Raw genomic sequence first — 72,089 nt, 5'->3', positions numbered from 1 at the left:
TGTAATTAATTTTCTGGATCATAGCAGTGGAAAGAGACCCCAGTACTCTTCTTCAGTGCTGTCCATAATGAAGTGTCTTTTGCCAACTCATTCAATAGATATTAATTGTGTCCCTGCTATGTACCAAGTACTGTTCTAAAGCATTAAAAATATAGTGGTGAATATGACCAAGTCTTCATGGAGTTTGTGTTCTAGAAATGGATACACAGCCTGGTGAATGGATTCAGTTTTCTGTACCGTTTTGCCTCCCTCCTGCCACTCTTCACACATTTCCAGCATTTGAACCATCCTGAGCTATGCAGTTCCCTGAAAAACATTGTGCTCTTCTGTGGCTCCGTTTCTTGGCTCCTGCTGTTCCCTTATTTGTTTACAATCAGGCAAATTCTTGCACTTCATTTAAGACTTAGCTCAAATGCTGTTTCATCTTTGAACCCTCCACTAGGCCATAACTGTTAACTGCCTTGATTTTAAACCATTGTGGAAATAAATATCCTTTCTAGAAAAGAATTTACATTTCTTAGCTGGAAAAACATAACCCAACTTGGAATTCCTGAGTATGCTTCTCTTGTCCCCACCCCTTGATCTGGGGGTTCTCTAGACTATCTCTGTGGTTTAGCTGCATGAAGAGTTAACTTGTGGCACCACCAAGTGGTTCCGTCAGGCAGTGCAACTTAGTTCTCCTACAAGATCAAAGTAGTCCAATTTATACCATGTACCTATGAAGGGAGGGAAGAAGATGGCAGAAAGGATGGAAGAAAGGAACAAAGAATTATAATGCAATTGAGAAGTGTAATGATTAGACCATCTCTACCTCTAGAAGCTTAAAATCTTACAATACCTTTAGGAGGCTTGCGATCTATATTTGGGATTTTTTAAAAATCTTCACTATTTTGTGACCTTTAAACCTACCACATAGAAATGAGAAATGGTTTGCTTATGTTCCTTCATTATGTGAGACCAGAGTATTTGCATATACTCATTTTTTCCTTACTACTCAGCTTTGCTCTGGGGAATAACCTTTTCTTTACTGACCCATTGTGAGAGCCTCATTGAACTCTGCATTTCCTACTTGGTCTGAGTCTGAGATCTCACCATAGCGTGTGCTCTCATAGACTATATCCTTGTGGCAAAATGGTTCTTAAAAGATTTGACAAAAAAATTTTTTTTTGCTAAGTGAGGGATAAATGTATAGTGATAATCCCAATAAACAAATTCTCAGAAATCAAAAGTTACCTAATCAAAGTTGGCTCAAATATTGAAGTACTTCAGTGAAATTAGTTTATTTAGTATGACTTCATGCCTGCAGGGACAGGGAAACAGAAAGATGGAGAGTGACAGCACTCCATCTGGGGTTCTTGGTTCTAATGGGGAGGCTGAGGTTTCATCTAACCTGTCAAGGAGTGTGGGTTGCATTCCTTGACTTACACTTTGGAGTGGGAAAAATGCAAAGCACACATATACACAAAAACCCAGAGATATGAGACCACTCTTTCTAGGTCTCAGCATGAAGCAAATCCATAGAATGGAACAGATCTCAATTTGATTGAACTTTTAAGATTTTGACCACCATGTGTTAGAACCATTCCTTTTCTTTAATAGAAGTGTCATTGGGCCAGGTGTGGTAGCTCACACCTGTCATCCCAACACTTGGGGAGGCTGAGGTGGGAGGATCACATGAGCCCAGAAGTTTGAGACCAGCCTGGGCAACATGTTGAAACTTTGTCTCTACAAACAAATTTAAAATTAGCTGGGCATGGAGGTGCACGCCTGTGGTCCCAGCTACTCAGAAGGCTGAGACTGGAGGATCACTTGAGCCCAAGAGGTCAAGGCTGCAGTGAGCTATGATCGTGTCAATGCACTCCAGCCTAAGCAACAAGCAAAACCCTGCCAAAAAAAAAAAAAGAAGGAAAGAAAAAAAGAAAAAAGAAGTATCATTGCAATGATACTTCACATATGTGAGATAAACAATACATTCACCCTTTGTTGAACTACCATGCCCAGGTTATTTCAAATTATGGAAGGATCTCTTGTATCATGACTCAGGACTTGTTATAACAGAGTTTCCTTATGCTCTGTGTTGAATCACATCCAAAATGCAGAAAGCATAAGCAATAAAGAACCTAACATTATTGAAGTTCCTCTAAAGGTCGTGTCCAGATTTGTCACCCCACACCCATCCAGTCAGGTGTCTTTTAGTTACTCAAATGGTTTCCATATTGTTAGACCGTGTTCCCTCTAAAAAAGAAGACAAGGGGAGGTTTATATATCAATAAAATTGATATATAAATGTCTTTTATATCAATAAAATTCTTCATAAAACTCAGAAGTAGAATGGTGAGAAACTAGGGAAGAAAAGTAGTAACGCAAGGCTGAGAAAATAAGATGTCTGTTTAAGAAGGATCAAAGCTGATAGAACAAACTTAATTAGCCATGAATTATAGAGAAAGTTGGTATTATCCCGTTAGGAGAGTAAAGTATCAAACATCTCCTACTTGGTGGTTCTGTCTCAATGTTCAGTTTACTAAGTGGAAAAAATATCCTATCCTGAATCTGTGCTATCTAGATTATTTAATGCTTTCCTTTCTAAAGATTCAAAAAGGTAGATTTCTGCTTATTTTTAATACTTTCTCTGGTCTCAAACTCTGTTTTACTGAGAGATTGGTTTGTTACAATTTGTTTTATGGTATCATATGTTCTATCAAGTTGGCTTTAGATAGCCACTTCTCTTTTCTTCTCTCTGTAAAGATGCAGATGTTTCTGCCACTAAGAGCAGTCAAGCACCCCTGTACATTCTGAGTTTGTGGCCTGACTAATCAATGGCATGTTTTCTGGTGTGGGTGTTACCTTTCTAGAGTGTCCTGCCATACTTCGTAGCTACAAAACTGGCTAAAATCCGAAAGCCAACTTTGGATAAGCCCACTCCGGAGACGTTTGTGAAGTCTGCAATTAAAACAGTCGGCCTGCAATCCCGAACCAATGGATACCTGATCCATGTTCTTATGGTAGGTAGATTGTTTGAGTCACAAATCAGTACTTTCTGGCTTGGGGTTTCTTTCCCATTGAGTTACAGGATAGTATGTAATAGATTAGCATATATACATTGTCTAGCCATGGTAACAACACATCTATGTCCTGTTATAATCATAATGGTTGTATACCCAAGAACTTTACAATCTACCTCTAAATAAAAACAACACTATAATAAAATGTTAAATCATATGCTTCAATTTAGCCCAAATTTTAGGCTATAATTACGTATCTCTTGCATTGTTTCCCTAGGGATGGATAATCTCAAACCTGCCTTCTTGGATTTATTTGAAAATAGTCATGAATATGAACAAGGCTACACGGGCTCACTATCTGAAGAAAATCAAGAAGAACTAAGCATTGATAACTGCATTGTAACTTGGCCAGATGCTCCAGCATATGCACGTTCACTGCAAGGCACCCTACTGATTTTGAAAATCTAAAGTTGTCATTTCAATAGTTATTAACGTGACTAAATGTTATCTTAACTAAGAGAAAAACAGAAGTTGCTTTTAGGGGTTTCTGACATATATTCTGGATACTACCAGAAGTAATTTTGAAGTTTAATATAAATGCTCATATCAAATGAATATAGAACTAATATTGTTGAGAACAGCTAATAGGAAGAAATACTATTATAGCAAATCACAGAATGATAGACTCAAACATAAAACTCAGCAGTTTTATCTGCTTCAAAGTGCCATTGACCATTATTCCTGTATTTTCTCTGAAGCTGATTATAAAAACCAATGTCCAGCTACTCTTTTGTGTTTGACACTTTGAAGAAATGGAGATTGATTTGATTTGTTTATAAGCAGACACACTGCAATTTACAAAGATCTCTTTAAGGTTTTATAAAATTATCTTCCAGTTTGTACATTTATATGGAATTGTTCTTTATCAATGGTAGCTAATGACGTGAAAATAATTGTGAATATGGAGTTATTTCTGACACATGAAACCCACCAAACTACGCTTTCTTATAACGCATATTTCTTCTCAGTTTAAATGTATGTAAATATCAAAGCTATATGGTATGATTTATAAAGATAAATGGGCCAAAGTGCACATTGAAACTGGCACCCATCTATGGTACCACTGAAACCCTGACCCAGAAAAGTGGCTTGCTTGGACACCCACTCTTCTTTGTTTCTGCATTTAACCAATATTGATCACACATGTGACACAGGCTAGTCCTATGAAAGTAATGACTTCATAAAAATGGCATTATAATTTTTAAATTGATACTCTGTATGTAGGTGCTGATATAATTAGTTTTAATAAAACATGCTGTAACCATGGTATACAACAAAAATACATTTATTTGGTGATTGAAATTAAGGCCATATCTACAATGACTTAATATAAGGCTGACTTTTATCCTGCTTCATAACTTGTATGGGGAACTCACCAAGAAAGAATTCAATACTGTGAAATATGCAACAAGAAGATTGGCCTTTACCTAGGCTGTGGTTCCTGAGCTCTGAGTGTTAAGCACCTGTAGATTTGTATTAAAAAAAGAAAAAAATGGGGCCTTAGTTTCTGGCTTTTAATTTTGCCAGCTAAGGACATAAAACAAAAACAAATAACCATCTGCTATCAGCATCATTATGTAAAAGAAAATATATTTTAGCCCCTAAAATTAGGAAGAATGGAATCTCACAATAAAGATTGTCATTTAAATTGAATAAACATAGCTTTATGAAAAACACATTGTTTGCCCTTTTTTCCTCTCATTTTATTGTAGAAATGGTGACACCACAATGACGTGGGCGGTATTGTATCTGCTTTCACATGTTGGTTGGTTGGTTAGTTGGTTGGTTGGTGAGTTGGTTTTGGTGTAGTAGTCGGTAGTGGTGGTAGATAGAGGAGGGATTCGTTTGCAAGTATATAAAATACTTTTTCTTTTATCCCAGTTACAAAATACTTGTAGGCTAAACACAGTGGCTTACACCTGTAAACTCAATGCTTTGGGAGGAAGGCAGGAGGATTGCTTGAGCCCAGGAGTTCAAGCCCAGCCCGGGCAATATAGCAAGCTCTTGTCTCTACAAAAAAAAATAAAATAAAACATAAAAAATTAGCCAGGTGTGGTGGCACGCACCTGTAGTCCCAGCTACTTGGAAGGCTGAGGCAGGAGGATTGCCTGAGCCCAGGGATTAGAAGCTACAGTGAGCTATGATTGGACTACTGCACTCCAGTCTGACTGACACAGTAAGACCCTCTTAAAAAAAAGAAAAGAGTTATAATTCTGGCTGGAAAATCCCTTAACAATTTCAAAACTTCTGAGCTGTGGCTTTGATTGCTTCAACTTGGCAAGCACCCACTTGTATTTGACATTCAAGGGTGAAGTTGATGACATAAAAATGTATTTTTCTAGGCACATGAAAAGAAAAATTATGTTAAAAGAGAAAACAGTATACTCCAAATCTTCAAAATAGTGAAGTAAAAATTTTAGACTTAATTTTATGTTGACTTGATTTTATGTTCTAATGCATACTAGGTAAGATTTGAACACAGACAGGCCAGGCACGGTGGCTCACGCCTGTAATCCCAGCACTTTGGGAGGCTGAGGCTGGCCGATCACAAGGTCAGGAGTTTGAGACCAGCCTGGCCAACATGGTGAAACCCTGCCTTTAAAAAAAATACAAAAATTAGCTGGGCGCAGTGGTGCGCGCCTGTAGTCCCAGCTACTCAGGAGGCTGAGGCAGGAGAATCCCTTGAACCCGGGAAGCAGAGGTTGCAGTGAGCCAAGATTGTGCCACTGCACTTCAGCCTAGGCAACAGAGTGAGACACCATCTCAAAAAAAAAAACAAAAAACAAAAACAATTTGAACACAGAAAGACTAGAGTAGACAAGAATCACTTCTCCATTCTTGGTTATATTTCATTATCTTTATACACTACTGAAATCAGTTTGTTTCAAGTATTTTACCTGGGATTCTTGCATCTATATGAAATTGGGCTGCAGCCTGCCTTTTTTACACTTTTTTGGTCAGTTTATGGTGTCAAGATTGTAACTCCATTAAATGAATTGGAAAGTGTTGCCTATTTTCCTGTTCTCCATAAGAATTTGTAAAAGATTGGAATGATCTGTTTGTTAAAAGTTTATAAAGCTGTCTGGCCTAGTATTTATCGGTTGGAAGACTTTAACCACTGTAATTAGACTATTCAGGAATTCTATTTTTTACTTGAGTAAATTTTGAAAAGAAAAACTAAGCATTTACCCATTTTACAATTTATTAGCATAAAGTAGCTTAAGGAATTTTCTTATTTCTAAACCTCTCCTGGATATGCATACTTCCTTTTCTGATACTGTTTGTATCTTCTCACTTTCTTTTCCTTGGCCATTTTACCAGAAGTTTGTCTATTTTATTTTTTTAAAGAACCAACCTTAGCATTGTTCATTCTTTCTTTTATGTTCTGCTTTCTGATGATTTGTTCTGTTGTTTTTCTCGTTCCATAAATTGGACATTTAACTCATTCATGTTCAAGGTTTTTTTGATTTTTAGTAAGTATCTGAGTTTATTTGAATTATATCCTTTGCTTCACCCCATGATTGAGTGTATGCATATATACAAACATGTATATCCAAATTTTTATTGATTTTCCATTTATATCTTTACATTATGATTTATTTGACCTGTTAATTATTTTAAAGTATTTTAAATGCACAGACTTAAGAGTTTTATAAATGTGTTTCTTTTTCAAAAAAAATTTGTATTGTTAATATTACTGTCAATAAGACAATTTTATATTTTGTGAATCCTGATAAAATGTGCTGAAGACACAACATTAATTATGTGATATTCCTGCCAAAAATGCATAACATGAACATAGTAGAGAGAAATATCAGAAAAAGCTAAAATGAGGAATATCCTACAAAATTACCAGCCTATACTTGTCGAAAATTTCAGGAGACTAAAGGGACGTGACAAGTACCTGCAGCACGTGTTTCTGGATTGGATCCTGGTCAAGAAAGCATTTTTTAAACTTTTGTTCTTTCGGACATTTTTGAGACAATAGGTAAAATTTGAGTAAGGTCTGTAAATTATTAATAGCATTATATCAGTGTGACTTCCTGATTTTGAAAATAACGTCATGGTTACTTGAAAAAGTCCTTGATTTTTAGGAAATAGACACTGGAGCATTTAGGGTTAACAATATTGTATATGCAACTGAATCACAAAACGTTTTGGAAAAATTATAGAGAGAAAATGGTAGAGTAAATGGGGTAAGATGTTAACCTTTGCAAAATCTAAGTGGAGGTATATGAATACTTTGTACTGTTTTGCAGATTTACTGTAAATCTGGAATCATTTCAGAATAGAAAATTTAAAAAAAGCTTTTGTTGTTGGTTCTAACTAATTGCATGTGGTCAAAGAACATGTGAGTATGATAAAGTTTGGGCAAATTATTATAACCTTTCTCTGCCTCAGCTTTGCCATCTGAAAAATGGAAATGTCATATATTGTTTGAGAGGAAGTTAAGACATTTAGTGTACTGAGAACTCATCCAGGCACAAGTATATAAATATACGTTGCAGTAGGCTGAATAATGGCCCCCAAGACATCAGGTCCTAATCCATGAACCCTATATTACCTTACATGGAAATGAGGTCTTTGCAGATGTAATTAAATTGGAGATCTTGAGAGGGGGACATTTTCTTGAATTATCTAGGTAGGTCCTAAATGCAATCACAAGTGTCTTTAATCAGAGGCAGGGAGATTGCAGACAGAAGAGGAGAAGGCAATGTGATCATGAAGGCAGAGATTGGAGTGATGCAGCCACAAACCAAGGAATATCAGTAGCCAAAAAAAAAAAAAAAAAAGGGGGGGAATGATCAAGGAACAGATTTTCTCCTAGAAATTCTGGAGGATGAAGCATCCCACCAACAATTTGATTTTGGTGCAGTAATACTCATTTTGGACTTCTGGCCTCCAGGGAACTGTGAGAATAAATTTCCGTTGTTTTAAACCACTGAGTTTGTGGTAATTTGTTCCAGCAGCCGTAGGAAACACAAATGTAAATTGTATGACCTACTAGAGGTTTTGTTTGTTTAGTATCAGGGTCTCCCTCTGTTGCCTAGACTGGAGTGTGGTGGCGTGACCATGGCTCACTGCAGCCTTGAACTCCTGGGCTCTTGCAAGTGATCCTCCCTCTTCAACCTCTTGAGTAGCTAGGACTATAGGCACTGGCTTTTTAATTTTTATTTTTAAAGATGGTGGTCTCAGTATGCTGCCCAGTCTGATCTTGAACACCTGCCTCCTGGAATCCTGCCTCAGCCTCCCAAGTAGCTAAGATTCCAGGCATGAGTCACTACACCTAGCTAGAAATTTTTTTTATGTCCAGGTATGGCCACTTTTTTAAATTGTTTGTTTGTCTCTCTTTCTTTCTTTCTTTCTTTCTTTCTTTCTTTCTTTCTTTCTTTCTTTCTTTCTCTCTCTCTCTCTCTCTCCCCCTCCCTCCCTCCCTCCCTCTCTCTCTCTCTCTTTCTTTCTTTCTTCTTTTTTTTTTTTGACAGAGTCTCACTCTGTCACCAGGCTGGAGTGCAGTGGCACGATCTCAGCTCACTGCAACCTCCGCCTCCTGGGTTCAAGTGATTCTCCTGCCTCAGCCTCCTGAGTAGCTGGAATTACAGGCACCCGCCATTACTCTCAGCTAATTTTTTGTATTTTTAGTAGAGACAGGGTTTCACCATATTGGCCAGGCTGGTCTCGAACTCCTGACTTCATGATTCGCCCACCTCGGCCTCCCAAACTGGTGGGAGTACAGGCATGAGCCACTGCACCCGCCCATGGTATGCCAGTTTTTTAAGTGTTTCACATATGCTTCCTAATTGTTCTTAGTTTTCTTTATTTTTCTTTATTTTTATTTTTTCTTTATTTTTTGAGACTGGTCTCACTCTGTCCCCTAGGCATGTACAATGGCATGGTCTTGGCTCACTGCAGCCTCAACCTCCTGGGCTCAAGCAATCCTCCCACCTCAGCCTCCTGAGTAGCTGGGTGTGTTGCCCAAGCTGGTCTAGAACTCCTAGGCTTAAATGATCCTCTGGCCTTGGCCTCCCAAAGTGTTGGGATTACAGGCGTAAGCCAAGGCACCTGGCCTCTAATTGTTGTTTTCTACATATGTGGCAATGCTTGTTAATTGTGTTGTTCAAATCTTTCATATCTTTACTAACTTTTGTCTGACCTATTAATAATTGGTAAAGGTATTTTGAATTATCTTACTATAATGGTAGATTTGCCAATTTCCCCTGCTTTATCAGTTTTAACTTTGTACATTCTATTGAGTGAATGAAGTTTAGAATTCTTGTGTTGTCCTGGTGAGTTGAACTCTTCTTGTTATGTAGTGACTTCCTTATTGCTGATGCTTTTTGCCTTAGCAAAAAAAAAAAAAAAAAAAAAATCTGTTTTCTGTGATCTCAATATAACTTGGGTTGGTATTTAGCGTATATCTTTCAATCCTTTTATCTCCTATCTTCCCACGTGTTGATGTTTAGTTTTGTCTCTTGTAAGTCAAATAAACCTGGATTTTGGTTTTTCATTTGGCCATCTCTACCCTTTAGTAGACAAGTTTATACATTTACATTTACATTTATTATAATTCTTAAAACATGAAGACTTCTATCATGTTATTTTGTACTATTTGTTTCTCTTTCATGTGTTTTTTCCATTACTTCTTGATTGACTGTTTGGTTTTATTATTGTTATTATTCCATTTCTCCCTCTGTACTAGGTTTAAAGTTTTATATTCTATTTATATTTTTCCTGTGTTTACTCCTGAACTTTTTCAATGCATACTCAATACAATCTAAAGTTATCTCATATCATAACCCCTTCTTTAACAATAATGGACTTTGGAACATCATAAGCCTGATCAACCCTTCCCTACTTACATGCTATTGTAGGCCAATATTCTAACCTCTGATTTTTATTATTATTATTTTGACATGGAGTCTCGCTCAAAAGCGAGAGTGCTGTGGCACAATCTCGGCTCACTGCAACCTCCGCCTCCTGGGTTCAAGCGATTCTCCTGCCTCAGCCTCCCGAGTAGCTGGGATTACAGGTGTGTGCCACCATGCCTGTCTAATTGTACTTTTAGTAGAGATGGGGTTTCGCCATTTTGGCCGGGCTGGTCTCAAACTCCTGACCTCAGGTGATCCATCCACCTCACCTGCCTGTAATCCTGCCTCCCAAAGTGCTGGGATTACAGGTGTGAGCCACCGTGCCTGGCCTAACCTCTGATTTTTAAAACCCCATAAGTTAGACAATTTTGTTATCTTATACACATTTTTGCATCAAATAAATTACCACCTGTTTATCAAGTTCCTTGTATACTTTTACTTCTTACATTTGAGATATTCTGGTGCATATCATAGTTTGACATTACTTTTTTTCTTTACTGATGCTGTGTAAAATAGTGGTGTGATTTAGCATTGATGGCAACTTAAAGTTAATGAAATACTGGATCATATTACTGACTTCTGCCTTCCATTATTGGTTTTCAGAAATCAGTATGCCACTTTTTTTGGTAGGTGATATATCTCTGGCCTCTTTTATGATATCTTTTGACTTGGTGTTCCTCAGTTTCATGCCAAGGTGTCCAAGTGTGGAACTCTTTATTTATCCTACCTGGTTTACAGTATGCTTCCTATATCTATGAATTCATGCCTTTTGTCATTTCTGAAAATTTATCAGGCATTATCCCATTGTCTCTATCTGAGACTCAAGTTACAAGTGTCAAGTCTTCATTCTGTTTTTTGTTTTTTTGTTTGTTTTGAGACAGTGTCTTGCTCTGTCACCCAGGCTGGAATGCAGTGGCACAATCTCAGCTCACTGCAACTTCTGCCTCCTGGGTTCAAGCGATTCTCCTGCCTCAACCTCCCGAGTAGCTGGGACAACAGGTACCCACCACCATCCTGGATAATTTTTGTATTTGTTTTTAGTAGAGATGGGGTTTCACCATGTTGGCCAGGCTGGTCTCAAACTCCTGACCTTAAATGATCCACCCACCTCGGCCTCCCAAATCATGCTGGGATTACAGGTGTGAGCCACCGCGCCTGGCCCATTCTGTCTTTTAATCTTACATTTATACTTTCCATCCTTGTCTCCCTGAGCTGCATGCCACATCATTTCTTCACATATATATTCCATTTCTCTAATTTTCCTGTCTTTTCTGCTGTTAAAACCATTCACTATAATTTTAATTTAAAATGTTTTTCATTTTAAAGAGTTCTATTTGGGGTCAGGCACAATGGCTCATGCCTCTCATCCCCGCTCTTTGAGAGGCCAAGGTGGGAAGATTCCTTGAGGCCGGGTTTTCAAGACCAGCCTGGGCAACAAAGTAAGACTCCCATCTCTTCAAAAATATTAAAAATTGGCCAGACGTGATGGTGCTCACCTATAGTCACAGCTACTTGGGAGGCTAAGGCAGGAGGATCACTTGAGTCCAGGAGGTTGAGGCTGCAGTGAGCTACAATTGCACCACTGCACTCCAACCTAGGCGACAGAGCAAGACCCTGTCTTTTGGGAGGCCGGAGGGGGAAGTCTGTTTGGTTCTCACTTAAACCTGCTTGGTCAGTCCTAATAGTTTTTAATACTTGCTCATTTTTAAAATATAGTGCTAAAAGTTTACATAACTATGTAATACATTGGTATTTTATGGTCCACATCTGATGATACCAATATCTTAAATTCTTAGGAGTCTAAACCCATTGTATTTCTGGTGGCTATCACTCAAAGCGCTTTACTTTTCTTCTTTGTTTGGTATTTTATTTTTTGAGATAGGGTCATGTTGTGTTGCCCAGGCCTGAGTGCAGTGGCACAGTCATGGCTCACTGCAGCCTTGACCTCTTGGGCTCAAGCAGTCCTCCCACCTCTCAGCCTCCCAAGTAGCTGGAACTCCAGGTGGGTACCACCGTGCCTGGCTAATTTTTGTATTTCCTTTGAGATGGGGTCTTGTTATGTTGCCCATGGCTGTTCTCGAACTCCTGGGCTCAAGCAATCCATCTGCCTTGGCCTCCCAAAGTGCTGGAATTACAGGTGTGAGTCACTGCACCGGGCTGGTGTTTTTATTTTGAAGTCCTGTTTGTTTTATTTTAATCTGGGGAAGCTAATTCTGAGGGCTACACTGGGATGCTCTTCTTCAGATACTGACTTTCTTTTGTTGCTTTCACCAGCCTGGAGCTGCTACCAGGCTGGCACTGCTCTAACCCCAGTGCGGGAGTCTCAGGCTTGGTTCTCTTACCTTCTAGTGATTTCAGTGGGTTTTGCCAGTATCCCCAAGGGGCGACCACTGATTTCCTATTCTTTTACTGCTCACTGCCTCAAGTTCTGATTTCAGGTTTTTTTTCCTTTTGTTTTGTTTTCTTGTCCTTGGAGAATTTCATTTATATCTTGTGAATTCAACCTTGCATTAAAAATGTATAAAGTGGTAACAGATTAATTATGCAGGAGTTTGGCTCCTGAGCTAATTATTTGTTTTGCATTTTCCTAGGTAGGGATTCAGTATAATATCAGCTAGATGATAAGACAGCATGGGGAAGATTGAAATTTCTACAGAGAACAGAGGAGAAATACAGATAATTTCTCACTAGCATACCTAGGGTATTTGTGGCCACTCTTCATGTTTATTCTAATTTAGCTGGAATCTAGGATTTCTTAGCTATACTGCCAGAAGCCCCCACGGTTTTCTTTTTTCCTCTCTGTGCTTTGGTTTCGATACTTTCTATTAACTTTTGTTTTAAACAAATTAATAAATTGTACTGTATTTTAGAGCAGTTTTAGGCTTACAGAAAAAAATGAGCAGCAAGTACAGAATTCCCTACCCCTAGAGTTTTCTCTATTAATTATCTTGTATTAGTGTGGTACATCTGTTACCACTGATGAACTCACATGGTAACATTGTTAACAACTAAGTACACGGTTTACATTAGGTGTCATGCTTTTCTGTGGGTTTTAGCAAATGCATTCATGTATCTGCCATTTTAATGTCAGAATAGTTTTACTCCCCCATGCTCCACCTATTCATCCCTCTCTTTTCCTCCATCCCCAATCCTCTGGCAGCCACTGATCTTCTGACTGTCTCTACTGCTTTGCTTTTTCCAGAATCTTAGATATTTGGAATCACACAGTACGTAGCCTTTTCAGACAAACTCCTTTCACTTAGCAGTATGCATTTAAGATTCATGGCTTTTTAAGGTTTGATAGCTCATTTCCTTTTATCACTGAATAATACTGCATTGTACAGATGTATCACACTTTGTTCATTCATATCTTGGTTGCTTCCAGTTTTGGAAGGACATCTTAGTTGCTTCCAGTTTTGGCAATTATAAACAAAGCTGCTGTAAATATTTGTGAGTATTTTTGTGGACAAAAGTTTTTTTAAACTCATTTGCATAAAGACTAAGGAGTATGATTATTGGATCATATGGTAAGAACAGTTTAGCTTAGCTTAGTTTTCCTTATTTTCTACTATGTATCTTTCAAATTCACGAACCCTACTGAATTTAGGGTATACTCTGCTGTTAAATCCATCTAATGAGCTCTTAATTTCAGATATTTTATTTTTCATGTCTGGAATGTTCATTTAATTCTTTTATATAAATTCCAATTCTTGGAGGCCAAGGCAGGTGGATCATCTGAGGTCAGGAGTTCAAGACCAGCCTGGGCAACATGGCAAAACACCATCTCTACTAAAAATACAAAAATTAGCTGGGTGTGGTGGTGCACACCTGTAGCCCCAGCTACTCAGGAGGCTAAGGCAGGAGGATCACTCGAACCCAGGGGGGGAAGTTGCAGTGAGCTGAGATGGCACCACTGCACTCCAGCCTGGGTGACAGAGTGAGACTCCATCTCAAAAATGAATGAGTAAATTCAAATTCTCTATTAAAATTCTCCCTTTTCACACGTTTTGTTCTTTTCCTCTATTTTCATAAATTTTCCACGATAGTTGTTTTAAAGTCCTTGTCTGATTACTTTTACATTTGGATAATCTGTGGGTCTGCTTCTGTGGTTTTTTTTTTCTCTTGATCAGTTACATTTTTCTGCTTCCTTGCATGTTCCATAGTTTTTTTTAGTGTATGGCAGACATTCTATTTTTAAAGAACCATAAAGACTGAAGTTGATCATATTTTCCTCCATAGAGGGTTTGCCCTTTCCCTGCTGAGTAGGGTGAGAACTCGTCACTTCATTAGGAACTGAACTGAGCTAGGGCTAGGAAGCCACCTTGATTAGATTCAGTGCTCTGTAGTTTCAAATGTCTACAGAATGAGGCCTGCCATGTGTTTATTGTGGACTTGTCTTTCTCAGAATTTTGTTTCCAAGCATATCAAGACTATGAAAGGGGCCAGACTCTGTGGCTCACACCTATAACCCCAGCACTTTGGAAGGCTGAGGTGGGCCGACCGCTTGAGCCCAGAAATTCGAGGCCAGCCTGGGCAATACGGTGAAACCCTGTCTCTTGTAAAAATGCAAAAATTAACTGGGCGTAGTGGTGCATGCCTGTGATCCCAGCTACTCAGGAGGCTGAGCCTGGAGGATCACTTAATCCCGGGGGATCAAGACTGCAGTGAGTTGTGATTGCACTACAGTACTCCAGCCTGGGTGACAGAGTGAGACCCTGTCTCAAAAAAAAAAAAAAAAAAAAAGACTATGAAAGGTTTTACCTTGTCTTTCTTGTCTTCCCAGCCCCACCCTCCACCCTTCCATGCTGCCCTAGTACTCAGCAAATGCCCCATAGGGCAAACTGGCCATGCATTTGTGGGATTTTCTAGATTCCAATCCATCATGCCATCCCAATGGCTGTCAAAATGTCTGTTGGATTCTCTTTCCTCTAGTAAAGATTCCAGTACTATTAGCAGGCCCAGTCCTCAGCTATCACGTTTGAAAAATGTCCTCAGAAGGCCGGGCGCGGTGGCTCAAACCTGTAATCCCAGCACTTTGGGAGGCCGAGATGGGTGGATCACAAGGTCAGGAGATCGAGACCATCCTGGCTAACATGGTGAAACACCATCTCTACTAAAAAAAAATACAAAAAACTAGCCGGGCGAGGTGACGGGCGCCTGTAGTCCCAGCTACTCGGGAGGCTGAGGCAGGAGAATGGCGTGAACCCGGGAGGCGGAGCTTGCAGTGAGCTGAGATCCAGCCACCGCACTCCAGCCTGGGCAACAGAGCAAGACTCCGTCTCAAAAAAAAAAAAAAAAAGAAAAATGTCCTCAGAGAACAATATGGCCAGCTCACTCAGGAAATGTTTTTCCTTCTTAAGAATTTTAGGTAAGCTAAGTCATTGTTTACATAGGTCTCCAGTGTCTTCAAAGAAAAAAATAGATATAATGTATTTACAAGTTATGGTGGAGTAATGGCTTGCTGTTGCTATGTCCAAAAAGCAAAAGCTCCATTAAGTTTTCAATTTTAATTATTATATTTTGATGTTTTTCAAAAATGCATTATTTGGTAGTTATGAACTATAATTATGTTTTAAATGTTTTCCTTTATTTATGTAAACACATCAAGCAGCTTTATATTCTGTATCTGATAGTTCCAGTAATCCAATAATCTTTACAAATATTTCTATTGTTTCTGCTGACTCTTGCTAATGGTGCTTTATTCCCCTGTATTTTTCATGATGTGTATGTATGTGTGTGACTTTATGCTCATTATAACTATATGCAAATTATTCAAGGCCCTAAATGTAAATTCTTCATGGGAGAATTCATGTTTGTTTGCATCAGACATGGCGACACTACCAATTTTGATCTTTAAATTAAAATTCTCAGCTTACACAGTTGCTGGGTTTTTGTTGTGTGTTGGATATTTATTTATCTATTTATATTTTGGTGGATGGGGAACAGCATTGGGCAAATGGAGTTAGTTCAGTCCCCACACCTATGTAAAGACGTGGGTCACCATGAATTCCTGGGGGAGACTTTTCCCCCTCACCCTGAATTAAACTCAAGAGAGAAAGGGTTTTTTTTGTTTTGTTTTGTTTTGTTTTGTTTTGCTGTTTTCCTCTTTGGGCTTTTTCTCTCTTTTTCTTTTCCTTTGTTTTTTTGTTTGTTTGTTTGTTTAATTTTTCCTTGGTTCATCCTTTGCACGTGTAGCCCCTTCCTGGGTCCCGGCTTTATGCAGAAGGTCTCTGCTATGATTCCCCTTCATGGGTTTTGTCTCCTGTTCTGTCCCAATCCATCTACTTCCATCCATACCCAGGAATATCCAAGCAATTAGGCCACCCACGAGCAGTACATGTCCCAGCTTATTCATCTCTCTGGGCTCATGTTTCTACATTGTCCTGATATCAGAAGAAATGTCTTTTGCACAGGCTAATTCATTTAAAGGGGTATTTTATCTTTCATCTGGAGGTGTTTTGTAGAAGACAGCCTTCAAGATCTCCAACTTATCTCATTTCTAGAAGTAGAAGCTCTGTGTGCTTCAATACATCAGCTCAGATTCTCCTACCTAATCTAATGTATTACCAACTAGTTCATCATTGCAAAGCCATGGTTCTGTCCCTGGGAAGACAATGGTGCAAGACCTGGAAGAATTTTTTCAGACTCACACCTTATAAATGTTGTTTCTGCCCAGCTAATGGTACTAGAAATCTTCTGAAAGCTATAAGGCCACTTTCTTTCTCTTTTTTTTTTTTTTTTTGAGACAGAGTCTCACTCTGTTGCCCAGGCTGGAGTTCAGTGGCCGGATCTCAGCTCACAGCAAGCTCCGCCTCCCGGGTTCACGCCATTCTCCTGTAAGGCCACTTTCTTAAATGCTCAATTTATCCAGAATGTATGGGAATAATTTGAGCTTATTGTGTTTCTTATTCATGCATCCCTGCTTAGTGCAGATGTTGGCTGCATTTAACAATCAGACAAACCAGGCTGGGCGTGGTGACTCACGCCTGTAATCCCAGCACTTTGGGAGGTCAAGGTGGGCAGATCATGAGGTCAGGAGTTCGAGACTATCCTGGCCAACAAGGTGAAATCCCGTCTCTACTAAAAATACAAAAAAATTAGCCAGGCATGGTGGCGCATGCCTGTAATCCCAGCTACTCAGGAGGCTGAGGCAGGAGAATTGCTTGAACCCCGGGAGATGGAGGGTGTGGTGAGCTGAGATCACGCCATTGCACTCCAGCCTGGGCAACAAGAGCAAAACCCCGTCTCAAAGAAAAAAAAAAATTGGACAAATCAATGGTCATTAATGCCAAGCACCACACAACCTATGGAAAAGCTGTAAACGGAAACTCAGATGAATATCGTATTTCACAGCCATGCTTTCTTTGGTTCTTTCAGTGCAAGACAACCTAGGCACATTGATTTAGTTTTCATGCTTCTCAACATAATGACTTTGCTTCCAGAAAGTGGATAATTTACTCCCAAGACACAGGAAGCAATGGTCATCTAATCATTAACTTAATAATTTCAGGTACTCTGTTATTTATTCAGTAAGAAGCTTTTATTGAATATTTGCTGACAAGCATCCTAAGCACTGGAAAGAACAATCCCTGCCTAAGGTACACACCTAAAACAAATGAACTTGACAACAATGTCCAAGTGACATCATTCTATGAGACGGAAAATAAGGGGGAGTGGGGAGAGTGAGTGTTCAATGTTCATCTCACGGCTCCTGTAGTAAATTAACATTTACTACACTTGGTCTCAGCCAAAAGGCCAAGCAGCAATTAAATTAACTTTCACTGTTTAGTGCCTCTTAACGCCTGCATGGTGTGGCTTCTTTTTACCCCATCTCATGACTCATTTCCTCACTCTCTACTCCCACAGAACCCCCTTTCAGTTTCTCACTGACTGTGGTAGACTGATTTCAAAAATGGCTCTTTCTACTCTACTCTGCTCTTCCCAGTATTTGTGCCCTCTGTGATGTGATGTTGCAACAACTGCAATCAAGAGATGAAGTCAATTTCCCCACTCCTTGAACATGAGCTGGCTTGCTTTGGCCAATAAATGAAGTGGAGGTAATTTCATACCACTTCCATGCCTGGGTTTCAAAAGTTCTTGTGTGTTTGTATGCATGACCCCCTCCTCTACCCACTTCTCTCTGCCACCGCTATTAGAACATGCCTGGTGAGCTTGTTCAAAGCTGAGGGACCCCATGGAGTCAAGGCTAGTCTAGACCAGCCAGCCCTCAGCTGCTGACCTCCCAGCTGAGCCTGACCCAGATCGGCAAAACTCTCAGCCAGCCTAGGACTCAGCACACACTGGGGATATGACTCCGCTAGGTTAGGTCCCCCATGGTACAGCCTCATAGCAAATATGGCAACTGTAATATTTGCTTATTTTAAAAATGTCTACCTCCCCTCCCCTGCTAGACTATTACCTCCATGAGGGCAGCAGCCAAGTCTGTCTTGAACACTACTTTGTCCCTAGCATCTGGCACACTGCTAGCTGCAGTCAGTACTCAGTATGTGCAGATTAAATGAATGAATGAATGTATGGGTGAATCTTCACACAGTCCAACAGACAAGGAAAACTGAGTAACTTGTTTGAAGTTATCCACCAATGGAGTAGTGAAGCTGAGATCTGAACCAAGTCTTACCTGACATCATAGTTCAGAGACTCAAAATGACGCCATTCCCATGGTTCTGAGGACTCAGCAGCTCTACAGAGCAATCTGCTAAGCTCTCCAGATAAAACCATTAAGAATGCTTGCTAACTCAGGGGCTGCTGGATTATACTGCTACCAACTCTTCTTTTTTGAAGTCACTGAAAGACACCAGCAATGAGGTCCCAAGAAATGGTTCATATGTCATTTTAGGAATAGTCCTATCTTTCCTAATTTGGCTTTCATTCTGGCATGTATTTGCAGAGAAGTGGCACAGTGGAATCATATGGCATTGTGGTTCAATCTTCTTTGTAAAATGGGTCTAATAATAATAATGCCTGTGTAACTTGGTTCTTAGAATTAGATCAGTGTAGGCACATAAGTGACTGGAACAGCACTTGGCATGTAAGAAGCGTTCATGAAATGTTAACTAATGTTATTATTTGCTATTTTTTAGAAATAAGAATGTATAAATGTTGCCTACTCTTTTTAGGGGTTACGTAACTATCAGAATATCTTCAAGCTGTCTGAATGCTACATAATTTAAAACCTTGACATAATTCCCTACACTCCATAATGACTTTACTAATGACTATAACCTCTAGTGATCTCTTGTTCCCCAGGTTTTTGTCTGCCCTCCATAATTTCACATCCAATTACACTGTTTTTTAATTGTATCTCACAACAGTTTACCCTGTGGTTCACTGGAAGGAGATTTTACCTCCTGCAGCATCTACAATCGTGCTGGGCATTGAACAGAAGGTACTCCTGTCTGGAGTCTGGGAAAGTGTCCTCTACCCTTCAACGTTGTTGAAAGTTGGCAGAGAGCTGAAAGCCTCATAACAAACATGCCTCAGGTTGGCAGGTTCCCTTCCCACCCTCCTTGCTCAAGCTGGGAGCTGCTAAACCTTTGGCAGTGAGACATGGGATGGGAATTTCTCTATGCAGCACCTTTACTGAGAGCTATTAGCATGATGTGCCATTATTTTCCTTGGGTTGGATTTTCTCAGGAATACAGCAGCAGGTGCTCCACAAGCTGCACATGATTGAAACAGGGAACGTTTGGCAAGAGCCTGGTGTGAAAATCAGCAACTGAAAATAGGCTAGAGGGTGTAGCTCACTCAGAATCACTGTTAAGAGTTACCAGCACTTAAAGCATCTATCAGCTTTGCCATCCAGGGTATGAGATAACTGTTGAGTGGGAAGTGATCACCTCTGGAAAACAGAGAGAAAGGGTACAGAGAATGGTGCAGGTACCTGCAAAATGGAACAAAGCATTGTTAAAAATACACATTACTACCAGACGTGGGTGGCTCACGCCTGTAATCCTAACACTTTGGGAGGCTGAGGCGGGCAGATCACCTGAGGTCAGCAGTTCAAGACACAATGAAACCCTGTTTCTACTAAAATACAAAAAATTAGCCAGGCGTGGCGGCCAGGAGGCTGAGGCAGGAGAAATGCTTGAACCCGGGAGGTGGCAGTTGCAGTGAGCCAAGATCGTGCGACTGCACTCCAGCCTGGGTGACAAAGCCAGACTCCATCTCAAAAAAAAAAAAAAAAAAAAAAAAAAGCACATTGCTGGGCCCTGCCCCAGACCTACTAACCCAGAATCCTAATGTGCATTTTTAACCCAGAATGTGCATTTTTGCAGCATCCCCTAGTGATTCTCATGCAGTTACCCTTCCAACCACATGCTAAGAAATGCTGGCTTCAAAGTAGCAAGGCAACCAGCAACATCTACTTTAGGAGGGCAGTCTTGGGTGAGGACAAACTAGAGAGAGCAAGCAACACAAGAATGATGGGCTAGGATAGCAAGGACCCAACTCAGAGGCAAATCAGTGATGTACAGAGGCCAACCTGGGGCCCAGGGAGTTAGCCTTTGCGTTCAACTCCTGATGCCGCATTCCCACTGAAACCATCAGGACTCAATCAGGAGACAGAAGCTACATAATCATTTGGACAGGAAAGAAATAGGCTGGGCATGGTGGCTCACGCCTACAATCCTAGCACCGTGGGAGGCCGAGGCGGGTGGATCACTTGAGGTCAGGAATTCAAGACCAGTCTGGCCAACATGGCAAAATACTGTCTCTACTAAAAATAAAAAATTTAGCTGGGCATGGTGGTGCACATCTCCCAGCTACTTAGGAGGCTGAGGCAGGAGAATTGCTTGAATCCAAGAGGTGGAGGTTGGAGTGAACTGAGATTGCACCACCGTACTGCAGCCTGCCAGCCTGGGTAAAAGAGTGAGATTCTGTTGAAAAGAAAAGAAAGAAAGAATTATTAACTGTAATAGGGGGTTACTGACAAAGGGAAAAAGAGAACTCTAAGAACACAAGTGTAAACCAAAAAGTATCCGAGATAGGTCTCCATCAATTTAGAGGTTTATTTTTGCCAAGGTTACGAACACATCTGGAAGAAAAGAACATGGAATCACAGAAAGTCTGTGGTCTGTGCCTTTCTCCAAAGATGATTTTTGAGGGCTTTAATAGTTAAAGGGGAAAAGTGGGCTGGAGGGGAAAGAGAGAGGGTCTGGTGATCCACGACACTAGAGAAAAGGAGCAGGTAGGGGAATAGTCAATTATGTATTCATCTTGCACCCGCTAAATTGGCATTTTACATTAGATAGGGTGAACATAGAGGGGCTACCCATGGAGATATTTAACCTAAATCTGTAGCTCTCTGTTGGGGAACAAAAGGAAAGGCAGCTTCTTGCATGACTCAGCTTTGAGCTTTATTTTTCCTTTTGGCAGAGTGAATTAGGGTCCCGAGATTTTATTTTCCTTTCAGACGGTGTAACAGATGCAGGGAACAGCCTCTACCTCTAGTTTGAGGCAGAACAGTAAGGAAGAAACAACTCAGAAACAGCTCCCATCTGCCAGGGTTAAGGATCCAAACCTCACTGGAGGAGACATGGTGGTGTTTTGCTGGATGGCGAAATTTGCTGGCGTACTGCACCAAGAGAACTCACTGTGGTGCTGGGAAGATGCCCAGAGGAGGTACCGAGCTCTGCTGGCCATGGTGCATGGCAGAGCTGGCTGCAAAGATGTGTTCATGTCTTAGGGCTGCCATAACAAATTATCACAAATGGGGTGGCTTAAAACAACAAAAATCCATCCTCTCACAGTTCTGGAGGCCGGAAGTCCCAAATCAAGGTATTAGCAGGGATGTGGATTCTACAGGCTCTGGGGGATGATCCTTCCCCACATTTTCCAGCTTCTGGTGGCTCCAGACATTCCTTGGCTTGTGGCAACATCCCTCCAAGCTCTGCTTCCACCTTCACATGGCGTCCTCTCCTGTCTTTCTCTGTCCCTCTGTCTCCAAATCTCCCTCTCTTTATGAGGACAGCAGTCACTGGATTCAGACCTACCCTAATCCACTCTGCCCTCATCTTAATTTGATTGCATCTGGAAAGACCCTACTTCCAAATAAGGTCATGTTCACAGGTTTTGAGTGGACATAAATTTGGGGGTGGATATTATTCAACTTAGTACGGAGGAACACACAGGAACTATGAAAAAGAGCCTCTTCTGGTCAGGAGTTTGAGACCAGACTGGCCAATATGGTGAAACCCCATCTCTACTAAAAATACAAAAATTAGCCAGGTGTGGTGGTGCATGCCTGTAGTCCCAGCTACGTGGGAGGCTGAGGCAGAATCACTTGAACCCGGGAGGTGAAGGTTGCAGTGAGCAGAGATCGCACCACTGCACTGCAGCCTGGGCAACAGAGCTCATGCCTGTAATCCTAACACTTTGGAAGACAGAGCGAGACTCTGTGAGAGAAAGAAAGAAAAGAAAGAAAGGGCAAGGGAAAGGGAAAAGGAAAAAGGAGCCTTTTCCTCTTTTATAAGGGCTAATTTTAAAAAGTTTTTTAAGAGCCCCTTCCTCCTTCAGGGTCTCTTCAGGACTATTGACTAATGAAGCTTACTATTGAATCAGCTAGCAAGGGAGAAATGTTCCAGTATAACAAGCAGGCAATAAAAGGTGGGTTTGGAGCAGAGAGTTAATAAGGATTGATGATTCACAGAGTCCACTGCTTCAGCTACTCAGTTTCCATATGCACCACCCTTCTACACACATTTCAACTTCTGTAGGATCAACACAGCATCTCTGTTTCCACCTAACAAGATACAGCTATCCTTCATAGAAGTGAATGCGTTCTCATTGTTTCCCCGCAAATGAACTTCCAACAGTCACCATATCTACTATTGACCGCATTAAATGATCTTCAAATTCAACCATAATCCTACTGAATGTTCTGCTACCTAGAAACTAAACTGTAAATGTAATCTCCAACTACATGCATATAAAATGGAAAGAGAAGAACATGATTTGCATATACAAAGGCACATACATATAACTAGCAAAGAGAAAACATACAAAGCTCAAACAGTCTTTGTTTCTGTTATTGGTTACAACATCACAGGTGGCTTCTTCCACTACTTCTTCCATATTTCCCTTGCCCTTAGCCAAAACCTCAGTTGACTGATTTCTTTACCTGATGGTACAACACAAATCTTCATTCTTAATCCAAGTTATTCATCATTCTGTTGTTTTGTTGTTGCTGCTTTTGTAGTTTTCTTTATGTTTTTTTTACTGGACACAAAGTACCAGGAGGCACCTGCGAAAATACTTTTGGTTCCAGACATAGTCCTTGTATAAGCACTCCCACCCTGAGGAAGCAGACCTTCAAACCAGCACTGCTCAGTGTTGCTGGGACAGGAAGCAAGTGGGTTAATAATTACATGACTGAAAGGGGTCACTCTCATTTTCCCCTCATTCCCAGCATCATGTATTCTGGTTAAGGGAGAAAGAGCACCATAGTTCGATCTCTGATTCAAAGCATAAACTGCATCCAATAATACAGAACTCTAACCTTTCAGGGGTTGTCTCCTGATTGGGGCCATAACTAAGTCTTCAGTAAGCCATTCCATCTTTCAATTAGCCAAACTGTTTCCAGTGGGTGAGAAGTTAAGCCCATTGATGTACTTCCTTTACTGTGAAATGCGTTCCTTGATCAGGGAATACCATGAAGAGGAATAAGACATTTGGTGGGTCCACAGATGGTGTGCTGGCCAAAGCAGTATATACAAGGAAGATAAATAAACCCATATCCAGAATATGAGTATATTCCAGTGAAGATGAATCTCTACCCTATGATGGAAAAGGTCCAATGTAATCAAACTGTTACAAGTGGCTGGATGGTTGCCTGATGAATGGTGACATATGGAGAGCTCAGTATTGGTCTTGGCTATTTGTAGGGTAAGTATGCAGCAGTAGCGTTAGCCAGGCCAACTTTGAGAAAAGGAAGTTCAAATTGTTGAGCCCATGCCTATCCTCCATCCCTGCCACCATGACTACTCTGTTCATGGGCGTATTGGCCCATGCATAACATTACAGGTATAAGCCACCACACCTAGCTCACACATGTCTTACTAAAGCATCTAAAACACTTTCTACCTTCTGTTCACCATATCCAATCAGCACAATGTCATCATTATTGTTGACTAGTGTAATGTTTTGTAGGATGTCAGGATAAGAGGTGGCCCTATACTATGACAGCAGAAGAATTGAGGTATCTCTGAGGCAAGACTATGAGAGTATACTGTTTGTCCTGCCAAGTAAAGGCAGAATGTTCCTTTTTTTTTTTTTTTTTTTTTTTTTTAAGACATGATCTCACTCTGTCACCCAGGCTGGAGTGCAGTGGCACAATCTCAGCTCACTGCAACCTCCACCTCCCTGGTTCAAGCAATTCTCCTGCCTCAGCCTCCCGAGTAGCTGGGACTACAGGTGTGCATCACAATGCCTGGCTAATTTTTTATTTTTTTTGTATTTTTAATAGAGATGGAGCTTCACCATGTTGGTCAGGCTGGTCTTGAACTCCTGACCTCAGGCGATGTGCCTGCCTTGGCCTCCCAAAGTGCTGGGATTACAGGCCTGAGCCACCACGCTCAGCCAAGGCAGAATGTTTCTTGTAAATTAATATGGAGAAAAAGTCATTAGCCAGGTCAAGAGCTGCATACCAAAGGCAAAAGGTTATGTTAATTGCCTCACTCAAGATAGCACATGTGGGACAGCAGCTGTATTGGAGTCATGGAGTAACTACCTGATTAAATTTACAACAGCCGACAATCATTCTCCAAGATCCATTTGATTTCTGCACAGGCCAACAGTAAATTAAATGAGAATGAGAATGTGATAGAATTATCATCTGATTCTTTCAAGTCTTTGATTATGGCATTAATCTTTGCAATTCCTCCAGGAATGTGGTATTGCTAGTCTTTACTATCTTAGTAGGGAGCGGAAGTTCCAGGAGTCTCCATGTAGCCTTTTCTACCAACTGGCCCTCACTCTGTGGGTCAGAGAGTTCAATCTGGGGATTCTGCCAGTTGCCAAATATAACTAATCCAACTATAGATGGTCCCTGACTTATGATGGTTCCATTGATTTTTTGACTTGACGATAGTGGAAGAGTGGTACACATTTAGTACAAACTGTACTTCAGTACAGTATTCAATAAATTACATGATCGATCAACACTTTATTATAAAACAGGCTTTGTGCCAGATTATTTTGCCCAGCTTAGGCTAATGTAAGTGTTCTGAGTATGTTTAGGGCAAGCTAAGCTAAGTTGTGATGTTCCATAGGTTGGGTGTAGCAAATGCATTTTGACCTATGATATTTTCAACTTACAATGGGTTTATCAGAATATAACCTCATCATAAGTCAAGGGAGCATCTGTATACATTCAGGAACTGGGGAAGTAACCACTGGATGGATCTGTGGACAACTGGGTCCATTGTGAGTCAAACTTGAACTAAGATTCCATCTATCACCAGAACATCATGAGCCCTCACTTTCATTCATGGGCTATAGAGGTGTTCTAGGTTTCCAGGAATTAGTTCAGAGCCATTGCTCAATAAACTCTAAAATACCTGGGTATTTACTTTTCCCCAATGTGTAACCATTTGAGTAAATGGCTGCATTCACTTGGATGAAGGTTTGGAGGAAAATTTACAGTATATACTTGTGTCAATGGTGCAGGGTCCTTCCTCCAAGAGATGTGGCTTCCCTGTCAATCAAGAGGTTTGGGTTTGTGATATGACTTGTCTGGAAACTAGGTGAGAGACTATGTCTATCCAGTGTGGCACTCAGGTAAGGTTTTTGGCTACTAGACATAGACTTCTGTTAGATAGATCAAACTATTCTCTAGTAGGCTGCCCATCTATTTCATTCCTAGGGACACCACAGCCACTACCAAAGATCCTTATAGACTAACATATTCTGATTACTGATATGTCCTGGCTTCTGTATAGGATCGATGTCCCTACCTTTAACAATTAAGTACTGCCACTTGGCCTCATGATCTCCACTAAAACCAGGGAACACAACTCAATGCTGGCATCTTCCATGATCATACCTGGCCTGCAAAGGAGAGCAACCACAGAGCTTTCCAAGGATGCAAGCGCTCCCTTGTCTAAAGTATTTCTCAATGCCTTAGAAACAGGAGCATCTTCTGGATCTTGTTGTAGGATATAGTTTTTGTGTTTGTGTGTATTGCATGTGGGTCAAGGTCACATTCGATAAATTCAGTCCAACACTTCTACCCCTCTCAGTCTTTGGGTTCCCTCCTCTACATCATGCCTTGGCATCTCAATAGTATTAACTATAGACTACTGTTGAGTTAAATCTTCAAGAAATCCACCAAATAAGCTGTTAAAGTCACTTCCAGTTGCATGAGTCAACACAATGTCTGTAAAGGCACTCTAGTAAGTGCCTCCATAAAATTTGGCCTGATACAGTAATATATACTGCCCTCCTTAGTTTAAAACACTTAGAATCCACTTCCACACATTCCACACATTAGCAAAGTATGTGTAATTAGTATAATTCTTTCAGCGTGCAAACTGTTTTATCATATCATAGTGTGTATCAGCCTACCTGGAACATTAATGAGGTTTGAACCTAGTTAAGGTCTAGTGGCAATGGGGCAGAAGAATGGGAAGTAAATTCTGGTGGGTCTTGTAGAGAATGAGCTTCCCTTTTGAAGTCATCTGCCCCAACTGAGGGCATAGCAGTGTCTTCAAGCAAAGAATGACTAGTCTCCTCAGACTTGGGAGGGCAAGCTACTTCCACTGCCAAGGAAGACTCAGAATGATGTGGGTGTTCAAGACTGTTGGTTATCTGGGTCTAAGCAGAGTGCTTATTTCAAATTTTGGGATTCCATTCCTTCCCAATTGATGCCTTAACTTTCACAAGAGAAACTAACCTTGTAATTCAGCCCACATGGAGTAGTCAAACACTGTGGGCCACTGTGCACAAAAGAGCCAGCTGAGAGGAGCACACTGGAACCAGAAAAAAAGAGCTCCTTCCTCCTCTAAAGTTCCTCCAGCACCCTCCACAGATGAAGCTTACTGCCCATTGAACCAAAAGGCAAGGGAGAAACCTTCCAATATTGCAAGCAGGGTAGTGAAGGATGGATTTGGAATAGAGACTCAATAGGTTGAAAACTGGCAACACACTTGGCCGTCATTCCTTCTCCCATGGTCTCTACCACCAACTCTTGATAAAAACCCAAATACTACAAATAGAAATAAGAAAATCAAGACCCTAATGAGAATGCCAAGACCATTAAGAACATCTAATACTATATACTCGCATTGTCTAGGGTAACCAACCATCTCAGTTTGCCCAGGACTGTCCTGGCTTTAGCACTTAAAGTCCTGTGTCCTGGGAAACTCCTCAGGCCCATTCAAACCAGAACAATTTGTCTTTCTACATGAGTCCTAGAAGTTTTCAAAAATTTTGTGCACCAGAATCACTTGGGTATTTGTTAAAAACGCAGGTGATTCTGGAAAAACAAAAAAAGCGATGATTTCAGATGCAAGTAAATCACGGATTGATTTTTGAGAAATACACTACTTAGAGGCTGAAGAGGTGTTAATCACTACTTTTAGGAACTCCTCAATCCAGACTTCTTTGTTCCTGTTCCAAAACTATAATCATTGAAAAGAAAGAAATGATATCTTTTAGAAGATACAGCCAAAGTTCCTGAGCCAGAAGCAGACACTGACAAATTAGTTGATGGGGGAAAAAAACTGTAATCTAGGCTTAGCATTTTCTCTTCTTTCAGCTCTAGGATAAATCATTTTTTCCTTCAGTGTCACAAAGTATAACAAATAATAATGAGTGCTGTGAAAATGCATTTGATAGTAGCAACAATATAGGTACATTAATGAGGTGTACCTATAATGAGCTTCCTGCAGGTAAACACTCATACCAGGCTTATTTTAAAGATTTCCACAGTGACTATACTTTGGCAGATCTTAGATAATGACTTGCATAAAACAGTCAATTCAGTGCTACTTTTGCTATTTTCATACTGTAAAGTACATGGTTTAACATGACCACTTTAAAGATGTTTCTCATGAGCTCAAATGGGGTGAACTCTTTCATTTTTTGAGTTTTTGTTGTGTTCCAGGCATTGTGCTATATTCTTTAAATGCATTATCTCATTTAATCCTCCCAACTAGAGCGATACCCATTTAACAGAGGCAGAGTACTTGCCCTAGATTATACACCTAGTAAATGGTGGTGTCTGGACCAAAAAGTAGGTCTGTTCACTCAAGCAAAATTTACTTAGCACTGGAGAGAGCCAAGGCGAATTAAGGCGTGGTCCTATGCCCTGCTGTAAATTCTGTGTTCGGAGGCGTGCACAGGCTGCAATAGGAACACAAAGGAGTCTCATCTCAGCCTCTCCGTGGCTTTTAGGATAAAATGCAAATCCTTTTGCCTAGCACATTATAACCAGGTCCCCTAAACTCCTCTCCCTTTATCTAGCCCCGCAGGGACGCGGTCGCTCTTTCTGCCACAAAGATGCCGATCCTTAAACATCTCCAGTTTCGAGGAACTCACGTAGGAGACACGCCTTCACTTCCATCTTTTCCAAACCCCGACCCCTTCACACCGCTCCACCGCACTCTCAATCCCTGTCCGCTGCAACCTCTCTCCCCTCATCAGCACCTTCGGTGATTAGGCCCTTCAGGCACGGGGGATTTGGGACTACCCGGACTGAGGACGGTGCACCGGAAGTAGCAGCGGCGCTGCGTAACGTCGAGAGGAAGTGCCTGACGCCGCGGCCTGTAATTGGGAGTTGCTAGAGTCGGTGCTTCACTCTTAAGGTTCCGACCACAGACTGCGGAGTGGGTACCGGGCTGCGAGGGGTGCCGCAAGTCCTAGCGGGTTTGGACTGGCGCGCCCGGCTCTGCCCGTAAGTGCGCGTTTCCGACTTACTGCTGGGTGCGCGGGGCTGGGGGTGTGAGGACCACCCCTGAAGTCTCTTCCCGGGCGACCTCCGGGGCCTCATTCTAGACCTCCTGGAAGGGAAGAATGTAAATTAGGAAAAGGAATTACCCTTAGCCAGGACCAAGCTCTTCCACCTGCAGAGCTCGCTTAGTCTGCACCTCAACCGTGCAGAAAGTGACTCCCAGTTTACTGAGGAAAAACTGGGGTTCAGAAAGGTGAAGTCATTTGCTATGGGCCTTGCAGCTGGAAAGTGACAGATCTGGATTCAAAGCGAGTTCTGGCTGGCGCCAGAGCCCTTGTCCTTTACAGCACTGGTTCTCAAGCTCTGTGTGCATTAAGAATGCCTGGGTTGAGGGTGGCGTTAGGTAACAAATTCTGGGACTCTTCAAATTGAGTAGGTCTGGGATGGGGCTCTGGAATCTGTATTTTCGACAATTGTTCCCTGACAAATAACATATGGCTCCCGAGTGAACGGAGCAAGAAGGTGAGCAAGTTGTATCCTCTGCGGGGATTGTAGGTAATTGTGTTACGCTTTTAGGGCCTCAAGTGAGAGAACATGTCAAACGGGAGCTCCTGGGATTGAAGAATTGGTATTTGATTGTCATTAACTCTTCTGGGCAGATGACAGCCTCTGTGGTCTCCCCACCTATTAAATGAAATGAATTACATGCTTATCATCTGGGGGAACTCGTGAAATACACAGATTCCTGGACCTGGCTCAGCTCTACTGAGTCAGAAGAGGTGGGAGATGGGACCTGGAAATCTATAGGCTAAGCAAGCTATTAATATAAAATGAGCTTTTTACCTTTGAGAACTTGAGGTGTGAAGCTTTCTTCGGTAGAAGCATAAAGAAATAGATTACAGATTTGGAACATGTGGCTTGAATTTCCTTGTTTTGGTAGCTGTATGTGCTTCTGTATTTGCTGTAGGCTAAACTTACTGGTACAACTGTCAAATTAGTATTATTAGCCATTATGAGGTGGATTTATCAGTTAGCTGGAGACAGGAATTTAATAAAAGTTGAATGTTAATCTACCTATTGTTGATTTCCTGAGTGACTTTGGGTACATCACTAAACTTTGCGGTCCACATACATACCTGCATAGTGTCAAATCTTACACTGCTTGTTTTAAAAACAAATACCTGTATCTATCCTAAATCAGATTTTCTGGAGGTGGACCGTAGGTGTTTTGAACAAACTTTCAGGGAAGTTTGATGCAGCTGGTGATAATGGAATATATGCCTGGAAACAGTCTTAGCCTATTTCTCAATGTCCACGTAGGTGAAAATGGGAATAGTACAGTTTCCTTATATTCTACTCTTGGGGAATATTAAGAGGAATGTGGTTTGTGATAGGTCCTGATTTTAGAATTTCTTAAAATGCACTTTCTTGTGAAAGAAACAAAAGTACTATGATAAGATTACAAAAGGTAAATGCTAAAGCCAGCAGCCCCAAATGACTTAGGCTTCTTGATTGAAATGCTGTGATGACAAACTGATTTTACATAGAGGCTCTTGCCGTTGAGAGTCTTCTGCCTGAAATTAATTATGCCTTAGGAGTAATTGTTCACAACTGTAACTAAAAAACACTGTTTTGTTTTAATAAACAGATAACCATGGAGTAGTTTGAAGCAGAAACAAAATCTTCCCAAAGCTTGGAACAGAAACCTTTTTGGTCAACATGGAGGAAAAAAGACGGCGAGCCCGAGTTCAGGGAGCCTGGGCTGCCCCTGCTAAGAGCCAGGCCATTGCTCAGCCAGGCAAGAATCTGTAGGGATTTTGTGTGTGTGTGGATATGGACAACTCTCATTCTCTTTTATTTATATCCTTTTGGTTTATAATGGACTTCCATTTCAATTGATGTCAAGGAATTGTTTAAAATGTGGCTGAAATGTTGTCTGTTTTGTTGATGGTGAGCTAAGGGTGGGTCTTTAGTGTTCCTCATATTTAGTCCACACCCTCAAACCTTTCAGTGTCTTCTGTTGACTTTACCAGTTAGTTTCTACATGTCGTAGAGATCATCTCCAAGTGGGCTTTGTTGGCCCTTGCTTAGTAGAAGGTGCTGAGAACAGACTTTCCCCTGGTTTGAGGCTGTCCCCTCTCTTGCTTCAGCTACCACTGCTAAGAGCCATCTCCACCAGAAGCCTGGCCAGACCTGGAAGAACAAAGAGCATCATCTCTCTGACAGAGAGTTTGTGTTCAAAGAACCTCAGCAGGTAAATTCTTGGTTTTTTCTTCAATAGTGACAAAAATTTGCTTTAAAAAGTGATATTCACACAGTGGACACTCAAATAAATAATGACTGAATAAATTCACTAATAGCAGAGCAGAAGAACTATAATAATAATGAAATGCAAAGTATTTCAGTTCCTTTCTATGTCTGGGGATTCTTCGTAGTCTGCTTCTAGTTTATGGTCACATATTATTCCCGCATTTTTGGCAAGGAGGTTACACCATAATGAGAGCCTGCTTGCATTTGTTATTTGAGCTCCAGCAGTTCTAAGACTGTGCTGTCTTCAGTGCTGTTGCACTTCAACGTCTTTGGAATTAGATTAAAATTTCAGTTATTACAGCAAAATGCCTGATTTTTAACCCTTTTTTCCCATGAGGAAAAATGTAAGAAACAGTGAAGATTTACTTTTTAATAATGTGGAAAAGTTAAAAAGTTGGGTATCTTGCCACAGTAACAACTCTATAAATAATTATTGAAACTCCTTATTTTATAGCATATTTCCTATTTTAAAAAAGATTATTGTCAAGATTTTTCCAGAGCTGCTGGCTGCTAGGAAAATTTATTCTATTAATAATTGTATCTTCTTTTACCGTCTACTAGCAAATGTGAAGTAGTTTTAAGAAGAGCAGAGACAGGGATCTCTGGTGGGTTAGTGAGAAGTTGGAATAGAAAAGAGATAGTTTTTAACTTTATTTTGACCAGAAATGGGAAGATATGGTAAGTCAGTATCTGTGAGGATTAAGAACATTCCAGAAGTAAGATCCGCCTATTTCCTTGCAGGTAGTACGTAGAGCTCCCGAGCCACGAGTGATTGAGTAAGTAATTTGCTGTCTTCCTGTAATTGTTGCCCACAGTGAAATGAAGAGACTGGAATCTTTCCTTACTGTTTTTTCTATCTGGAAGAGAATGGCCCAATAAGTGTCTTAATTTTAGTCTGGGATATTCCCATCTCAAATGTCTTTAAACTTGATCTTTTGAGAAGACTTTCTGAATTTGCTGATGGTATGGAAAATGCAACAAAGATAGCCATATGTTAAACTTTGACTCGTGTAGATTTCCTGGCCCTATTTCACCGATATCGGTAGACAGTAAGCTAAACCTCTCAGGCAAAGACAGAGAGGGATTTTTCCTGAGTCATTGAAGCATGGTTCTTTGAGAAGCCATTAATTGCCATTTTACTAGCAATGCTGTGAAAGCGGCTAGTGCTGTAGATGAGCTTACAGTCCATTTATTAAAACCATGTAATTATTCCAGAACAGTTTAAATGATAGTAAACATTCTTCTTATATTGATCTGTGTCTAAATGTTCTTGTCCAAAGTTAGTGAGAGATGCTTTGACTCCTCTTTTTATGCTTGTCAGTTTTCATCTGATGTAGATAAATTGTCAGTAGAAACTATTCTTTTATCTTAGCAAATTAGCATTAGATAAATGTTCTTGCCCATGATCAATCTGTTTGTTATGCTGTTTGACTGCTTGCAGATTGGCTTGTATATATTAGAAAAAGTCACAGGCTAGTTCTAATAGTCTTTGGTTGTTTATTATTTTTTAGTTTTTTGGAACAGGCTGTCACTCTGTTAACTCAGGCTGGAGTGTAGTGGCATAATCAAAACTCACTGTAGCCTCCATCTTCTAGGCTCAAGTGATCCTCCCACCTCAGCCTCCCGAGTAGCTGGGCCCACAGGCGCACACCACCATGCCTTGCTCATTTTTTAAAAAATTTTTTGTAGAGATGAGATCTCCCTATGTTGCCTGGGCTGGTCTCGAATTCCTGGGCTCAAATGATCCTCCCACCTCGGCCTCCCAAAGTGCTGATATTGCAGGGATGAGCTACCATGCCAGGCCTTGGTTGTTTTTAAAAAAACAAGTGAGTTAGTGCCTTCATTGGTGATAAGGAGAATAAACAAAACCATGAAACATGTTGTAAGCTACAGATGCGACATTCGGCCCACCCAGAACTGGCAATTGTCAGAGAAAAAGGACAGAACTCATTCCTACTTGGTCCTGGAATCTGTTAATTCTGGTTATCTAAAGTTTGCTAGGTTAAAAAAAAAAAAAAAAAGCCAAAAATGTCTTCCGTGAGCCATTTCTGAATGTGGGCCAAAAATATATCATATTGAAACACTGTGTTCTCTGTATACTCGGAAACTTTATAGACAATGAATGTAGACAATGTAGTAAATATGTGTGACAGCTATGCCTACATTTTGACTGAAAGGCACTCATACATCTACTTAAAAGCCTAGCTCAGATCATGAACCACTAACTCCCATGACAGAAGGTGATGTGAAAAGTGCCCCTTTGCATTATTCTCTATAACGTATCTCTCTCTCAGAAGGATCTGACACAATTGTCTTGATATACCTATCCAGTCTGTGTCACTTTTCTCATTATGGGCCTCACCACCTGGCAGTTCTGCAACAGCTTTATACATTTTCACATTTGATTAAATTCAGTAAACCTTTATTGCCCATCTGCTATGTGCAGACACTGGGAAACAATAACCTACCTATTCTTTGCACCTCAGGACCCCACTGTCTAGTAAATGAAATAGACATTTAATCAGATAAATTGTAATCTTGTACATCATGAAAAAATAGACTGTATCTAAGGTCTAGTGGTAACACAGAGGATGAGAGGTTAATATTATTTGCCTGGATTAAAGGTCAGGAAAAGTTTAAAGGAGGTGATGCTGAAGCTAGGATTTTTGAAAGGTGAATTAGAGTTTTCCACTAGACCATAACTGAAGGCGGATTGGTTTGGGGATGCTGGGTGATGGGGTGGCATTCCAGCATGTTGAAAAACATGGAGTTAGAAACATAATGGTGTATTCAGGAGATTCCAAGCAGTTGATTGCTGCTAGAGGATGATGAGTTTATGGGAGCTGTCAGAAGATAGAGCTGCATTATGAGGACCTTGAATACAGTTTTGGGGTGCCATTGGAGGATTTTAATCAGAAGAGGAACCTCATCAGATGTATGTTTTTGAAAGCAACAGAAGCCCAGAGCCCTGAGATGTGCTTGCTGCCTGTTAAATGTATCCCCTATTCCACATTCTCCAGAGCAGTGCTCTATTTGACCCCTCTTTGGGCAATAGATTCCTGGACCATATCTGCCTCAATTATGGGTAGAATAAAAGAGGTAGAATCAGAATGGATTTTATCCCAGTTTTTGTCTCCATGGCCTGATCCTGTCAGAGTTCCATTCCCAGTGTCATTAATGATATACCATGATCTTGCCCTTTATCTCAGTGGTAGAAGAAGGTGGGGATTATGCCTCTCTCATAATTAAATGACTTTGGTGAGCCAGGACTTTGGCAGTTAGGAAGGATAACTCTTCACTGGGTAGAGCATATTGTTTTGCTTCAAACTAACAAGTCTGTTTCCTTTGTTTCTTTAGCAGAGAAGGTGTGTATGAAATCAGCCTGTCACCCACAGGTGTATCTAGGTAAGCGAATCCTCACAAGAAGTGACTGTCATTATCACTGAGTTATAGTCTCTTAAAATAGTTTACTCCCCTAGATAAAGGAAATGTGGTACATATACATTATGGAATACTATGCAGCCGTTAAAAGGAATGAAAGCATGTCCTTTGCAGGAACATGGATGGAGCTAGAGACCTTTATCCTCAGTAAACTAACGTGGGAACAGAAAACCAAATACTGCATGTTCTCACTTGTAAGTGGGAGCCAAATGTTGAGAACACAGGGACACATAGAGGGGAACAATAGACACTGGGGCTTGTCGGAGGGTGGAGGGTGGGAGGAGGGAGAGGAACAGGAAAAATAACTAATGGGCACTACGCTTAACACCTGCATGATGAAATAATCTGTACAACAAACCCTTATGACACAAGCATACCTATATAACAAACCTGCACATGTACCCCAAACTTAAAGTTTAAAAAAGTCTACTCCCTTGTTGCAAATAGGTAATTTCTGCCCCCTTAAATTCTTGGGGGGCAAAAATTTGATAGTATCTCCTTTTTATATAATATTTCTAGCATCAAAACATTTTCAGATATAGTTCCAAACCTTTCTGTCAGATATCATAGCTATTACTTCCCCAGTTTTTTAGATGAGGAAATGAGACCTAGGAAGATTGAATATTTTTTCTTTTTTCTTTTCAAGACAGAGTTTTGCTCTTGTTAGCCCAGGCTGGAGTGCAATGGTGCTGTCCCGGCTCACTGCAACCTCCGCCTCCTAGGTTCAAGAGATTCTCCTGCCTCAGCCTCCCAAGTAGCTGGGATTACAGGCATGTGTCACCAAGCCCAGCTAATTTTTTTGTATTTTTAGTAGAGACGGTATTTCACCATGTTGGTCAGGCTGGTCTCAACTCCTGACCTCAGCTAATCCACCTGCCTCAGCCTCCCAATGTGCTGGGATTACAGGTGTGAGCCACCGTGCCTGGCCTGAATATTTTTTCTTAATGCCACATAGTAACTTGATATTAGAGTTGGGTCTAGCCTGGACTTAGGTGCTGTGAGTGCTACGTTATATTATTATTGTATTTCATGTGTATTACATATTATATATTATTGAATATAATATTACATATTCCTACACTAGGGTAAATTTCTTTTTTTGTTGTCTTTTTGTTTTTGAAACAGAGTCTGGCTCTGTCGCCCAGTCTGGGGTGCAGTGGTACGATCTCGGCTCACTGCAACCTCTGCCTCCTGGGCTCAAGCCACCCTCCCACTTCAGCGTCTGAGTAGCTGGGACTACAGGTGTGTGCCACCACACCTGGCTAATTTTTGTATTTTTTTTTTTTTGGTAGTGATGGGGTTTCATCATATTGCCCAGGCTGGCCTTGAACTCCTGGGCTCAAGTGATCTGCCCACCTTGGCCTCCCAAAGTGTTGGGATTACAGGCGTGAGCCACCATACCTGGCCTAGGGTAGATTTCAGTAGTTAAACATACACTATTTAGGGTATATTAGGCATTAGTCATTGTTTTAAAAACATTTAAAAACATTGAAACATTAAAATCACCTTAATGCTTGAGTATACTAATTGTAATAAAATAATGAGACATTTAAAACAAATATATTAGAACTTACACATCTAAATGAATTTCTTTTTTTGTTTGTTTGTTTTTTTGGTTTTTTTTTGGGTTTTTTTGAGACGGAGTCTCTCTCTGTCCCCCAGGCTGGAATGCAGTGGTGCGATCTCGGCTCACTGCAAGCTCCACCTCCGGGGTTCACACCATTCTCCTGCCTCAGCCTCTCAAGTAGCTGGGACTACAGGCGCCCGCCATCACGCCCGGCTAATTTTTTGTATTTTTGGTAGAGACAGGGTTTCACTGTGTTAGCCAGGATGGTCTTGATCTCCTGACCTCGTGATCCACCCGCCTTGGCCTCCCAAAGTGCTGGGATTACAGGCGTGAGCCACCGCGCCCGGCCCTAAATGAATTTCTTAAGAGCTTCTGCTGGAACAATGGCTCTGCCATGGTTATAACCCTTTTTGGAACTTTTCTTTTAAAGCAAGTCACTCAAACCAGTTTTATCATTTTGGTCATATCTTACTGTTAACTAGGTATGGCTTCAGGTAAGCTTTGGCTCTTTCAGAAAATCAGATGCACCTTCAAAGAGTGAAGATTTGCTACCAAGGCAGTTTAAGAGAATCTTCCGTGGGCTTTCAGAAGATGTCTTAAGAAAGATATCCAAAATTATTTTGAGCTGAGTTGGCATTGTTGAAGTAAACACATATTCAGTGGGAGAAAGAACCCTCATTAGCTGTGTTTATTTTGATACAGTCATAATGAGCTCTAGCTTTCCCTAGAATTAGTGTAGTTTCAGAAGACTACCAATTGTTTAAATAAAACAGGGCCAGGCATTTTATTAGTTATTCTTTTTTTTTTTTTTTTTTGAAACGGAGTTTTGTTCTTATAGCCCAGGTTGGAGTGCAATGGTGTGATCTTGGCTTACTACAACCTCCGCGCCCGGATTCAAGCGATTCTCCTGCCTCAGCCTTCCAAGTAGCTGGAACTACAGGTGTGCACCACCACACCCAGCTAATTTTGTATTTTTGGTCGACACGGGGTTTCACCATGTTGGTCAGACTGGTCTTGAACTCCTGACCTCAGGTGATCCACCCGCCTCAGCCTCCCAAAGTGCTGAGATTACAGGCATGAGCCACTGCACCCAGCCTTATTCTATTTACTCTTTACAGTGAACCTATGAGGTTGATGTCATCTCAGGTTACAGATGAGAAAACCAAAGTTCAGAGAGGTTTAGTAACTTGCCCAGGGCTTCACAGCTAAGCAGTACTGGAGTAGTGTTTGAATTATGATCTATAAAAGCCCTTACCTATCATCCATTTATCCTTCATTGCCTCTTTTATTTGTCCCAACATGAAAGGAGCTTATTTTACATATGGCGCCTCATGACCTGGGTGATGTTAGGCTCTGCTTGCTGTGGGAGCTGTGGTAAGATGATTTCATCTACCCATTGGAGACTGCATCCAGATTAACTGTTTCCACTAACGTTTAGAGTCTAACTTATCTTTTCCATGTTCTTTGGTTAACAATGGTTCATTCTACACCCAGGGTCTGTTTGTATCCTGGCTTTGTTGACGTAAAAGAAGCTGACTGGATATTGGAACAGCTTTGTCAAGATGTTCCCTGGAAACAGAGGACCGGCATCAGAGAGGGTAAGTAGATCCCAGAGGTCACAGTTGGTGCTGCGTGTTCTCCCTCTCTGGAATGTTTCCTAATACCATCGCCTCTACTTAGCTAGTCTTAAACAGAAATTCAAAACCTGAGATCCTAAGAAAGTAGAATTAGCCAGAAAGGACAGGGAAAAGTATTCCAGGGAGGAGAAACAGCAGGTGGAAGGCCCAGAGATCAGAGAGAACATAGCAAGAGGATAGAGGTGAGAGTTCAAGGAACCAAAGGAAATTTGGTTGGCTGAACTATGGCTGATATACTTACCTCCTTTTGTGTTTGTTCACTGACTGTTGCTTCAAATGGTGCCAACGTTTTACTTCATAGAAACTTACAGAGCTTTCTTTTTTTCTGATCCCATTTTGCATACATTCTTTCACACTCCTTGCTGACTTTGTATTCTTCTTTAACTTTCACCAGAAGAGTCCAATCTCCTCTAGCTTCAGCATCTGTACTCTCCTGAGCTTGTAAAAGTGACACAGCAGTTTGTTACCTGAGTTGGAACCTGAATCTCTGTGGGCATCCACAAGCCAACAGTGCCTGTTATACCACAGGTGGTCACTGGGGGGCGTCTGTCCTCTAGCATAGAATTTTCTTTCTGGCACGTTGAGTGAATGTAAATTTTCTGTAAAGAGGCAAAGTATATATAGTTGTCCCTCAGTATCCACAGGGGATTGGTTCCAGGATTCATGTATGCTCAAATCCTTTTATAAAAACTATCATAGTGGCTGGGCGTGGTGGCTCACACCTGTAATCCCAGCACTTTGGGAGGCCGAGGCAGGTGGATCACGAGGTCAGGAGATCGAGACCATCCTGGCCAACATGGTGAAACCCCATCTGTACTAAAAATACAAAAATTAGCCGGGCATGGTGGTGTGCACCTGTAGTCCCAGCTACTCCGGGAGGCTGAGGCAAGAGAATTGCTTGAATCCAGGAGGCGGAGGTTGCAGTGAGCCAAGATCGCGCCACTGCACTCTGGCCTGGCAATAGAGCGAGACTCCATCTCGGGAAAAAAAAAAAAAAAAAAACTATCATAGTATGTGCATATAACCTATGCACATCCTCTAGTATCCTTTAAATCATTATAATACCTAATACAATGTAAGTGATATGTAAATAGTTGTTATACTGTTTTTATTGTGGTATTGTTATTTTTAATTTTTATATATTTTTTGAGTATTTTTCATCCATAGTATTGTTATTTTTAATTTTTATATATTTTGTGTGTGTGTTTGATCCATGGTTTGAGTATTTTTGATCATGGTGAATGTGGAACCCACAGATACGAAAGGCCGACTGTACTGGCTTCATTTTTGTTACTCATGCTTCAGAATGGGAGTCAGCTTCCTCTCAGCCTTCAGGACAGCCTTCTCTCAACTCCCGCAGTTTCTGCAGCAGGGCTTTTGGTGACAGACATGGCTTTGATTGTTGGCTCTTTCATTCAAAGTAGTTGTTAATTTTAAGCAAAATTACAGTTAAGTAACTCTCTGATCCCTGGTTTTCTTATCTGTAAAATTAAACAAATAATACTGTCTACCTTATAAGGTTGCTGTGTTAATAAAATGAGATAACACAAGATTGCCTGGTACGTAGTAAGCCTTCAGTGAGTATTAGCTGCTGCTATTACTATTATTATTATTGTTCTTATTGTTGTGGTTGTACCAGTAGTGGGAAAAAGTAGATCTATGGATAACTGCTTCTATAAATTGGAACATCAAAGCCTTCTGACGAAAATCAACTGCATGCTACAATTGGTCAGGACACTTTTTCCTCCTTTGAATCAAAAAGGTTTACACAACATTGGACACATGAATGAGCAGTTTGTCTTGTTTCTCATATGGATGTTGGTACCACAGATTTCTGCAGGCAGGAGTTCAGGCTCCATATTCTGCTTTTTGAGACCGTCCCTAGTCTGAGCCCCACTGTTCCCCAGTGTGACTCTTTGCCCTCTCTTGTTTCTGTCATCACTAATACAAGCAAGTCACTCACATTCTCATCTCAGAGCCTTTGCCCATGCAGTGTCTGCCAACGTAGTGGTTTCTCTTGTTCATTCTACTTGCCAAGTCCCATATCTTCTGTGAAGGTGGAACTTTGGGTCAGAGCCTATTCTTACTTTTCCTTTGTATTTCTCATAGCACATTGCAGGGCACAGAGTTGGCACTCAGTAGTAACACCTTAAATAGTATTAAACCATTTCAAAGGCCTGTATTTTCTTTCTTAGATATAACTTATCAGCAACCAAGACTTACAGCATGGTATGGAGAACTTCCTTACACTTACTCAAGAATCACTATGGAACCAAATCCTCACGTATGTCAAAATATTGTCATTGGTATGGTTTTATAGACTATATACTGTGTGTTGAGTGCTATAAAATAACAACAGATTACCTTGCAGAGATGCATGCTGGTTCCTAGTTCAAAAAACCTCTCTGGGTTGAAACATTGAGTCTTTGTTGTTGTCATCCTTCATGTGCTTTTGATCCATAGATGAGCTAGAGGATGAGAACAAACTAGAACTAGAGTAAACTGAACCAGAGTCTAGGATTTCAGGAAAATGAACTATTTCTTCTCCTAATATCCCTCTTTCCCAAGCTCTTCTGGCTGTAATCCTTCTGTGTACACGCTGGTATGCATTTGCTGTGGGGCTGAGTCTTTATGACTGACGAGTGAGGTATGTCTTTTTCTGTTTCTCAGACTCTTTTGCTATTTGTGAAAAAAAAAAAATCTGGTATTTTTCTTGTTAACTTTGTGTTTATTCTGTGGCTGCAGTTCTCAGACTTCCATCTGATTACTGCTTTGGCTTGTTTCTGCTGCTGCTTTTGCTTTTAAAAAATTTCCATGAAAGTAGACCAAGATATTCTAGTATATAAATTAAGCTCATCCAGGGGACAGAGTTAAGGTCCAAGAAATAGCTCCCTGTTTAGTTCCTGGAATCTTGCCTTTGGCAAATAACGTTATGTTTTATTGAAAGAGGCTTTGAAGAAAATGGAGTTTTGCTTATGGCATTGGGATACACAGAAATGTGACACATTTCAGAGCTTCTAGAAATGTGTAATTGCAAGCTACCAATTTACTAAAATGTTCAGGGAGAAAACATTGACCAAGGGAACGTGGCCTGTTCACGTAAGGAGATAACTGCATGCTTTGGTTTCGAGGGCTTCATTTAGAATGTGAGCCGGGGAAGTGCCAAGACCCTTTATCTGAGGTTGATTTTGAAACATGGAGATAATGGAATTAGGCCAGTCCAACAGAGCCTGCTTTCCTTGTTTCTGTCAGAATTAATTTATCTTCTTGTTAGTAGTCATAGCAGAGAATTTGAAGATTAAATGGGCTGTGGGGAAGTTCTTTCTCATTCATTCTAGTTAATCTTTTAGAACAGGATTTCTCAACCTCAGTAGTATTACCATTTTGGGCTGGATAATTCTTTCTTGTGGGTCTATCCTTTGCGTTGTAGGATGTTTAGCAGTATCCATGACCTCCACCTGTTAGATGCCAGTGGCACCCCTCGCCAGTTGTGACAACCAAAACCAACTCAAGACATTGGTAAACATCTGCTGGGGGGTAAAATTGCCCGTGGTTAAGAGCCGGTGGGAATAAACACAACGCACATAGAATCTGCTGAGTAAAGTAGCCTCTTGTTGTCCGACACTTTGGCAACATTTTGACAACTCTTCAAAAGAATTTATGACAATCCTTTTTTTTTAATGTTAGTATGTGCTTGTTGAAAACTTAGAAACTGCAGATAAACATGAAGAATATTAGAATTATTGATAATTCTGCCCGATGTTTTGGTTCCAATCTTGATATTTTAGACAAATATGCCTAGATAATCTTTTTTTCTGTAATAATAAAATAGGCCAGATGTGGTGGCTCATGTCTATAATCCCAACACTTTGGGAGGCCAAGGTGGAAGGATCGCTTGAGGCCAGGAGTTCATAACCATCCTGGACAATGTCACGAGATGCCTTCTCTACAAAAATTTAAAAATTATCTGGGTGGAGGCAGGAGGATCGCTTGAGCCTAGGAGTTTGAGGTTACAGTGAGCTATGATCACACCACTGTGCTCCAGCCTGGGAGACAGAGCAAGACTCTGTCATTCAAATATATATGTGTGTGTGTGTATATATACACATATATATGTGTGTATATATACGTATATATGTATGTGTATATATACGTATGTATGTGTGTATATACACATACATGTGTGTATATGTACATATATACGTATACAGTATATATGTATATATGTGTACGTATATATGTGTATATATACGTATATATGTGTATATATATAGCGTTTCATTTAACTGTGTATCATTAACATGTTATCACTAAATACTCTTGTACAACATCATATTTAATCACTGTACAGTATTCTGTAATCTATGTGTGCCATAGCTTATTCAAACAACCCTCTTGTTGGATATTAATGTGGTCAAATTAGAATTCTTTAATTCGGATTTGACTGGCTCATAACTTTGTCTTTATTGGTAATATATTTAGTTCATTTGTATACTATCTTGAACAAAAAAGAGCTGCCCTTTTTCAGATTTTTACTTACTTTCACTTTAAATTTAGATGTAAGGTCTTGTTATGTTGCCCAGGCTGGTGTTGAACACCTGGGCTCAAGTGATCCTCCTGCCTCAGCTTCCTTGAGTAGTTGTGATTATCGGCCACACCCCGACCTCTCAGATTTTTTTAAAGGTGGATTCACTAATGTGTGTATATATATGTTGGGGGTACTTATTTAGTTTAAAAATTGTCATTACCTGAGACTTAATATCCCATGCAAAAGGAGCAATTTCAGTCATGGGTTTTTAAACTTGTTTTAGTTTTTGTTCAAACTAAATCTCATATGAGCCCAGTGTATAAAACAGATCAGAGCCTTGACTGGCTGGGAGTCCCACCAACTTGACCTCTCCTTTCTTCTGTAGACCCAGAGGTACTGCTGAGGTACCTAGAACTCTATACAACGCTGTTTGAAATCCACTGAATAGGTCCTTTCACTTCTGTGATTGATGTTTTTTGTATTCTTTTCCTAAAATGTCTTTTAAGGATAAACTGTCTTCACTGAACAGTGAGATAATGCTGAATTTTAATTTAGACATTCAGTTCTGAGGCATCTGTATATAGAGTATTGGTTGGAGAGTCTAAATTAATCCTCTAGTTCATTATCCCCCTTTTTCTTCCTTTCTCTCTATTTCAGTACCAAAAATAACCCAGAAAAAAAAAATACCTACTTAGAAACATAACGCAAACTTTATGTTATCTCAGTACTCAGTCCTTAAGCAAGTCAGGGAAGTGCTAATTAGATTCTCGGTGACATTGTGGAAAAAAACCTATCTTCTTCCTTTACATTCTTGTTTTTCTTGTTAAGTGTGTAATTCTAGCATCTGATCTTTATCTCTATGAAGATAAATTTAAAACTGTAAATAGGAAATACAGCCTGCTGACATTATTATTGAAATTTCACTTTTGAATTTATTCTCTGAATAAAGGTTAATTTAATATTTTTGTTTTATGAGGGTGGATCTCATGTTATGTGTTTTTCTACCACAATAAAAAAGGAGAACAAGAGATACTGAAACTTCCAACTTCCAGAGGCTTCCTGAGTCTCTGCAGGTGTCCCATTAGCCAACTGTTTGTTGTTTTTGCTGTTTATTTTTTAAAATCCTCTGCTTAGAATATAATATTATAATGTAATATCCGTAACAAGGAATTCCATCTTTAACCATGGTTTTCACATCAGAGTAAAGCTGAGTGATTATGTAAGCTTCCCTGGCAGTTTTACCTGACAACCATGGGATATACTTAATAATAGTAACAGTAATAGTCTTTCCTTTGCTGAACATCTGTTTCCTCACTATGAAACACGTAACATGATATGGTTTGGCTGTGTCCCCATGCAAATCTCACCTTGAATTGTAATAATCCCCGTGTGTCAAGGGTGGGGCCAGGTGGAGATAATTGAATCATGGGGGCAGTTTCTCCCTTACTGTTTTCATGGCAGTGAATAAGTCTCATGAGATCGGATGGTTTTATAAATGGCAGTTCCCTGCACACGCTCTCTTGCCTGCTGCCATGTAAGATGTGACTTTGCTCCTCCTTTGCCTTCTGCCTTGATTGTGAGGCCTCCCCATCTATGTGGAACTGTCAGTCCATTGAACCTCTTTTTCTTTGTAAATTACCCAGTCTTGGGTATGTCTTTATTAGCAGCATGAGAACAGACTAATACAATTCACATTCAAGGAGTTCCCTAAAGTAGCAGTTCTTAGAGTATAATCCGTAGATCCCTGGTGAGGGTTCATGAAACCTTTTTTGGGAATCTACAAGTAAAACTATTTTCATAATAATACTAAGTCCATATGGTATTTTCACTGTGTTGGGTTTGCACTGATGGTAATGGTGGATAAAGCTGCCAGCGCCTTAGCATGAATCAAGCCATTGTCACCAAACTGTACTAGTAGTCATTGTGTTAATCATCATCATGCCCTTCCAATGTAAACTTTTAAGAATGCCAGTTTCATTTAAGAATGTCTGTTGGTGAAACATTATTCATTTTATTAAATCTTGGTCTTTGAGTATGTGTCTTCCGAATAGTCTTCTTGATGAAATTAAAAGTATACCTAAAGCACTCCTGCTACAAACTGAAGTGTGATTGTTTGAGCTGTAAGCTGAACTAACTACTTTTATTGTGGATTGTTTTCACTTAGAATACAACCGGCAGACCGACTGTGGTTATTCATACTTGAGTATTTGGCAGACATTTCCTCATAAATGAGTGACGTGAATGTCACTTCAAGGAAAACAATGGACGAGATTTTTTACTAATGATAAAAGTTGAGTTTTCAAGCAAAAATTAGAATTTTGGAAAACTGGTATCTGCTACTATTAGGGTTCTCTAAAGGGACAGATCTAATAGGATAGATACATATACATACATACATATATATATGGAAGTTTATTACATATTAGCTTACACAATCACAAGGTCCCACAATAGACTTGTCTGCAAGCTGAGGAGCAAGGAGAGCCAGTCCCAGTCCCAAAACTGAAGAACTTGGAGTCCGATGTTTGAGGGCAGGAAGCACCCAGCACGGGAGAACGATGTAGGCTGGGAGGCTAGACCAGTCTCTTCACATTTTTCTGCCTGCTTTGTATTTGCTGGCAGCTGATAAGATTGTGCCCACCAGATTAAGGGTGGGTCTGCCTTCCCCAGCCCCCTGACTCAAATGTTAATCTCTTTTTGCAGTACCCTCACAGACACACCCAGGACACTTTATATCCTTCAATCAAGTTGACTCTCAATATTAACCATCACAGCCACTTTGAGCCTGACTTCTTCCCATTATTTAGGCTTTTCTGCTGAGATCAGTGGTAATACTCAGATGAGAATTTTTTGTTGTTGTTATATAATGAAATGTGTCACCTTTTAGAAGATCTATATAACTTAGTGAACTAATATTTTCCAGATGACCAGTGGTTGATGTTATAAACCCATGCAAGGTTAAAGATTCATTCAAAGTGCAGGCTGGAGCAATGGCTTTATTATTTTTTTTTTAATTTAAAGCATTTATTTTAGAGACACAGGGTCTTGCTCAGGTATTGCCCAGGCTGGAGCGAGCACAGTGGCTCAATCCTAGATCACTGCAGCCTTGAACTCGTGGGCTCAAGTGATCCTCCTGCCTCAGCCTCCCAAGTACCTGGGACCACAAACATGTGCCACCGTGCCTGGCTTATTTTTTGTAGAGAGGGTTCTCACTTTATTGCCTCGGCTGACAGTGGCTTTATGTATAAAAGAATATGAAAAGTTTGATATGGTTTCCGATTCCATATTGCAATTAACTTTTAAGAAGTCAGCGCTTGTTAGCGGAACCATGACTGCCCCGCAGAGCCGTTGGTAGGAGTGCCCCTTGCCACCCCGCATCCCAGGCCCAGCCTTTCTGACAAGAGCTAGACTTTGGGTTCCTTGAGGATATTCAGTGTTTGTATGTTTGAATATCCTGTCACCATGTTCAGCATAAAATACCATTCTTAATGATTATCTTTGGCAAGACAGTTGTGAAAGGATTGCTGTTGTATTACAATCATGGTGCAAAAATACCAGTCAGCAGTGAGGGTGTACGAATACCCCTTCGAATTATTATGGCTGCCTATGAAAGGAGGTTCCCTACGTGTCCTTTGATTCTGATGTTTGTGGGCAGTGACACTGTGAATGAATTCAAGAGTGAAGATGGGGCTATTCATGTCATTGAAAGGCACTGCAAGCTGGATGTAGGTGCACCAAGACTGCTGAAGAACATTGCAGGATTTGATTACGTTTATTTTGTCCAGAAGAACTCACTGAATTCTTGGGAGTGTACTTTGCATATTGAGGCTCTTAATGAAACATTTTCCAATCGCTACACCGTTCACCCTGAAAATGAAGATTGGACTTGTTTTGAATAGTCTTCGAGTTTAGATATTAAATCTTTCTTTGATTTTGAAAGTACCGTGGAAAAAAATTGCAATGAAACAATATACCAGCAACATTTAAAAAGGAAAGGAAATCATTGAATACTACCTTTGCCATTTAGAAGAAGAAGGCATAACCTTTGTGCCCCGTTGGACTCCACCTTCCATCACGCCCTCTTCAGAGACATCTTCATCATCCTGCGAGAAACAAACAGCGTCCATGGCCGTCATCATCCCAGATGCTGCCCTCAAGAAGGGGCTGAGTGGTGATGCCCTCAGCAGCCCCAGCGCACCTGAGCCCATGGTGGGCACCCCTGATGACAAACGATGTAGATGCCGACTACGTCAAGAGATACCTGGGCAATTTGACTCCGCTGCAGGAGAGCTCTCTCATTAGACTTCACCGGTGGCTCCAGAAGACCCACAAGGGCAAAATTCCAAAAGGTGAACATATTCTTCAGTTCCTACGTGCACGGGATTTTAATATTGACAAAGCCAGAGAGATCATTTGTCAATCTTTGACATGGAGGAAGCAGCACCTGGTAGACTACGTTCTTGCTACCTAGACCTCTCCACTAGTTCCTTCAGGATTACTACACAGGAGGCTGGCATCATTACAACAAAGGTGGGCGGCCCCTCTGTGTGCTCAGGCTGGGGCAGATGGACACCAACAGCTTGGTGAGAGTGTTTGGGGAGGAAGCCCTGCTGAGATACATCCTCTCCATAAATGAAGAAGGGCTAAGGCCATGTGAAGAGAATACAGAAGTCTTTATTTGGCATATCAGCTCATGGACCTGCCTGGTGGACTTGGAAGGGCTGAACATGCGCCACTTGTGGAGACCTGATGTCAAAGCGCTGTGGCGGATCATCGAGGTGGTGAAGGCCAATTACCCTGAGAGACTGGGCCGACTTCTCATCCTGTGGGCACGCAGGGTATTTCCTGTGCTCTGGACACTAGTTAGTCCATTTATTGATGACAACGCCAGAAGGAAATTCCTCATTTATGCAGGAAATGACTACCAGGGTCCTGGAGGCCTGCTGGATTACATTGACAGATTATTCCAGATTTCCTGAGTGGAGAGTGCATGTGCAAAGTGCCAGAGGGTGGACTGGTCCCCAAATCTCTGTACTGGACCGTGGAGGAGGTTGGAGAACGAAGACCTCAAGCTCTGAACTGAGACCGTCTACCAGTCTGCAAGCATCTTCAGAGGAGCCCCACACAAGATTCTCATTCAGATTGTGGATGCCTCTTCAGTCATCACTTGGAATTTCGACGTGTACAAAGGGGACATTGCCTTTAACATCTATCACTCCAAGAGGTCGCCACAGCCACCCTAAAAGGACTCCCTGGGGGCCCCACTTCTCCAGGTGGGAACAATGTGCAGCTCATAGACACAGTCTGGCAGCGGGGCCGCAACTGTGGCATGGTGGAGTCGCCTCTGATCTGTAAAGAAGGAGAAGGTGTGCAAGGCTCCCATGTGACCAGGTGGCCGGGCCTCTACATCCTGCAGTGGAAATTACAGCATGCCTGCGGACGCCGCCAGCCTGCCTCAGGTGGATGATGTGCTCACGTCCCTGCAGATCTCTTCACACAACTGTAAAGTGATGTACTACACCAAGGTGATAGGCTCCGAGGGTTTCAGAGGTTCCATGACGAGCCTGGAGTCCAGCCACAGTGGCTTCTCCCAGTTGAGCGTGCCACCACCTCCTCCAGCCAGTCCCAATCCAGCTCCATGGTTTCCAGATAGTGCCGCACCGCCTTCACTTAGTGTGCAGAGGGGATGGCTGCCCCTCCTCCGACAGCCAGCTCCACCCTCCCGCCCAGTAGCCACATTGTACAGACTCCTCTCACCTCTAGACAGCAAATAGCTCTCCAGATGGTAAATGTAGTCATTTCATCCCAAAACTATCTTGGCAGGTGGTTTTTACTCTGAGCCTACTTTAACTCAATAGCCATAGATTTTGTATATGTTGTACACAAAATCAAACCAGAGCACAAGGGCTCTCTTGAAATAAAAGTAGTTTCTAGACCAATGAAAAGATTGACGTGGTCTCAGAAAAAAGAAAAAAGAAACCAGCACTTGTTGAGTTTTGGTATAATGTCAAAGAAGAATATCTACAGTTATTTGAAAAGGCTGTGAACTACGTACCTATTGAAGCCAATTTCCTTCATATACTTCAATAAAAATGACCTATTTTAACAGATTGAATGCAGAAACAAATATGAGAATCAGCTCTCTTCTATTAAGTTAGATATTAAAAAGATTTGCAAAACGATGTCACCCTTCTCATCAATTATTCAGTTATTTGTATTGGAAATTATAGTTATTTTTCATTAAAATGTTGATGTTAACATGTAATGGATTTGTCATTGCATTTTTTAAAATTTTAATTTAATTAAATTTTTTTTTTTTTTTTTTGAGATGGAGTCTCGCTTTGTCACCCAGGCTGGAGTGCAGTGGCACAATCTTAGCTCACTGCAACCTCTGCCTCCCGGGTTCAAGTGATTCTTCTGCCTCAGCTTCTTGAGTAGCTGGGACTACAGGCGCATGCCACCACGCCCAGCTGATTTTTGTATTTTTAGTAGAGACAGGGTTTCACCATGTTGGCCAGGCTGGTCTTGAACTCCTGACCTCGTGATCCACCTGCCTCGGCCTCCCAAAGTGCTGGGATTACAGGTGTGAGCCATAGTGCCTGGCCTGTCGTTGCATTTTAAATGAATTAACCAGTAGTTGAAAATTTTTTCAGTTTTAATTTTAAATATGGTAAAAACTGATGGCCATAACCCATATAAACAAAAGTTATTTGGGCTCCTCAATAATTATTCATGTAAAGTTTGAGAACCACTGTTCTAAAGGAAGCTTTGTAAAGTCCTCGAGATTTCTGGGAGAAAAGACAGCATTCTAGCAAGAACCAATATAAGCTATGTTGTTTGTAGCTCCTAAGTACAATCTAAGGTCAGGGGTCATCGCTTCCTGTAGTATACGTGGCAAGACAGTTCCAAATATGAATTACATCAGTGAAACCAGTGCCCAGGAGGCAGGTCCATGGAACCTGTTTGTCTTCTGTAGTTGATGTCTCGTACACTTGTCAAGAGCCTATCATGATTCTCATTTTCTAGAAAAGAATGTTTTTACTCTTCGGTTATGTTTTTAGGAAATTAGCCACTCTGGAAATATTAAAGATCATTTTTAAAAAGCAATTCTCCCCATCAAGATAAAACAGGAATAGAACGAACAGAGGGCCACCCACAGGAAAGTTTTTCCAGTCTTCAGGCTTTAGTCTGGGTCTGCTGACTACCTAGTGACATATCAGCTTTGCTGCTCCACTTACCACCTTAATGACTTACCAAGGTCGCTGCCCTGAAGATACTGATATTTGCTTTTTTGCAAAGGCCATGTGTTTAAGATGGAAAGGATGAGATGGATAGATAGATTCTGGTCCTCATGATATTGCTGTGCTAAATTTAGTGCTTTTTTAACATTGCAGAGATCAACTTGCTTCAAAATAGAAACGATGGGAGGGAATTAAACTACTTTTCTTGCCTTCTGTTTATTGCATTCCAACTGATTTGCTTATTTCGTGCCCTGGTTATAACTTGGCTGATTTTGCCCTTTCTTTCTGTTTTTCCACGCGGCTGCCATTTTGTGTGCTATGCGACTGTCTCTGCCCTTTTCTTGGTCTGTGGATCGCAGTGGCATCCTGTGCTGCGCACACTAAAGAACCGCATTGAAGAGAACACCGGCCACACCTTCAACTCCTTACTCTGCAATCTTTACCGCAATGAGAAGGACAGTGTGGACTGGCACAGTGATGATGAACCCTCACTAGGGAGGTGCCCTACTATTGCTTCACTCAGTTTTGGTGCCACACGCATATTTGAGATGAGAAAGAAGCCACCACCAGTGAGTATTCTTTTCTTCTTACGCTCTTCCTGCCTCTTATTAGTCTGTGAAAAAAGGAGAACCCCTAAAAGCTTCTACTGTTGATGAAACATTTTCAAGTGATTACTTCCCCATGGTTAACTTTTGACTTCCAAAGTGCTCCTTCATTTATTTACATATGCAACAAGAATTGACAGCCTTATGCTAGGTGCTGGGGGCTCATTTCATTGATGATAAACTCCCTGTCCTCCTGGAGATACAGTCTGGTTGGGGTAGGTAAATATTCCTAATTACTCAAATTATTGCAATTGTGATCAATGCTGTGAAGGAAAGCCTTAGAAGGATGACTCAAGCTAGTGGGAGGCTAAGGAAGAGGAAGGAAGCTAAGGAAGACGTCCCTGAAGAAGCCTTTGTTTTAAGTGTTTTTCATGGTAATATGGCCACTTTTCTGTAAGGGAGCATTACATGTATCTTTGTTCCTTCTTAGCCTTCTCCTGAAATACATGTGAATCTGTAACTCTTTCAGAGAGAGGAAACTGAAGCCAGATTATCAGAGATGGTGATCTGTCCACATTCAGGTAGAAAAACAGTGACCAAAAAATTAATAACTATATAATAACTTCAGTTTCCACCCCAGCTCTTACCTTGATTGTGTGACATTTGAGGAATACTAGGGTTATTAATTTTTTTAAAAAAATCAAAAGTGTAGCACCTTAGGACTAAGAAAGATAGTAACGCCAAGAAAAGAACAAATTATTTTATTTTCAGGATTTGTGTCTCTTCCTAACCAGCATTCCTGATCATTCAGCTTATAATATTAAGCCAGACCCAGTCAGTGTGGAAGGCCAACCCACAGGCTGTTTTTTTGTTTGTTTTTTAGAGACGGAGTCTCACTCTGTCGCCCAGGCTGCAGTGCAAGTGGCACGATCTCAGCTCACTGCAACCTCTGCCTCCCCGGTTCAAGCGATTCTCTTGCCTTAGCCTCCCGAGTAGCTGGGGTTACAGGCACGTGCCAGGACCCCCAACTAATTTTTGTATGTTTAGTAGAGATGAGGTTTCACCATGTTGGCCAGGCTGTTCTCAAACTCCTGACCTCAGGTGATTCGCCCACCTCTGCCTCCCAGAGTGCTGGGATTACAGGCATGAGCCACTGCACCTGGCCCAGGCTGAGTTTTGAATAGACCTAAGCCAGAGCACATCATTATTAGCACTCGTGTCAGTTCTTCGTCAGATATACTTCCATAAGAATACAGTTAACAGACTGTTTTCCTGGTGTGTATTGGGTTTCCATGCGTGGTATTTTTAAAGCATATTGTGTAATTTTGCATATATGCCATTAAGCACCTTTTGTAGGTAGAATTTCCATTGATTAGGTTTTCTTTCATTATGTTTACATAAAAAGTTTGATCTTTGTTAGGGGATTGGTAGTTGCCAGTGTTTTTTCGACTGAACTTGCTCCCTAAGCCTTCGGTTTCATTGGCAAGCAGCCTTCTCATGTACTAAGGAGTACCACTTGAGAATCAGACAAACCAACTTTTGCTATATTCGTTTTAGATATGATTATACTTCTGTACACAGCTTCCACTCAGTTAAATACCAAGTTCACATGTGTGAAAAATTCATCCTGCCCTTAGTAAGACTCCTGTTACATAAATAGTAGAGAAACACTGTATGTCTCATTATTTAAGTTCAGACCCTCTTCTGAAGCTGGGTGTATGGAACCTCAGCTTGTTGCCAGGAGTGGTACTGGGACCTGGGGTTGTAGCAGTGAATGAGTAAGATGAAATCATCTCTCTCCTCCTGGAGCTCATCTAGCATATGCTAGTACTGCACCTTCCTCCTAGAGTCATCCTTCTAGGCGCCGGATTGGCAAATAAGCTATAGTATATATAGCCTTTGGTATAATAGTGGTTTTTAGTTTTTCACACTTACTTTCTTTGTTGCTCTGTATTTAAGTATTCTGTTACTGTTTCTTTACACATATACATTCACCACCACCACCACCCTTTTTAAAAATTTGGGCCTATTTATAGATTTGGAGCTTAAGAATTCCCTAAGTATGCTTTTTGGATAAATCATTTTATATACAAGCAATTTCCAAATATTACACATTCACAATATTCTGGTGCCCAGAAATATCCCATTTCTTCTCCCCTCCAGTGAGCTGAATTTCTTCATTTTCTCACATAAAGATATGACACATGGTGATCAAGAGCTATTTCCTGGTAGTACACATCAGTTATGTTATAGGGTAACAAGTAGATGGAGAGCATAACTACCGCATACATTGTTTCTGTGGGCAACCATTTGGAACGGAACCTTATCCTGCCGTGCCCCATGCTGTAGCTTTCTCTTCTCCTCAGCCTTCTTGGAGTTTATTTTGATGAACATGAATGAGAATACAGGCCATGAAATACTCAGAAGTGGTAACGTCCGTGTAATTGTCTGCCAGTGGCAAGGGAATCTGCACTATGACGATGGTAGCTGATTTGATTAAAATACTGATCCAATAAGTAGGAAAATTTGCCTGAGATTTTTACAAAGTTGGCTGAGGAAAGGGATTTGGGAAGAAATATAAACATGTTGGTACTTCAGGTTGTTGACTGTAGTAAGTTTTGGCTTCTGGCCTAGTCTGAACTATGATTGAATTTCATGCAAATTTTGTATATCATCTCAATTCTGGCTTTTGTTTAACATTGGGAAATTGAATATTAATATGTTTGAAATTATAATCACACGTGAGTAAAAAGTGACCTTTTTTCCCCAGAACCTGTAAATTCCATGTTTGTGTAAACAGGATACAAGTTTAAACTTTTGAAGATTCCTTCAGGTCTCACTAACAGATTTCCAAAAACCTGGAGCTGTACAAATGTAGCTAAACTCGAAGTGCAGAACCCTTTCTTTGAGTTGACAGCCTTGGAAATATATCTTAGAGTGCCTCATCTTTATCTTATAAATAATCCTTTTTTCCAAAGGATTGAAAGAAAGTGATTATTGCAAATTTTTGTCTACTTTTCTGTATAAACTCAGGCGATGAGAACATGACTCATGATTCATACAGCCCAAGGTAAAGCATAATTTAAAAAGTACAAATTAGGTTAGTCTTCTGTGTGGGATTTGTAGGAGTCTGACTTCCTGTAACTCTTAGAGACCTATCTCGGTGTACTACTACAGATTGTAATTTTCATGTCTGTCACCGAGACATTCAGGGTTTATTAGCGGTTGTGGGAGGGAATCTTTCAAACTCCTATTAGCTTTGACCCCTCGGAGGAGAAGTTAATGCCTGTTTGACTTGAGTCACAGTTTCTCATCTCAGGCGGACATGGAAGAGTCATGAGATTTCCTGCACTTTGTTCAAGTGTGCAGTTTTGAGACAGAAAAGCATTTGTTTGGGGCCACTCTCAAAGAGAAATAGTCTTGATTTTTTAAAAATTCAAACTCCTCCACCCTTGCAGCAGCTGTTTATTTTGTAGTCTGGCACCTTGAGCAGATCTCCGTTAACTGCCGATCTGCTGAAAGCTGCTCCAGTTCCACACACTGTATTCGTAACAATTTCGCCCTGTGCTGAGACAGTAAGGAGGTCTTTGTTTCGTAAGCACCAGTGCCCTCTGATTCATGCATCAGCTCAGTCAGCTTCATGTAGACATCATCCCTTGGATTAAACATTTCACTCCTCCAAGGTGCTGGTTTTTTTTTTTTTTTTTTTTTCACTGTCCTGTAGTCCAAGTCTGCCAACTACTGCTCATTCATTTTGATTTTAGAGTAAATTACCCTTTCCTTTAATGATATTACTGTCATTCCTCAGGGGCATAGTAGACTTGTTTAAGCTTGCTTTTACATTCATTCCGATTCCTTTTTTTGTTTAGTTCAAATCAAAGACTAAGTGAAGGGCACCTTATCTATATTCTGGCTGATGTCAGGCTATATTGTCTTAAGACTGTCATAAAGCTTATCAAGTATACTTCAATAGACCTTTTTTATTCTATCAGGCTGACTTTATTAAAGGTTTTCTATACTTCTTGTCCCAAACCCAGTTGTACTTTTCAAACTACATTGTGTTCCTGTTTGCAAGGATTAGTCTGGTTCTTTTCCCAGCTAGTTTTAATTCTATACTGAAAAAAACAAGCTGGAAAAGGAACTACAAAAGCCATTTGGCAGGCTGCTATTTCTCTGTCGGTTACCATGGAAACAGTGATGGCTGGGGGGTGTTATTAGATAATAGCAGGAAGTTTGTGATGCACGGGAGGTTTAGATGCCAAAAGCCTTGTTTTTGTAGCAAATTACCTCTGGATAAACTGTATCCTTCATCAGCTGAATTCTGCAAATGTTAGGGGCTCCTATTCTCCTCAAGGTGATTGAGCTGTAGCAAGGGGCTCCTATTCTCCTCAAGGTGACTGAGCTGTGGCAAGTTGAGCCCTCTAACCACTCCTGTCTTTAGCCCTAGTGAAGAATGTGAATCCTGTTTGTATTGCCAGGAGAGATGGTTGTAAAACCAAGTCTAACGGTAGAGACTATGAGAGCACCCAATGAATTGGAGGTCCTAGTGCTTCCCTTGCTAATTGTTGTGGGTTTTGTATACACTACAGGGAAGAGTGGAGTATAAAAAGGTCAGTCAAGTCATAAATACTGCTATTTTTTGTAAGACTTTAGAAAAAATGAAGATATTCGAATCCAAAATAATGTGATACTAAATAATGTAAATTTGGAAATTAGATAAGCTAGTACTATGCAGGATTTCATAGAGTGGAAACAACCCACAGCTTAGCCAGCAGCCTCGTTGCTGCTATTCCAGTCATCTATCCTTCCTGTTAATCCATCTGCTGATTGTAGCACCTACTCTAAGAGATTATCAGAAATACTTGAGGCTGGGCATGGTGGCTCTCACCTGCAATCCCAGCACTTTGGAAGGCCGAGATGGGAGGATCACTTGAGCTCAGGAGTTTGAGACTAGCCTGGGTAACATAGTGAGACCTCATCTCTATTTTTTTTTATAGTAAATAAAATAAATACAAGTAAATAAGTCATAAAAAGAAATACTTGAAATAAATCGTTGATAGCCACGATCATTTAAAAACACATACTAATGAAATTTTAAAAATTGGGTTGTCATTATGGAAAACAGTATGGCGATTCCTCAAGGATCTAGAACTAGAAGTACCATATGACCCAGCCATCCCATTACTGGGTATATACCCAAAGGATTATAAATCACGCTGCTATAAAGACACATGCACACGTATGTTTATTGCGGCACTATTCACAATAGCAAAGACTTGGAATCAACCCAAATGTCCATCAGTGACAGACTAGATTAAGAAAATGTGGCACATATACACCATGGAATACTATACAGCCATAAAAAAGGATGAGTTTGTGTCCTTTGTAGGGACATGGATGCAGCTGGAAACCATCATTCTCAGCAAACTATCGCAAGAACAGAAAACCAAACACCACATGTTCTCACTCATAGGTGGGAACTGAACAATGAGATCACTTGGACTCAGGAAGGGGAACATCACACACCGGGGCCTATCATGGGGAGGAGGGACGGGGGAGGGATTGCATTGGGAGTTATACCTGATGTAAATGACGAGTTGATGGGTGCTGACAAGTTGATGGGTGCAGCACACCAACATGGCACAAGTATACATATGTAACAAACCTGCACGTTATGCACATGTACCCTAGAACATAAAGTATAATAATAATAAAAAAAAATTGGGTTGTATTTCCTGTTTCTATCCCTGATGTTGGCAAAAAGCACTCAACTGTCTCATTTATACTTACTCCTTTTTTAAAAAATGGGAATAATTATTGGTAGCTACTTCATGGAGATAACAAGTTTTCCTACAAAAGTTACTCTAGTAATCAGTGAATTTTTAAGCCTTTGTAAAATGCTATGGTGACTTTTCAGATACGGAAACTGAAAAAGGAAATAGCAGTGAAACTAAGCTCAAAGGTACCCTTGTTCTGTGAAATGGCATTCATTGAAAGAGTATAGGGAAGCCTCAGGGAGGGTAAGGTGGCCTGTGGATCATAAATGGTGATTGAGTTTTTGAGCTCCCATGTCTAGGATCATGTAATGGTTTGGAGAGTGTGAGGGTGAGTAGAAAAAGAGAGAGAGAGAGAGAGAGTGTGTGTGTGTGTGTGTGTGTGTGTGTGTGTGTGTGTGTGTGTAGGCAGATAAAGATCGGTAGTCCTGGTAAGACTTGAATTATCTTCAGACTTGAGATCCTTTAGGAGTTGGAGTCCTCATTTGCTTCCTTGGAGAAGCTAGAATCCATGTCCTGACTCCCACTAGGAATAATTGATTTTTGCAACAAGCCTCCCAGTTTTGTATAACTAGTGACAGCACTTTTAGTTTTAGTAGGACAAACTTATGTTTCCTTGTAAAACTAAGTGATTCATTACAAATCTGACTATTTTAAACTTTGCCCCAGTGGTAGAGGTTTTTCTCCCCTTGCCATACTCTTAAGGACTATTCCTAAGCCATCTGGTGATTTTTTTCATCCTTCACAAGTCACATTTTCATGGAGGATGGCTGCCTCACTGAGGCAGAGAAGAGCAAAGTGTGTTGAAGGAAGAAAAAGGAGGCCCTGCCCTGAGCAGAGCGAGCCAGCTTGAGGCGTGTCATAGGTGGTGAGACTGGGAGAGTGGGCAGGCATCAGGGCATGCAGAGACTCATGAGCCTCAGGAAGGAGCAGATTTTGTTTTATGTCCATCAGGGAGCCAGTGAGGTGTATTAAGCAGAAGAGTGACAAGGTCTGATTGGCAATTTTAAAAGGTCACTATTGCTACTGCATGGAGCCTGGACTAGAAAGAAACAAGGAGGCCAATTAGGACATTGTTAGATTTTGTATATACCTTGGGACCAAGGTAGAGAAGGAGAAAAAGGGACGATTCAATGGCATGAACTCAGAAGAACAGGGATTTTTATTCTCTGCTGCGGAATCATGATCTGAAAGTGTTATTGAGGAGTAAGGAGAATACTCTGTCACCTGGCTCTGTGAGCCACTGGGTTGAGAGGCATGATCACCTTCCACGTGAGAGGGTTTCAGGGAATTTGCAGTCTTCCAGAGATAGCCAGGTTTCAATTAGGATGAGGAAGCAGAGAGAACCTTCAGAGCTCATTGAGATTGAAGATATAGGTGAGTTTGCTCATCTTTGAATGGGAATTCCAGAGGACACAGTGGAAGGGTGCAGGAGGGAAGGAGTTCCGGGGGACTGTGTCTGATCAGATTATGTCCAGGAATAGTTTGGGAATGAGTGTTCTGGTATTAACAGATGGCTGGAGAGGCTTGCACTTCTGCTAGTGACTGGGCTCAGCTGGAGGTGAGGTATGGCGGAATGTGTTCTCATATGCTTTCAGAGGATGAAGGGCGTTTGTTTCTGGTGCTAGGGCCTGAGATAGAAGCTCTTTCAAGATAGCAGTTCTTTTAAGTTGCATTTTTTTGGAAATATTATATTGCCAAGAATGGAATCTTCATCACATGATCTCTTCTGATTTCACATGCACATTCAGTGTAGCTGGAACAGCTACAACTGTGAGTGTAAAACCAGGTTTGTTTTTGCCCAAATTCAGTAACTTCTCACCCCCACCCTATCCCTAGTACTATTGCGACAATAAGTCTGAACAGTAAGCCCTGTCAGCAGATATTTAATTCAATTTCATTGACATTTCAATGTGTGCAGTCCGGAAGGAAAGGCAGTTGTCTGCCTGGTAGTTTGGGCTACAGTGCTGTGCTTTCGATGCCTGCTGAGAGAGCCTCTGCCGCAGCCAACAATTTCCCAGGCCTCCCAAATGCTCTTAAGTTAGTGAGACATTGGTGAGGTCCCATGTCATTGAGCTTTTAATATCACTGGGTGTGCCTGGTATAGGATGATTGATTGCACCAGTCCTTTCTGCTTACCTTTCTCATTTGCCTCGCCAGAACTTTCCAAGCCAAATAAATGCCAAAAATCAGGAAAGAGTTTTAGAAAAGCTCAAAGATTTGTATGTGACGAGTGAGTTTAAAACTGTTTTGAACCAATAACCTCAGTGACTTAAAATCTGTGTTTTTCTAGCTGGCTTCTTACTTTAGCAGATCTTATTTCAGAAACAGCTTGTTTTTAAAGTAATGTATTTCTGATCGATGCTAGGATGTCATCAGTTAAAGTGTGGTTTGAGTCAGCAGAATAACTGCAAAGATGACTTTGTGGGGTCCCAGCTTTATTCTCTCTCCATCATTTCTGTAATTAATATGTTGTGTTTATGTCAGATTTTAAAAATATTTTACCACTATGAACAAAAGGTCCAGCTATGTTCTTGTATCAGCACTAGAGGAACAACTTTGCAGCCCAACTATAGCTGCAAGCTTAGATGAGCCACGAAACAGTCTAGACCTCAGCTGGATTCTCAAGGGCAAGGCAACACCACAATTTGGGAAAACAAGCTGAAAATAAATGATAAGGAAAAAAAGAGGACATAACTGGCATAGCTATAAGTTGGACAGTAGGGCAAATAAATGTACATTTGGTCCTCAGCAGGTAAGTAGCTGTAACACAGGCTAGCATTTCATTTTCAAATATCATTTCAGTCTACAAAACATGCCATGACTGTCCTTATCAAGCACCTCCACCCTCTGATCCTTAGACCAGCGGGCTAGAGAAATCTCTTTTGTCTCTTACCATCGTGAAAACACACTTTGCTTGACCCTGCAGATATCCTGACATCTTGGGCTTTTTCTTGTTTTCGAAGCACAGATTCAGGAATGAGTTGTCTGCATGTGGAGTCTCCCCTTTCTCAAAGCTTAACTCATTCTTGACACACCTGCTCTTTGGCTCCATCCCACCACTCTGCTGAAGTTATCCTCAAACCATTGACCTCAAATCAAGTCCACCGGCCTGTCCTCAGTCACCATGTCTCTTCCTTGTAATATTGGTCACCAGGATGCATCATCACCGTGTGTGAAACTTGCCCATATATTACTCGTTTTCTTCCTCTGAAATACTGTCTTGTTTTAGAATTCCCAAACTTTTCTCATTGCTATTTTTCTGCCTCCGTTAAGGCTGTTTCTTTTACATTCAACCCCTTAAATATAGAGGTTCAAAATTATCTTTGATTCTGTTATTGTTCTCTACATTATATTTTAGGAGATTATGAACTGGCAGTAGATTGTAAATACCATGTGGTCAAGGTCCCTTTCTGTCTTATTTATCATTACATTCATAGCATTTAGTACTATATTTGCTGATTGAATAAGCAAATAAATAGGATTTCCTTAGTTCTTATAGCTTTAACGGTTCTTTCTTTGGTGGGGTGATTTCTGAATCTCTGATCTCCAGCTTTGACTTTCATCTGAAGTTCCAGTCATCACTTTCCACGTGTTCATGAGACATTTCCATTTAATAACAGCACGTGTGGCTTCCACCCTGTAATGATAAAATCAGATTCATATTGTTCTCTCAGAAAAACTCCACATTTGCTGGTAAGTTCATTTATGTTCGTGTTAACCTAACCATTCTCTTGGTCAGGGTAACACCGTAAGTTATTTTCAGCTCTTCCTTGTTCCCTTGTTTCTCATATATTATCAAGTCCCAAGTTATCTGAATTCTTTCTCGAACTATCTAAAGAATCCATCTCTCTTATAGCAACCATCTTTATCCCCAGGCACTTTTTACCCCATATTTACAGTACTAAAATTACTTTTTTTTTTTTCACCCTGATGTCCTTAATTCCAATCTTTGCTCCCTCTCTTCTATCCATTACCCAGATGTCAGGTATTATTTCCAGGAACAGTTCTTTCCTGCCTCTCTCTCACTGTCTTCTCTCCTCCCCTCTCCAAATATTAATTAAACCCCTACTATGTGTCAGGTATTATACTATGCCCAGCTCTGGGGATATAGCAGTGAACATGACATACATAGTCCCTGCCCTCATGGGGGTTACAGGAGCTAGACTATAATCAAATGAACAGAGATAAATAGTTACAACTCACGATTAGAGCTCTGAATTTTTATTTTAGAAGATCACTCTGGCTGCTGTGTGAAGAATAATTTGGGAAGAGGCAAGAGTAGGAGACTAAAAGAGTAGGTGGTTGTAGTCATTGCAGTGGGAGACTGCTAGCTTGGACTAAGGTGGCATTGGGGATGAAGAGAAGTTAATGGGTTTGAGGTATATTTCTGAGGATGAATCAACAGAACTTGCCAATAATGTGTTAGATGTGGGGGTAAGGGTCCAGACTCCCAGGTATCTGACTTGAGCAGTGGTGAGTGGAGTTGCTGTTTACTCAGGTGGAAGAGAAGCCAGGATTTCTGCATTGATTTTGTCCTTGCTTGAGGAGTTCCTTCTTCTACATGCAAAATCTGAGATGCCTGAGGCCTCCAAATGTAAAGTAGGCAATCGACTGTGTAAGTCTGGAGTTCAGACAACAGGCCTGGCTGGAGATGTCATTTGGGAATTTTGGAATAACCACAATAGTAAAATGCTAATAATAAATAACAAGTGTATAGTGCTGACTGTGCCTGGCTCTATTCTACCTCTTTACATTGAATTCTCCGAGAGTTTTATATAGTTGATGCCATTATTATTTCCATTGTACAGATGAGGTGGCTGAGACTCAGCGTTAAATCACTTGCCCAAGATGGCTTAGACAACTATTTGTTGAATGTTGAATTGAATTAAAACTAATAATAAGACCATGTGTAAAACTGTGGAATTGTATGTTATCATTCAGAGAAAGAGAATAAAGAAGGGAGTAGCCAGGCGCCGTGGCTCACACCTGTAATCCCAGCACTTTGGGAGGCCAAGGTGGGCGGATCACGAGGTCAGTAGTTCGAGACCAGCCTGACCAACATGGTGAAACCCCATGTCTACTAAAAATACAAAATTAGCTGGGCATGGTGGTGCATGCCTGTAATCCCAGCTACTCAGGAGGCTGAGGCAGGAGAATCGCTTGAACCTTGGAGGCAGAGGTTGCAGTGAGCCAAGATCGCACCACTGCACTCCAGCCTGGATGACAGAGCAAGACTCCATCTCAGAAAAAAAAAAGAAGAAGAAGGGAGCATAGAGCTTCAAAGGTTGAGCTCACTGCTTTCATCACTTTGTTTTCCACCTGAAAAATCTTAATTTGCTTCTGTTGGAACAAAGGATAAAAGAGAAACTCCTTAGCCAGATTGTCAAATCCATACATGATCTATGCCCAGAGAGATCCATGGACTCTCACTGTTCCTGTATGGTTGCTGTATTCTACCGAGTTATCTCTTTGTTCTCCCCGAGGCTTGTTCTCCAACTTCTTGACTTAAAAGGGCCCCCTGTAGCGTGAAGGCTTTCCTGATGCCTCCAGTGCAGAAATTAATAATAGTTACTGTGTGAGGTGCTTCCTGTGAACCTGGAAAACGAGAAACAGGTAGCAGGCTTGTACCTTGTCCTTTCTGCTCATTTGTGTTTTATTTTTATAAGTATCTTCTTAGTACAAAGATGGAGGTTTTCTATTTCGCTCATCTAAGGAATCATGTGGAAAACCAAATGCCTCACTGTTATCTGAGATCAGTAATTTGGAAGCATATTTTGCTTTAAATGACTTTTTCTGATTGAGTTGGGGGTGAGATGAAGAATGTGATGATTTTTTTAAATCATGAAATTTATTTTTTAAATCTTAATATATTAAACAATACAGTTTCAGACACAAAAAAAATTACTGCAATAAAACAGTTGGGGTGTATTTCCATGGCGCTTCCCTTCCTTATCAGGAAAGTATATTGTCCACTGAGAGACAAGATGGATGGCCTCTCCCAGCTCTACACAAAGGACAAGCCCAAGCCCACCGGCTTTCCTGGGCCTTGGTTAACACATGGAACAGGCTATGTTTTCTAAAATGTTGTAGCAAGACTCATAGGTCAACCATGGTTCAAATCACATATTTACATATTGGTCAATTCTTTATGATAGACAGACACAAATGAAATGCAGTAAATAACTCCAGTTGTTTAAAAAAAAAAAGTACAGGGGACAAACTTGGTCATTGTACACAGATATCCTTCATGTGTACAGACAGCTTCATTCAGGTCTAATTTTTTTTTTTAATTTTTATTTTAGGTTAGGGTATATGTGCAAGTTTGTTACACAGGTAACTTGTTTGTCTTGGGGGTTGGTATACAGATTATTTCATCACCCAGATAATAAAAATAGTACCCGATAGGTAGGTTTTCCATCCTCACCCCCCTCCCATCCTCCATCCTCAATTACTCAGGTATAATTTTAATTTGAAAGAGCTAAATATACTATTATTTAAGTGATAATGGCCCCTAAGATTTATTCAAATTACTATAAAATAATAAAGTAAACAAATCCGCTATAATTTAAAACTCTGCCCATTGCTTGAAACCTTGGAGGAACCTATGCTATAATCAGTTGCTAACTAAAAGCAATTGTACGTGTATTTGATATTTCCCCACAGTTTCTACCTCTAGATTTAATTCAGTAAAGGAAGATGATACTTGAAGATGAAGTAGTACCTGTGTCCTAAGTGTCTCTCAGGCACTACTGCATGGAATGACAAAGGGGATGCAAGAAGCACATCAGATGACAACTGGTCTTAGACGCTTACAAGTTAGCTAAGGTGACTGACAAAGGAATCAAAGAAGGCAGTCATGTCATGGACCCATCAGCAGCATAGCTGGGCAGCCCTGGAGCCGAATCTGGCCCTCAGACTTGTTTAAATTGCCCAGTGTTTTTAAAGACACTGAATTATTTGCCAAAATTTATAACTCAGAAAGTTTCACATAAAAATCCTGCTTGTCAGCTTCCCTGGAAAACCCAGAAGAGGGGGCAGCACTGGGGGGCACAGTGATCTGAAACGGCTCATTGGCAGAGCAGCCACCGCCTGTCTGCAGGCCCCTGGTTCTGCATGGCTCCCTCTCCTCCCTGTGCTGCACCCAGCCCACACCTCTCACTTATGCTACTTGCTGCTGTTTGTGATTGTGACCCCTACAGTATAGTCAGGGTGCCATATAATCAAGACAGGAAATATTAGGATCTCAGAAGGAATAGAGCTTTCTTTGGAGAGCAGGGTATAGTAGAAAGAATAGGCTTTAGAGCCAGGCTGATCTACATTCAAATGCTAGCCTGCCCTCCTGCTAGCCTTTTGCCTTAGAGAAGTATTTTCCCTCCAGCCCCCTTTGCTTATGATAAAGTGGATAACATCACCTTCCTTGCCTCCCTTACAAGGTTGTAGTGAGCATTAGCAATAACAGATAATAGAGTGCCTGATGTGCCTGGCACCTGAGCACATGCCATGGTTGATCTTGTGGAAAAGTCTAGCAGGATGCTTTGGTTTAAGTACCTGGAAACTGTTATAAAAAGAAGCATGAAAAAAAAAATAACCCAACCACCACCAAAAAACAAACTCCGTGTAGATTACAGAGTTAAATCTAAAAAATGTAAACGCTCAAAAAAAAAAAAACAAAAAAACTGAAAGGAAGTGCGGTTGTATATTTAACTTTCCTCAGGATGGGAAAAGACTTTCTAAGCATAAAAATCATGAAGACGAGCCAAAGAAAGGTCAGTAGAGTTGACTGTAAAATTTTGAGCTATTCTGTGTTAAATATCATAAGTACAGTTAACAGGCAAATAGCAAATGAGAAAAGCATTTGCAAAAAGTATGACAAACAAATGTCTTACTATCTGTGGTTATAGATCAATAAGAAAACAATGTTAACACCCCACAGAACAATGGACAAAGGACAAGAACAGAGAGTGTTCACAGCAGAAGAAACACAAACAGCAAGCAGAATGTAAAAAAAAAAAAAAAAGTTGAACTTGGGCTGGGCGCAGTGGCTCACGCCTGTATTCCCAGCACTTTGGGAGGCTGAGGCAGGCGGATCACTTGAGCCCAGGAGTTCAAGGCCAGCCTGGCCAACATGGTGAAACTCTGTCTCTACTAAAAATACAAAAAAAATAGCCAGGCATGGTGAAAGGCACCTGTAATCCCAGCTACTCGGGAGGCTGAGGCACAAGAATCGCTTGAACCCAGGAGGTGGAGGTTGCAGTGAGCTGAGATCACACCACCGCACTCCAGCCTGGGCGACAGAGTAAGACTCTGTCTCAAAAAAAAAAAACAAAAAAAACTTGGTTTGTAATCCAAGATCTCTAAGTTTGAATGAGTTGTCATTTCTCCCCTAATTGTTTTTCATTATTGTCAATTGATAATGTTCAGCCAGAAGATAGATACTGTCATGTTTCCCTGGTGAGATTACAGATTTGCTGCAGCCTTCTCAAGAAAGCAGTTTGGTAGTATAAATCAAGTGCCTTAAAGTTCATACACTTGGCTCCAGTAATTCCATTTTTAAGAATATATCCTAGAAATATATGCAGAAATGTTTTGCCCAAAAATCTACTTGCAGCAACTTTTTGTTTATTTTCCCTCTTTAAAAAAAAAAAAAAAACTGGTGTATGAAAATCAATCTCCAACCATGTGCTCCTTACTGCTCCATCGTTAGCACTAGCATAATGCCTGATGTATACAGGTGGTCGAAAGGTATTTGTGAGTTTAAAGGAAGGATATGTTCATACAAAGGAATATTCTATAACTATATTTTTGAAATGTATATTTAAAGATACAGAAAAATGCTCAATAAAATATTAAAAATGGAGTGTACATGATTGTATATCTGGAATCCTCTGTGTGTGTGTTGTATAAACTCTGGATGATAGGATTGCAGGCGATTTTCTACATTTTCTGTGTACTCTTCCTCAGTCGTTCAGTACATATTTATTGGTATGTGTGATAGGCACTGAGAATGTTTAACAGGAAGACCACATAAACTTTCCCTCATGGAGTTTGTAAGAGCAGAGGTTGAATAAGTAATTACAAGTGCATCATTTACTTTAGTAAACTTACGTTACTTTTTATATTCTAGAAAGAAAACCTGTATGATGATTTTAAAGCATTGATGATTGTTTGTAACTTCTAAGGCATTCTTTTAGGACAAGAAAGGGATGATTATAAGAAAAATCCAAATCTCATACAGTATGAATTACCTTTCCAATGAAAAGAAAAATGTTTAGGTTTCCCGTCTATTGGATGGTTAATAATGACATAACAGTAAATACACCCTGATTTTTTCACCCCAAATAGCATTTTCTTCAAGGAAATTGAATAGGATAATATCTTTGTGAGGTGGAGGTAAGGGTTGTGGGAAGCCTTAGAAAAGCATAATTAAGCCTTCACATGAACTGGCTGCAGTTGGAGGAATGAGAATGTTGATCAGCATTAATATAAAAATATATGTTTTTCGCTTTTTCCTTGTACTTGTAGGGTTTCAAATATTTGGAAAACCAAGAACATCAATAACAAAACCCACCCTGTAGCTTGAGTGTGACCCTAAAAGCTTCTTTTAACCAGGATGAAGGATGGAAAATTTTATCCTTAGCCCTGGTTTTGGGGGGTGTGTTTTGTTTTGTTTTGAAGAAAACCCTGAGTAAATCAAAAGGGCTACAGAGATGTGTTTGGGTAACTTAACCACGCTTAATGACTAGGAAGGCGCTCCTCTAAACAGTCTGACCTGTGTTTCCACTGTTGCTTATCCATTTATCAACTGGAGCCTTTATGCACAGCCATGTGGGCTCCTCTGGCCTTTTATGTGACTCCTCAGTGGAAAAAGTCTCCATGCGTCTTGCTTCAGTCGAAGGGTGGCTGTATGGTCTGTTGCCACTGTAGCCTCAAGAGAAGGATGCATTTGTGAGCTCTGCGTTGCATTAGTAGGATCCCTTGCCCTCTTTCCTGTCTGTCTCCTTCTGCAAATTAGGAATGCATCTTCTAAGTCAAAGATCTTAGAAGGAATAAAAACAAGCAGCGAAGAATGATATCACTTCTCACAGAGGGTACACTGTGTATTGGTGTCTCCTTTGTGGACTGATGAGTGGCTCCCTCCCAGATGAAGGCTCACCCTTGTCTGCTTTTTGGTATGGCTAATGGTTTTGTTGAATGTAATGTGTTCAAAACCAACCTGAGGCTCTCTCTCATTTGAAAAGTTCAGATCTTAGGAACAGTATGTGAAATGTGATAGTTGAACATCACTTTCCATCAGTGGTGACATTTCTCTCTTGCATTTCGGAATTCTCTTTCACTTAGGAGGTGCATTCCTGCTTCATGTTTCCAGGTGGAACTATAGTGTTTACCTATTCTCTTCCACTGATCCAGCACTCCCCTCCCCACAACAGTGTTTTTAATGTTCTAAGAGATCTTCATCTCAGAATTGCCTTCATGTTGTGGTTAAGTGTCTTTCCTTTCTACTTTATTGTATTCTCCTCTCTTAGTGTCTGCACTTGATTTGTAAAGTAAGCCCATGTTGCACTCCCTGATTATGTAGAGGGTAGCAGAAATTCTTCTGCTTCTAGCTGTGTTGAACCTTAATCTAGTAGCTGACTGTACAGCCTAAATTAAGGAGCCTTGGACTCTCTAATCTCATGGTCAGTGCACTCCCTCCAGATATCTTTTCTCCAGTAGGACACGTGTCTCCTCTGTCTGGCTTTTTTTTTTTTTTTTTTTTTTAAATCAGAGAGCAGCCTTTTGCTTTTCTGAGATGGAGCTGGGCTGTAGTGAGGGCAGGGTCACCTTCCCACTGCCCTCTGGTTGTCTGAGGGGTCAAAGGTAAATGTCTCGGTGCCCACTTATTACTGGAAGAGAAAAGGTGGCAGACGCAATTAAAATCAGTCACTGAAACCAAAGTTATTTTAAACATTGCTTCTATCTTCTGTCTATAAAAATTATGACTATGTTTGACAAAGTTACTGCCAAAAGTCGGGGCCTGGAACTTAGACTGTTTATGCAAGTTCATGATTGTTTTGATTTTGATTTTCCTAGGGAAAATCTTTGTAAACAGTTAAGTTCTCAGAAGCACCCATACAATAATAAACATAAACACAGTTTGCACTGAAATCACCCCTGCAGTAACCCAAATGTAACCCCTTGTATCGGAAGAGAAGCAGATGAATGAATAGACCCATCAGTTCTGCCCAGAATGGAGGTGAAGAAATCTGGAAGCTCGGATCTGTCCCAGTCTCAGCACTTGACATGCTCTTTGTTGCTGCGAGCACAGAAGTTGTTTAATGTGCCTGCTTTTCAGCTGTGGAGGAGTCACACTACCAGTTGATTGCTTCGCAGCCTATGCTGTGAAGACTCCTGAGAATATTGGACAGAAATTGCTTTTGAGCTCTCTCTGTAAATACAAGGCATTTGTATCCTAAATGTGCAGGAGTCGTGATCCATCCCCAAAGATGTAAACAGCCAATCTCAGTTTGACAGCACTATTTAGGTCCAGCCAGAGCTCCCTTTGAGAAAATCCTACTGTTGGCTATTCTGAAAAGAGGCAGGAGTATATCTCCAAAACTCCAAAGTAACCATGAGAAGAATAGAGACTGTAGGTGCCAATTAGTAAATTAGCATCCATGGTAAGAAGGTGAAGGAAGTCATCGCATCAAGTCTTGGTTAAAAGGACATTTTCCCTACACTGAGTATGTCAAAATGTAGAGCACAGCATCAGTCAGGTGTAAAGAATTCTTGTACACGTGACTTTTATTTCCTTCATAGGCCAGAATGGGCTTTTCTGCATTTTGGGTTATGATGATGACACTAATAGCTAGCACTTACTGCATGCCAGTCTCCAGTGATTTACACATATTCTATCAATGGAGGCTCACCATAGCCCTAGGTGGCAGTTACTGTCATCCTCCCCATTTTACAAATGAGTAAGTCAGGGTACAGAGAGGTGAGGTAACTTGCCCACAGTCAAGCAGCTGCAAGTGACAGAGCTATATATGGATTCCCACAGTCTGGCTGAGCAGAGGTTTCCATTTTTTTTGACCTCTGTCAGGTTCTGTTGCGTCTTAATTACACAGGCAAAAAATTTAGCGCAACAAATGCTGTTTTCTAGGAAGAGAATGGAGACTACACATATGTGGAAAGAGTGAAGATACCCTTGGATCACGGGACCTTGTTAATCATGGAAGGAGCGACACAAGCTGACTGGCAGGTGAGGATGTGCAAGTAATATGAATCTACTCTCATGTGGAGGCAGTTTCCCGACTCTGAGGACTATTTCTAAGTAGACATGGTGAAAAGCAAGCTGCTTTTATAATGAGCCAGAGGGAATGAGCTGACATTCTTTCCAAGGAGTTTTGATACTACTGACAATCCAGATGGACACTAGTGTGTCCAGTAGAACTTTCTGTGATGATGAAAGTGTTCAGTATCTGTGATGCCGAATGTAGTAGCCACTAGCCACATATGACTGACTTCTTAAAATGTGGCTTGCATGCTATAAAGAACTGAGTTTTTAATTTAATTTTAATTAATTTAAATTTAAATAGCTTCAGGGTAGCTAGTGACTATCTTATTGGAGTACACAGTTCCGCAGCTAGGCCATGCCATTTTTAGGCCAGATCATTTCTAAGGTGCACATGTTAATGTCAAAACACTTACCTTGAGAACGGAATCTCATGCCTCTCTTTGGTCTCATCCATTTATATGTTTATGAGATATGGGAAATGGCAGATGTCTGAGAGGAACAGCAACAATTAGAAAAGATGAAAATATCTCACTTCAGAGGTGCTGGCATAGCACAGTGGGGCTGGAGATGGAAATTTGTTTCAAAGAAGGAAGCTTTCTCCACAAGACTTCAAAGAGCTTACTGCTCATTTAAGGGGGTTAGATGGAAATACTTCTGTATTCTCATGAATAAGTTTTAAGTCGCTTTGAACTAAAAGTGTGTGTGTGTGTGTGTATTTATGTCAGAGTTATGTGTATTTCCATTTAGCATCGAGTGCCCAAAGAATACCACTCTAGAGAACCGAGAGTGAACCTGACCTTTCGGACAGTCTATCCAGACCCTCGAAGGGCGCCCTGGTGACATCAGAGCTTTGAGAGAGAAGCTTCACTGAAACGGAGCAAACCTTCCACTGAGAAGCAACTTCAAGAGGCTGGTGCTGCTAGATCTCGTGATGTGGCTGTTGGGAAGATGGTGGGGTTTGTTTCCCATCTTGGAGTCCTATTAAATGAGAGCCAGCAACTCATGTTGGTAATAGGTCTACTGTGGGAACAGTTATCCCGAATCACAGCTCAAAATCGCTGTCATCTTTAGGCAAATTAAAATCTATGTGGCAGTGCTCATGGATGATTTTGTTCGTAAGCAGTTTTCCTCCTACCCTTCCCCTCCCCCCGCACCCCACCTTCATTTGAAGAAATATGAATGGACTTGTGCTTCTGGGGAAAATTTCCACGTGTTTGTTCCTTGTGACTTCAGTGAAGTGGAGATATAAATATGCATCAGGGACTCTGGAGCCTTCCGTAGGCAGACAGCTGCTGAAACCCAAACAGAGGTGGTTTCATCTTGGCTTGCATACTGTTGTAATGGAAAGCTACATATCCAGGGAACACTGTAACCGAGTCTTCCTGCGACACACTTAGACAGTTACAGGCCTCCAAAGAAAGAGTGGTGGCAGTATGCTCTCGTCTAGCCACTTTCAAGCAGTCACCTGTAATACAAGAGAAAACTGTCCCCTTAAAGGGAGGAATCACTGAATGATGTCACAGGAAATAGCAGGCTGAAATTGAGGCTGAAGAACAGCAGAAGCCCTACTCATGACAGCTGTTCCACATAGATTATTTTCCCCTAGGGAATCACTTGAGTCATCTAGACCCAAGTCAGATAGAAGTGGGAGCAGCCCTGCAGGGAATACACTCAATTGCCTGATAGTTCTCTTCACCTTGTGTTTCAGTAGCCCTATGACTAACACTGTCTTCTGACTCAATGTTTTCTTACATACAAGGTCCCAAGGTACAAAGGTTAGTCTGTGATGTCACTGAGGTTCCCAAAACAAAACAGAGTGACTGCCCATTATTGCATCATAAAACCACGTGTCATCTTGACCTCTTGACTCAGGAGCTGTGTACCAGATTAATTCCAAACCAAGATACAGAAAACCTGAGAGAAAGGAAATGAATTTAAATGGACGAAAATAGGGCGGGAGAGTTAACAGTTTCTCTGTCTGCCAGTGGGGGCAAGGTACAGTGCCTTCTTGCTTTTTATCCTGTTTCCATTCCAGGCTGTAAGATTGATGCTCCCCACGATCATAGGAAAATGCCAAAGGCTGGGCACACTCTGACTCGGCACTCAGATGGAGCACCATGCCTGGCCAGGCTGTTCTCTGACAAGCTCTCTGGCTCCTGGCATTGTAGTCCCCATGCCCTTTTAAAAAACAAAAAAACAAAAAAAAAAAAAAACAACAAAATGAGCCTAGCTTGTTTCTCTAAGAAATATGGAATGCTTTATAAAATGTGAGCACCGTACCAAGCTTTCATGTGAGGGAAGTTCAAATCACCGTAAGAGTAAAATAAAGCCTCTTTTTAATTCCTAGCTGTTCTCCTATTAATGCAAACAATACCTGGCCAGGTGATACAGCCAGCTTGGTGATAAGTTTGATGCATGACACTAGGACATTTATCTTCCCTTCCTTACTAATGAAAGAACTGGCAGATGGTTCCAAGTCTTCCAGCATCCCTCTTTCCTAATGGAGGGTCATGATCTCCCCTTGCGGCAGCTGTGCATTTGATCTCTTCACTTGTCACACCCATGTCTTTGAAGGAAACATTTCTATTATACAGCAGATGGGGTTGGCCACCACCTGGGTTTCTTGGTCTGAGAGCAGCAAACCTTCGGTTTTGTTTTTCTCGCTGTCACTCCAGATACCACATGCCAGAACTGCCCTTTTCTTTACCCTTAAGATAATGTCCCTTCTGAAATGTCAAGCAGGTACTTGCCATAGAGTAAAACTACAGGGTGTAGGCATAGACAGGAATTCCAGACCATGGCAAAGCGCAGTGTGCTCAGTGACCACAGCAGCCTGTTGCCGTGTTTTGCTGGTGCTAGATCTGAACTAGGAATTAGAGGTGAAGCTGTTTTTGCTTACATTACATGTAAAGCTGAGGAAGCAAATATAACAGCAGTGGCATGAATTAAGTTTCGGTTTTGTTTTGTTTTGTTTTTTGCTGCCCTTTTTCTGAGCTTCAGCAGGCACTGTCCTAGGAGCTTTTATACATAATCCCTAATCTTTCTCACAGCGGTGCAAGAGAGATTCTGTTCCCATTGTAGAGCCTAGGAAACTGAGTCTCCAAGACGTTAGGTAAGTTAACAGGGCTTGTAGTGGCAGAACCGGATTTCAGACTGCAGGCTAGTCTCTTGGCCTGTTTGGTTTTCCTTTGCCATGCTGAATGTAGGCAGAATGGTCTGCTGAGCACTCCTGGGAGCCTGAGCATCAGGGCTGGCTCCTGCCGAGCTAGTCACAGCTGACCACAAGCCACCTGTTTGTTCCCTGGCTTTCCTGTGCATCAGGGCAGGCATCTGCATCTCATCTTCCCTTAATCAGCATCAGCATCTTCTAGCCAGAAACTGCCGGTGACTGGACTAGCAGTTGCCCATTTCATTGGGGAAGCTCCTTTTGGGGGGCAGAATCCAACTTCTGGTATTAGACAAATTCTCAGCCAACTTTCCTTGACTTTCTGGCAAGTGTTTTCTGACCATATCCACCTTCAGAGATACAAAACTTTTAGAGACAGATGAGTCTTCCCCTGTGATCCTTTCTCACCTCATTCTTACCTGTGAGTATACTTGGGGACCCTGAATGACACCAAACTCATATCAGGCTTTTTGACAATACTTACCAACACCATTACTCCAGTCAGCAGCCCAAAGAAACATCAGGCTGCACACTAAAAATGTCTTCTTTATGACAGGCAACTTGCCTCCAAACATGGATTGGAACACTCACACTTAACACCAGATTGCATCCCCAGTGTTGAAATCAGGATCCACATTGATCCATTGTTAACCCACTAGCTCGGCTGGCATTGACAATTCCTGATAAGTTTGAGTCACAGCTAATAAACCTGCCCTTTCCTTGTGGCACCCACTCTCTGCCTCTGTGACTGATGTGATCCAGCCG

General features: G+C 40.9%; 2 protein-coding genes and 1 pseudogene across 5 annotated transcripts in view; all 3 read left to right on the top strand.

Moving 5' to 3' along the window:
* The window catches only part of HSD17B12 (hydroxysteroid 17-beta dehydrogenase 12), a 167,571-nt gene extending 162,831 nt beyond the window's left edge, over window positions 1–4,740 (top strand). For both annotated transcript variants that reach the window (XM_025358283.1, XM_025358282.1), the window contains 2 exons: window positions 2,853–3,002; window positions 3,280–4,740. In XM_025358283.1, the coding sequence (XP_025214068.1) occupies window positions 2,853–3,002; window positions 3,280–3,384 (255 nt within the window). In that variant the 3' untranslated portion in view covers window positions 3,385–4,740. The remainder of the gene's footprint in view (window positions 1–2,852; window positions 3,003–3,279) is intronic.
* A 23,979-nt stretch (window positions 4,741–28,719) lies between these two features.
* Window positions 28,720–69,262, top strand: ALKBH3 (alkB homolog 3, alpha-ketoglutaratedependent dioxygenase). Of its 3 annotated transcripts, none has more exons than XM_025358284.1 (10): window positions 28,720–29,091; window positions 30,487–30,636; window positions 30,989–31,092; window positions 31,890–31,924; window positions 34,506–34,553; window positions 37,651–37,754; window positions 39,989–40,077; window positions 49,922–50,131; window positions 68,024–68,122; window positions 68,906–69,262. In XM_025358284.1, the coding sequence occupies exons 2-10, from the start codon at window positions 30,558–30,560 to the stop codon at window positions 68,996–68,998; spliced, it is 861 nt and encodes a 286-aa protein (XP_025214069.1). In that variant the 5' UTR covers window positions 28,720–29,091; window positions 30,487–30,557; the 3' UTR covers window positions 68,999–69,262. The 3 variants fall into 3 exon arrangements, with proteins under 3 accessions (XP_025214069.1, XP_025214072.1, XP_025214070.1); XM_025358287.1 differs by having other exon boundaries at window positions 28,749–29,360; XM_025358285.1 differs by having other exon boundaries at window positions 28,767–28,841.
* On the top strand, window positions 45,844–47,974 carry LOC112607174 (annotated as a pseudogene).
* Window positions 69,263–72,089: the final 2,827 nt, after the last annotated feature.

The sequence above is a fragment of the Theropithecus gelada genome, chromosome 14 (genome assembly GCF_003255815.1).
Source record: "Theropithecus gelada isolate Dixy chromosome 14, Tgel_1.0, whole genome shotgun sequence".
NCBI lineage: Eukaryota > Metazoa > Chordata > Mammalia > Primates > Cercopithecidae > Theropithecus > Theropithecus gelada.
The sequence above is the reverse complement of the archived record's forward strand: the minus strand, read 5'-3'. Positions and strand labels throughout refer to the sequence as shown.

Bases quoted from the DNA above. Each gene is read 5' to 3' on its own strand.
- ALKBH3 (XM_025358284.1), top strand. From the start codon at position 30,558: ATGGAGGAAAAAAGACGGCGAGCCCGAGTTCAGGGAGCCTGGGCTGCC. The intron at 31,093-31,889 runs GTAAATTCTTGG...ATTTCCTTGCAG, and splicing joins TGTTCAAAGAACCTCAGCAG to GTAGTACGTAGAGCTCCCGA. The intron at 34,554-37,650 runs GTAAGCGAATCC...TTCTACACCCAG, and splicing joins TCACCCACAGGTGTATCTAG to GGTCTGTTTGTATCCTGGCT.